The sequence below is a fragment of the Macaca nemestrina genome, chromosome 4 (assembly GCF_043159975.1).
Source record: "Macaca nemestrina isolate mMacNem1 chromosome 4, mMacNem.hap1, whole genome shotgun sequence".
Classification (NCBI taxonomy): Eukaryota; Metazoa; Chordata; class Mammalia; order Primates; family Cercopithecidae; genus Macaca; species Macaca nemestrina.
The window spans coordinates 126,362,230-126,433,938 of NC_092128.1; the positions used below are offsets into that span (position 1 = coordinate 126,362,230).

A 71,709-nucleotide genomic window follows, 5' to 3' on the forward strand; every position below is an offset into this window, starting at 1 on the left:
AAGCCCCAGCTTCATGTTCATTTCTTCTTGCTGCTACAACAAACTACCCTATATTTAGTGGCTTGAAACACCACAAATCTACCACCTTACAGTTCTGGGGTCCAGAAGCCCAACTAGGTCTATTAAGGCTCAAGTCAGGTGTCAGAAGGGCTGCATTCCTTCTGAAGGCTCTAGAGAGAATGTGCTCCCTTGCCTTTTCCAGCTTCTAGAAGCCACCCCCATTCCTTGACTCATCTTGAAGATGGCCCCTGACTCCATATTCAAGGCCAGAAGTGCAGCATCTTCAAATCTCCCTCTCTGACCTCTTCTTCCATCACCACATCTCCTTCTCTAATTCTGACTCTCCTACCTCCTCCTTTCTCTTATAAAGATCCTTGATTGGTGGGCATGGGGGCTCCCAACTGTAATCCCAACACTTTGGGAGGCCAAAGAGAAAGGAACGCTTGAGGCCAAGAGTTCGAGACCAGCCTGGGGAACATAGGAAGACCCCCGCCTTTATAAAATTCAAATTAAAATCAGCTGGACATGGTGATGCACGCCTGTAGTTCCAGCTACTGGAGAGGCTAAGGTGGAGGATCGCTTTAGCCTAGGAGGTCAAAGCTGCAGTGAGCTATGATCACATCACTACACTCCAGCCTCAGTGGCAGAGCGAGACTCTGTCTCAAATGTAAGAAAAGAAATATACATTTGGTCTCTGCCCCTGGTTCCTGGCATAGAACTTCTAAAGCTCTTATAAAGTCCTTAGTGACGGAGGTAATAGGAGCATTTTCTGTTTTAATATTCAGTCTTAGTCCCAGTTTCCTGACACAAGGGCCTCTGAGGTCTTTCAGATCTGCAGCATGGTAAGAATGCATGTGGGCTGCTGTTGAGCTGACAGAGTGGCTGCAAGCTCCCAGACTGCTTCAGGAGGAGGGCTGGCTGCCAGAGGAACCAACCACATTTTTTTTTTTTTAAACGGAGTTTGGCTCTTGTAGTCCAGGCTGGAGTGCAATGGCACAATCTCAGCTCACTGCAACCTCCGCCTCCCAGGTTCAAGCAATTCTCCTACCTCGGCCTCCTGAGTAGCTGGAATTATAGGGATGTGACACAACGCCCAGCTAATTTTTGTATTTTTAGTAGAGATGGGGTTTCACCATGTTGGTCAGGCTGGTTTCAAAATCCTGACCTCAAGTGATCTGCACGCCTCGGCCTCCCAAAGTGCTAGGATTACAGGCATGAGCCACTGCGCCCAGCCCCAACCACATTTCTTGAGGCTTGGAACTTTCAGCCTCACCTGCCGAACTCCAGGAGGCAAAAGGGACTGGAGATTGACTTAGCTACCAATGTCAATCAATCATGCCTCCATAAAAACCCAAACAACAGGGTTTGGAGAACTTCTGTGTCGCTGAACACAAGGAGGTGCTGGGAGGGTAGTGTGCTCAACAGAGGGCATGGAAGCTCTGTGCCTCTCCCCACTTACCTTGCCCTGTGCACCTCTTTCACTGGCTGTTCCTGAGATGGAGCCTTTACATTGAGCCAGTAACAGAAAATAAGCTGGCCAGATGAGGTGGCTCATGCCTGTAATCCTAGCACTTTGGGAGGCAGAGGTGGGGGGAAATCACTTGAGTCTAGGAATTTGAGACCAGCTTGGGCAACATAACAAGACCCCATCTATACAAAAAATAAAAGAAATTAGCCAGATGTGGTGGTGGGAACCCTGTAATTCCAGCTACTTGAGAGGCTGAGACAGGAGAATCACTTGAGCCCTGGAGGTTGAGGCTTCAATGAGCTATGATTGCACCACTGCACGCCAGCCTGGACAACAGAGCAAGGCCCTGTCTTTTAAAAAAAAAAGAAAGAAAGAAAAGGAAAAACCTGTTTTTCTAAGTTCTGTGAGTTGTTCTAGCAAATAACTAAACTGAAAAAGAGAGTCATGGGAAACCCTGATTTCTAACTGGTTGGTCGAAATACAGGTGACAACCTAGGACTTGCAATTGGCATCTGAAGTAAGGGTGGTCTTGTGGGACTGAGCCCCTAACCTGTGAGGTCTGCACTAACCCCAGGTAGTGTTGGAATGGAATTGTGGAATACGCAGTTGGTATCCAGAGAGTTGGAGAACCGGTGTAGAAACTCCACACATACATTTGGTTAGAAGTGTGTGAGTAGAGAAAAACATGAGTTCTTCTCTCACCTGTCTACCTGCTTAACTGCATAGGAGAGACAATGCATGGTGCTCATGAACAAGGCAAGCATTAAAGTCAGACCAGACCTAACATTTGACTCAGTCTTAATATCCATGTGAGCTTGGGCAAATCGCTCATTAACCCCAAGTCTTCATCATTTCATGCATAAAATGGGGATAACTGTGGCACCTACCTATTTTTGTGAGAATTAATGAAATACTATGCTTGATGTTATTGTGATCATCACACTCTTTGACAAGGACAGTGATGCATGATAACACAAAAACTTAGAAACTGTAATGAGGTCTCGGGCAAAATTCCATACAAGCAAATTACTGTCTCTACAAAGCATTCCTGCCACACTTAATTCACCATTCCCTGAACAAAATGTGCCATCTTCATTGTCCAGGTCTGTACAGTGCTGGTTTCCCTGCCTGGGCTGCTCACTCCATCCCATCCCAGCCCATTCCTCATCCCTCCACGTCCCTCTTCCCTCCCCACTCTCATACAACTCTTCCTCATCTTTCAGGACCTGGCTTCAATGTCACCTTAACTGGAAGCTTCTCTCACCCTCCAGAAGAGCTTCCCATTGCACTTGATGCATGCACTATTACTTGATCATTTCTGAGTTATAGTCCAAGTCTTTTCGTACCTGGATAACATGTTGCCCAGTCAGTGTCTCTTCCTGGATTCAGAAGTCTTTCATGGTAGATCCAGCTGGAGTGACAAAAACACATTCTTTAAAAAAAAAAAAAAAAAAAGAAAAGAAACAAGAGGGATGACACAGACAGACATCAGTACTTAAAAGTTTTAAATGGTATGTGAAAAACAAACAAAATACAAGGGCTTCCAGCAGAAACATAGGAGGGAAAGTGTTACTGGGAAATATAACAGAAGGTTACTTTTTATTTTATTTTTAGAAAAAGGGTCTTGCTCTATCGCCTAGGCTGGACTGCAGTGGTGCAATCACAGTTAGCTGAAGCCTCAACCTCCAGGGCTCGAGCAATATTCCCATCTAATTTTTATTTTATTTAAGAAACAGTCTTGCTCTTACCAAAGCTAAAGTGCAGTGGTGTGATCATAGCTTACTGCAGCCTCACCCTTCTAGGCTCAAGTGATCCTCCAGTCTTAGCCTCCCCAGTAGCTGGGACTATAGGTGTACAGTGCAATGTGTAGCTCAATATTTTTTTTAATTTTTAGTAGAGACAAAGTGTCGCTATGTTGACCAGGCTGGTGGTGATCTCCCACACTCAGGCAGTTCTCCCACCTCAACCTTCCAAAGTGCTGAGATTACAGGTGTGACCTGCCTGTAACACCACAGAGGTGTGACCTCACACCTGGCTGAGGGGGTTAATTTTTAATTATATAAAGAACTCAAAGCAAATATTAGAAGGAGCCTAAGTGCCTACAGCAGCTGATGAGTAAACTGTGATACATCTATATAACAAAATATTATGCAACCATGAAAAGGATTAAGATAGATCAATAGGTATTGGCACAAATGTCCACGAAATATGAAAATGTGAAGTGATGTTCAATCACCATGTATGTGTCTTGAAGGATATGGCCCATTTTCTCAATAGCAATTATTTCCTGAGATAAGACTATGGGTCTAAAGACTGAAGGAAATTTTTCACTTATTTATTTAAAAGTATTTACTGTTTTTATAATTTAATAAAAGATTAAACAGATCATCGCATTAGTAAAAGACAAATTAATTCCATAAATAAATGGAAAAGACATGGACAGCCCAGGCATGGTGGCTCACACTTATAATACTAGTATTTTGGGAGGGGGTGGTGGGGGGATCGCTTGAGGCCAGGAGTCCCAGACCAGCCTAAGAAACAAAGCAAGACCTCGTCTCTACTAAAAATTAACAAAAAATTGGCCAGGCATAGTGGCATGTGCCCATAAACCCAAGTACTGAGGTGGAAGGATCACCTGAGACCAGGAGGTCAAGACTACAGTGAGTTGAGACTGTGCCACTACACTCAAGCCTGGGAGACAGAGCGAGACTTCATCTCAAAAAAAGAAAAAAAAAAAAAAAGGGACAATAAAGAAAGAAAGCTAAGAAGCTAACACAAGGAAAGATAAAACGTGTGACAAATAGGCTGGGTACGTGGCTCACGCCTGTAATCCAGCACTTTGGGAGGCCGAGGCGGGTAGATCACGAGGTCAGGAGTTTGCGACCAGCCTGATCAATACGGTGAAACCCCATCTCTACTAAAAATACAAAAATTAGCCAGGCGTGGTGGTGTGTGCCTGCAATCTCAGCTACTCAGGAGGCTGAGGCAGAATTGCTTGAAACTGGGAGGCAGAGGTTGCAGTGAACCAAGATCATACCACTGCACTAGAGCCTGGGCGACAGAGCGAGACTATGTCTCAAAAAAAAAAAAAAAAACAAGGTGACAAAGTAATATGAAGTCTTTTATTTATCACACAGAAAGTAACTTGTTAAATTATAATACCTGTGCCAGTGAAAGTGCAGTGAAATGGCCATTTTCTTGTACTATCACTGGTGTTTAAATTGTATATAAACCTTCCAGGATAAAGCTTGGACATTTTTTTAAAATAATACAGACAGTTACTCATTATACTGCCTCCTCCAACTCCTGGCCTCAAGCAATCCTCCCACCTCAGCCTCCCAAAGTGCTGGAATTATAGGCTGACAGCCACCATGCCTGAAAGCTTGGCGATTTACATCAAGGGTAATAAGAATGCTCATACCCTGTCACTCACAGTAATCTCACTTCCGGAAATATCATCTTTGGATACAATTCAACCTAAACAAAAGGTGATATGCACAAACACAGTGAAAATCTGGGAGTAATTTTTTTCTCATTTTTTAAAAAATATGGAATGCTTCACAAATTTGCATGTCATTCGTTCACAGAGGCCTATTGTTCCAACTTAAGTACATGTGCCACTGAAGCAAGCATGAGTAATTTAAGATAGAGTGGTTAAGTGAAATAAGGAAGAGATATGGGGAATTTAAAAAATCTGTGGTACTTATAGGCACCTAGTAACAGCTCAGCAAATTATTATTTTTATGGTAATTTCACTCAATTAAAAATTGTCATTAAAAATTACCATTGTCATGGAACATAATGTATCCTACAGTATAATTGTAAAAACAGATACAATTTGTCCCTTGGCATATGGGGGGATTAGTTCCAGCTACCCCATTTCTGTGTATACCAAAATCCATGCCTACTCAAGTTTTCAAAGTCAGTCCTGTGGAATCCAAATATTTAAAAAATGGGAAAATTAGTGAGGTGCGGTGACAAGCACCTGTAGTCCCAGCTACCTGTGAGGTTGAGGCAGGAGGACTGCTTGAACCCAGGAGGTTGAGGCTGCAGTGAGCCATAATTGCACTACTGCAGTCCAGTCAGGGCAACAGAGTGAGACAGAAGGTTCACTTTTTAATAGAATTTTTCTGTTCACTTGAAGATATGGTCAGGACTGTGGCATAGGAAAATTTTTCATAAAATAACTATCTAATCCAATTAATGCTGGAGTTGGGGACAGAAAACGTTTTGGTGACTATTTATTCCTTCACTTGCTGTTATATAAACTATTGCCAGTAGGCACTTACTAACCAGAAGTGTCATCTCAGAGCTACTCACAATGAAAGGTGACGTCTGGGGCTCAGGTGTGTTGAGGTCCCCATGCCTGGGCTATGGGTGCTGAGTGGGACTTACTTGTCCATCCATTTTCTCTATTCCAGCACTGGGAAACTTGGGTTTATCCATCTTGATAAGATGTCATTGAAATTCCACTTGGCAAGAACCACGAATGGAAGAAAGGCCATGAAACCACAGGACAGTACTTGTTCTCAAGGGACTCTTTAGCTTAAGTGGCTCTGTAAAAGAGAAAGTATATTGTTGAAAAATCATTGCAGGTCAGGTGAGGTGGCTCATACCTATAATGCCAGCCACTGGGAGACAAAGGCAGGAGGATCCCATGAGGCCAGGAGTTCAAGACCAGCCTGGGCAACACAGTGAAACCTCATCTCTACAAAAAATTAGGAAATGAGCTGGGTGTGGTAACACATTCCTATACTCCACGCTACTCTGGAGGCTGAAATAGGAGGATCGCTTGAGCCCAGGAAGTAGAAGCTGCAGTGAGCTCTGATCTCACCACAGAACTCCAGCCTGGGTGACAGAGTGAGACCCTGTCTCAACACACACACACACACACACACACACAGACACAGACACACACACACACACACAAACACACACACCCTCATCTCAGTCTGCCCAGCCTTGACTAATCAAAAGGGTCTTCTGGTTACAGAAGAAGTATGCTCTTTTATAGGACAGGGAGAGACCAGCAAGCTTGTTCACAGCCTTTTCCTCATCCTCTGCTTAGTTTCCAAGAACCCTCACAGTGAAAACAGAGTCCCTGGGAAAACAACCTAAATCTTCAGGTTACCAGGGGAGAAATATGCCTCCTTTGTCAATTAATAAATGGAACACCTGCCTTAAAATCCAGGGAGTTCTGCTAGAATGAATCACTCCCTAAGACCTTGACCTATGCAGGGAACACGAAAAACTGGAGTTTAACCAGGCGCGGTGGCTCACGCCTGTAATCTCAGCACTTTGGGAGGCCGAGGCGGATGGATCATCTGAGGTCAAACCTGGCCAACATGGTGAAACCCCGCCTCTACTAAAACTACAAAAATTAGCTGGGCGTGGTGGTAGACGCCTGTAATCCCAGCTACTCCGGAGGCTGAGGCAGGAAAATCACTTGAACCCAGAAAAGGCAGAGGTTGCAATTACTTCTAGAAGAATTTCCATTAGCCCTTTGAAATCCTTCAACATTCATTAAGGTCAAAGAGTTGTCACCTAATTTAATCTGATGGGCATGTGACCAGAGTCTTTCTAGGGAATAGAGACTCCCAAACTGTTCAGCTGGGAAGTGAGGAGATAATTTATTACTCAAAATCAAAGGGAAACGAAAAGAGGCCAACCTAGAGCATCATTATTCTTTCTTGGCAGGGAATGGATTCCAGAGTCATTCTGTGACCTTTACGTTCTGTGACCTCCTTATTAGCATCTAAAAGCTTCCAGTGTAGGATGCAGCCAGCTAGGTTCTCTTCTAATGTAATAAAATCTGCTTCAGCAAAGCTTATGCAGAGCCATCTCCAGACTCCAGAAATAATAGGCTATAAATTACAGGATCTCCCATTTGATATAATGAAGTATAAGCACGCTCCTGAATGACTCCTCTACATACTACTCTGAGTGACTTGAAGTGAATTTGATACAAGTACTGGAGCGAGCGCAAAGCAGAGCTACATCTAGGATTAATGTGCTTGGGCCCAGCTCCTCACTACTCACCTATGAGTACAGTTCCAGAACCTAAGTAGAGGGTGGGGGAACAAGGCTCCTGGCTTTTTTCCCTAATGCCTGCCATCTCTTTCAGATTTCTTATTTCTTTGCAAAGAAACTAAACAGGCTCGACTAAAAAAACTAAACGATTAAACCCTACACAGAGAATCTCCAAAAATTCACAAAATATCATTCAAGACTGTTAGAAAGACAGCCTTGAGGATAACTTGATGTACCAGTGATCTACAATATTTGGGATCATTCCAAATTCCCGTCAAGGATCTGCCTATATCAACACAGGGACAAAGGACCAACCATTCAAATAGGCCCTGCTGCCAAAATGCCATCTCTTCATATTGTTCCATTTAACAAAACTGCAGCCTGTCATCTATCCTTAAGTCCCTTGGCCAATGGTACAGAGCCAGAGTATGCTACTCCCTAGCAGGAAATCAACAGGATGACCTACTAAACACCATTCAGAAGATGCTAAGGCCCATGAATTGCAACAGGAAAGAAAAGACACATAATTAGTCAGACAGCTACATGCTGGGCCAAAAATGCACTACAACCCCCACCCAATTCTGCCTAATCCTAGCTGGGCTGACACCAACCTGATGAGACAGGCCTGTAAGATCTCAAACTAAAACAGAAACTCCTGAACTGGGTTCTTGAGAACCCAGGAAGCAGCAGTAAACCATTAAAGAACAATTAAGGTCTGGAGGTGAGGGGGGAGTTTCAGATAAATGAAATGCTGGTAGAACACAGGGCCCAAAGGAGCAAAAGTTAACCTAAGCCCAGGTAGAACCTTGTTTACCAGAGTACTAGGCACGGGGTGTGGCAACTATTCTAACCAAAGAGGCTCCACTGGGGTTGGGTTAGCAATCCAAGGTATGGTATGCATAGGGCTGGTGGAATTCAGGGGGACTGAAACAAAAGCTTCAGAACCAGAAAGACTATATCTGGGGACAGAGCACAAAACTCTCAAGAGACGAATCTTTGTAAGAGTGAGGCAGAACTATATAGCAGTTTCAGGAGATCTGCTGGTGCCCAGCAAGAGCTCCAAATGGGCTATATGCAGGGATGCAGGCTGTAGTCTCAGAAGAGGAGGTTCACAAAAGTCATTCAGTCCAAGACCCCAAACTGTGTTCTCTACTAACAGGAATTAAGGCCCCCTAGAGAAATGGCTGACTCCATGGATGGTACAGTATATTGATCCTGGAACATCTTTTTTGACAGAAAGCAAGGAAGTCATCAAAGTCCAACAGGATCACATCAAAAAGACAGGAGCGTCAACTTGAAGAGATAATTATTAACCTCGATGAGACAATGTAAGCATCCAAAACAATAAAGACAACAATGGCCTGAAATACATCAAATGCAAACCATAATCTATGAGTTCATGATGATATTCAGAAAAAAAATCTATTGGTCACTAGAGGGAAGGTTACTAGGTCACTAACTTACTACTCTGAAAAGTGACTTAAAATGAGAGGTAGCGTGGAGCTATTTATTCAGTTTTTCCCTTACAAACATAAATTTTTAGGGAGATGAAAGTAGATGAAACAAATCTGGAAAAATGGAGGTAACTGCTTAATCGGAGGGTTGGGTACGTGGAGGTTCATCCTATTTCTTTTGTGTATGTTTGAACCCCCTACAAAAAAAGCACAAGACAGAATGTGAGCCAAGCAGCTTAGGGTTTAGGCAAGGCTTCTGCCTACAAGAGACACTAGGATATGAGGGGTAGTTTTAGCCCTGATGGGCTGAGCCAACTGGAGGTACATAGGGTGGTGCTAAATTGCAGAGGTATCATGTTGCCCAGCACTTGATCGAATCCTAGATGCTAGGACTGCTTGGTAGCATGCTTCCTAGGTGGTGGATCTGAGGCTACCTACAGAACTTCCTTTGTAGTCATAATTGGCTCAGAAACTACAAAAGGGCTTGCTCTTGAAAATGGAGTCGGTCTTTGTCCATTTCATGCTGCTATAAAAGAATGCCACAGACTGCATAATTTATGAGAAGGAAAAAAGGAAGGAAGGAAGGGAGGGAGGGAGGGAGGGAGGGAAGGGAAGGGAAGGGAAGGGAAGGAAGGGAGGGAAGGAGGGAAAAAGGGAAGGCGGGAAGGAGGAAGGGGAGGAAGGTTAGGAAGGGAAGGGAAGGAAGAGAAGGAAGGGAAAGAGGGAAGGAGGAAGGGAAGGAAGGTGGGAGGGGGAGAGAGAGGAAGGGAGGGGAAGGGAAGAGAACGGAAGAACAGGGAAGGGAAGGGAAGGGAAGGGAAGCGACGGGAATGGAAAGGAATGGAATGGAACGGAACACAACAGAACAGAAAGGAAAGGAAAGGAAAAGGGGAAAGGAAGAAACTTTATTTCTTGTAGTTCTGGATGCTATGAAATCCAAGGTTGAGGGGCCTGCATCTAGTAGGGATCTTCTTGCTGCATCATCCCACGACAGAAGGCAGAAGGACAACAGAGTGCAAGACAGCAAGAGGGCAAAAGGGGCTGAACTCTCTTTTATAATAAGACCACTCTGTGATTACTTATCTATTACCATAATAACAACATTAACTCATTCATGAGGGCTCTCTTATTAGGCCCCACATCCCAACTGTTGCATTGAGGATTGAGTTTCCAGCACATAAACTTTGGGGGACACACTTAAACCACAGCAGAGCACTTATGTAAATTCAACCAAGAGGTGCTGGGAAAATCAAAGGCATGAGAAAGAGAGCAAAGGCTAGCAGAGAAATACGCGCAGGTTAAGGAAAAAAGTCACAATGAATCCTGTAGTGCAGGCTACTTTATCAAAAGCACCTAAAAAAAAAAGATCTCATTAACTGCCCCAACTCACCTGCACCCACATCTAAAGGGCCACACACAGCACCACCAAAGGCAGCACAATGAGAACAGCATTCTCCTCAACAGACGAGCTGTGAGTATCCATACACCTAACTCAATAGCTCCAGAACAGCCCTAAAACAGCTCCTCCCCAACCACCACTCAAGTCACCAGCTGGGAAAGTATTCAGAAAACCCAAATCCTGACACACCACTACCAAACAACTTAAACGGCAAAGAACAACCCATTTAAACAGCAATGCCAGTTGCCGGGAAAAAAAAGGAACAATGAGTAGAGGAAAAGCAGACCTCTTGGGGTCCACCAAGACCCAGTCTCTCAGCTTCAGCACTTTCAAATGCAGAATCCTCTGGGGCCTGTGGAGCTCCACGAGGCATGTTGTCCTCAAAGATAAATAAGCAGGCAAGCCGGCTAGAAAATTGCTAAGGGTATTATTCTTCAAAGAATCTTTATAGGGTCAAAGAGGAATGCGTCTTACGGACTATGTGTATTCCCCACAGATTCTGAGGATGATGTCAGTATCCCTTTCCAGATGTGTTGAACAATTTGTGGTCACTTGTATTCCTGCCACTGAGTACCAGTGCTTTGCTAATTTGAACTGATTCCAGCTCACACTGACCCCGGCTCCCTGGATCTGGTTACCATTAGCCAAGACTGTCATCCATATTGTACCCTTTCAAAGAGTCCTAAAAACAGCTCTTCGCCTACTCTTCCAAGACAAATAAAAATGTCTGCCAAAGAAATGGGGAAGCCGGGCGCGGTGGCTCAAGCCTGTAATCCCAGCACTTTGGGAGGCCGAGACGGGCGGATCACGAGGTCAGGAGATCGAGACCATCCTGGCTAACACAGTGAAACCCCATCTCTACTAAAAATACAAAAACTTAGCCGGGCGAGGTGGCAGGCACCTGTAGTCCCAGCTACTCGGGAGGCTGAGGCAGGAGAATGGCGTAAATCCGGGAGGTGGAGCTTGCAGTGAGCTGAGATCCGGCCACTGCACTCCAGCCTGGGTGACAGAGCGAGACTCCGTCTCAAAAAAAAAAAAAAAAAAAAAAGAAATGGGGAAAAAAGATTGAAAGAGAGAAAACAATTAACATTCTAACAAGAGAGCAAAAAGCGAAGGGGGAGGAGAAACTAGGAAAATCATACATGGGCTCACACCTATTTCCAAAGCTAAGCTAATATTCTTTTGCTTGTGTCTGAATAAGTCACCAATTTTAAACTGCTAATGAAAAAAAAAAGAAAAAGAGAATGAAAGAAGCAGGCCCAGGCTGGGCACGGTGCTAGGATTAAAGTGCCGTAATCCTAGCACTTTGGGAGGACGAGGCGGGTGGATCACCCAAGGTCAGGAGTTCGAGACCAGCCTGGTCAACCTGGTGAAACACCATCTCTACTAAAAATACAAACAATTAGCTGGGCATGGTGGCGCATGCCTGTAAACCCAGCTACTCAGGAGGCCGAGCAGGAGAACAGCTTGAACCCAGAAGGCAGAGAATGTGATGACCTGAGACCACACCATTGCCCTCAAGCCAGGGCAATGAGAGCAAAACTCGGTCTCAAAAGAAAAAAAAAAAGCCATAAAATAACTCAGATTTCATTAAATACAACCCTAGTGGTAAATGACTATTGGTCAACAATAAAAAAGATGGATTACTCAGAACAGAGATTAAGAGTCCAGTAAGAATCCAGGAATCTTACCCTTAAATAATGAAAGAAATCCTTTCCTTGGAAAGTAATATCCTCTCAGGCCAGGAACTCCACTAGTAGACAGCCTTCTTAAAAAAAACATTTCTGGCCGGGCATGGGTTCATGCCTCTAATCCCAGCACTTTGGGAGGCTGAGGCAGGAAGATCACCTGAGGTCAGGAGTTCGAGACCGGCCTGGCCAACATGGCGAAACCCCATCTCCACTAAAAATACAAAAATTAGCCTGGCATGGTGCTGGGCACCTGTAATCCCAGCAACTCGGGAGGCTAAGGCAGAAGAGTCACTTGAACCCAGGAGGCAGAGGTTGCAGTGAGCCAAGGTCACGCCATTGCACTCCAGCCTGGGCGACAAGAGTGAAAACTCTGTCTCAAAAAAAAAAAAAAACATTCCTTTGGGAAGAACTTCTACATAAAAATCTTCAACATGAGACTGGAAAAAACAGTATGGGATCATCCCCGGACCGTTGGCTTTTACAGTTGGAGCTGTAAGAACAAAAAGAAAAAAGGATGTCATTTAAACACAATATGTAGAAAAGAATAATTATTAAATCTGTATTGGTCTTTAACTTTTATACTTTGATCTTTAATTCTGTTATTGTAATTGAGTCCAAAGAAAAATAGTATGAGTAAAATAAAAAGAACACCATAAATGCTAATATTCTGTTTATCAAAGTCTGCAGTGAAATATCCCATTAAATCCAAGTGCAGTGACTTACACCCATAATCCCAGCACTTTGGGAGGCTGAGGCCGGTGAATCTCCTGAGGTCAGGAGTTCGAGGCCAGCCTGGTCAACATGGTGAAACCCCAACGCTACTACAAATACAAAAATTAGGCAGGCGTGGTGGCAGGGGCCTGTAATCCCAGCTACTCAGGAGGCTAAGGCAGGGAGAATTGCTTGGACCCAGGAGGTGAGCTTGCCATGAGCTGAGATCACACCACTGCACTCCAGCATGGGTGACAGAACAAAACTCCATCTTAAAAAAAAAAAACACACACACACACACACACACACAAAACAGCTAGCACATGACATTTGCTATGGGGAGACTAGGGATATGATCTTGCTGCAATCCTTCTTCCATTTTAGTAATTGCAAACAGTGTGATTCCATTCTGTTTCGTCCCCACTCCACTCCAGAGCCAAAACAAGAAAATCAATTATATTTCTATTTCTTTAAAAACATATCTAACTAAATCATCTAATTAAAAGATAATATGCACGGCTCCATACTAGTAAAAAAAACTTCTTATGTCCTGAGTATCATGGACATTCGATGAATGCTTGTTCAGCTGACTGGTGTAGACTTCAATAATAACCTGTTCGATGCATTACGCCACATTAATCTTACATCTCAAAAATAGGACAAATACTGTTCTTTCAGTTTTGTCTACCCAAAATGTAGTATTTACACATATTTAAAAATGGGTTAATAAAAAGAAAATGAGTTTGTTCTAGAGAGTATGAGAATTTTGAAAACATGAATTCTCCTGTCCTGGCACATAATTAATACTTAGAGGCATATTATTTCATGTGAAAGCTACCATTAAAAGAAATTAATGTTAAACGTTACTTCACATAATCTTCTAACCTGACTAAAGACTGAAGACCTACCTCACAAAGCTGATTTGTCAAGTTGTAAATCTTCACCTGTTGAATTCATAAGTTCATCTCTGAAAGGTAAGAATAAATACTTAATATTCACTAGGCAATATTCAGCAAAGTAATATCCACTAGCACATATTTAACATTTCATCACCAAGGGTGGGTGTGAAAAGAAAAGACAGACTGGGCACCGTGGCTCACACCTGTAATCCCAGCACTTTGGGAGGCCGAGGTAGGCAGATCTTGAGGTCAGGAGTTCGAGACTAGCCTGACCAACATGGTGAAACCCCCGTCTCTACTAAAAATACAAAAATTAGCCAAGTGCGATGGCAGATGCCTGTAATCCTAGATACTCAGGAGGCTGAGGCAGGAGAATTGCCTGAACCCAGGAGGCAGAGATTGCAGGGAGCCAACATCATGCCACTGTACTCTAAGCCTAAGTGAAAGACCAAGTCTCCATCTCAGGAGGGAAAAAAATAATTAATTAATTAATTAATTAAGAAAAGACAAGACAATCGGGATGCTTGAGCACAGCTAAATCTTCTTTTGAGGTTTCTATACATTAACCAAACAAAATAATAATTGCAAATGGTCTCATCAGGTACTTCGTGGAGGATGTGTCCTCACAAATAAACTGGTAACTTTGCAACCCACAGGTCTTTGAAACATATTACAATAATCTTAAATGGGATCCTTTAATATCACATTGCATTCAAGACTATCTTTCTCTACACATCTATAAAAATCATTTATTCCCACATAGGCTTTAAAATCTCAGGCTTAAAAACAAGACATGGATACTATTTTCTTTAGCAAAAGTAGCAGAAAACTGTGAAAGAAAATGTCAATTGCGTGCCAGTCAGGTGAGGGCAGTCTTCACGTTTTAAAAGCTAACACTGGCATGACTTACTCAATGTTGGACCCAGATAAATTAAAAAGTGGAAGATAAAAATACCTAAAATAGGCCCGGTGCAGTGGCTCACGCCTGTAATCCCAGCACTTTGGGAGGCTGAGGCAGGCAGATCACCCGAGGTCGGGAGTTCAAGACCAGTCTGACAAACATAGACAAACCCCAACTCTACTAAAAATACAAAATTAGACAGGCATAGTGGCACATGCCTGTAATGCCAGCTCCTCGGGAGGCTGAGGCAGGAGAATCGCTTGAACCCAGGAGGCAGACATTGCATGGAATCGAGATCGCACCATTGCATTTCAGCCTGGGCAAGGACAGCAAAACTCCATCTCAAAAAAAAAAAAAACAAAACCATAAAATAACTCAGACTTAATTAAATATAACCCTGGTGGTGAATAAATATTTGTCAACAATAAAAAAAAATTTATTACTCAGAACAGAGAGGAGAGTCCAATAAGAATCCAAGAGTCTTAACTTTTAATAAAAAAATGAATCCATTCCTTTGACAGCAATATCCTCTCCAGGCCAGGAATTCCATTAGTAGACAGTCTTCTTACAAAAAATTCCTGGCAGGGCATAGTGGTTCACATCTGTAATCCCAGCACTTTGGGAGGCTGAGGCAGGAGGATCATCTGAGGTCAGGAGTTCAAGACCAGCTTGGCCAACATGCTGAAACCCCGCCTCTACTAAAAATACAAAAATCAGGCTGGCATGATGTTGGGCGCCTGTAATCCCACCTACTCGGGAGGCTGAGGTAGGAGAATCACACGAACCCAAGAGGCAGAGGTTGCAGTGAGCCAGGATCACGCCATTGCACTCCCGCCTCAGCAAGAAGAATGAAAACCCCATCCCCCACCACAAAAAAAAAGTTCCTTTGGAACGGCCTTCTACATAAAGATCTTCAACATGACACTGGAAAAAAGGGTATGGGATCATCACTGGACCTTTGGCTTTTACAGCTTGAGTTATAAGGACAAAAAGAAAAAGGGATATCATTTAAACACAATATGTAGAATAGAATAACTATTAAATCTGTATTGGTCTTTAACTTTTATACTTTTATCTTTACTTCTGTTAATATAATTGAGTCTAAAGAAAAATAGCAATAAAATAAAAATATTATTGTTCAAAACATTGAACAATTATACTCTGTTCAATGCATTATGCCAGATAAATCTTGCATCTCAAAAGTAGGACAAATACTGTTCTTCCAGTTCTGTCTACCCGTAAATGCAATATTTACATGTATTCGTAATGGGTTAATAAAAAGAAAATGAGTTCATTGTTCTAGAGAGTATGATAATTTTGACAACATGAATTCTCTTGTCCTGGCACATAATTAATATTTAGAGGCATATTATTTCATGTGGAGGGTACCATTAAAAGAATTCAATGTTAAACCTTAAATAATGACTGAAATAAAAACAACAGCAAAAATGCTAATATTCTGTTTATCAAAGTCTGTAGCGAAATATCCCATTAAAGCCGGTTGTCGTGACTCACACCCGTAATCCCAGCAGTTTGAGAGGCCAAGGCGGGTGAATCACCTGAGGTCAGGAGTTCGAGACCAGCCTGGCCAACAGTGAAACCCCATCTCTAGTAAAAATACAAAAAGTAGCCAGACATTGGGGAGGGCGCCTGTAATCCCAGCTACTCAGGAGGCTGAAGAAGGAGAATCGCTTAAACCCGGGAGGCGGAGGCTGCAGTGAGCCAAGATCACGGAATTGCACTCCAGCCCAGGCAACAAGAGCTAAACTCTATCTCAAAACAAAACAAAACAGACAAACAAAAAACAGTAAGAGAAAACTGGAGCTAAGTCCTACTCATTGTATTTACTTTCCTAAAATAAAACAACATTATTAAAAAAATTATGGCCAAGCCCAGTGGCTCATGCCTGTAATCCCAGCGCTTTGTGAGGCCAATGTGGATAAATCACATGAGGTCAGGAGTTCAAGACCAGCCTGGCCAACATGGTGAAACCTCAACTCTACTATGATTACAAAAATTAGGAAGGCATGGTGGCAGGTGCCTGTAATCCCAGCTACTTGGGAGGCTGAGGCAGGTAGAATTGCTTAAACCCAGAAGGTAAAGCTTGCCATGAGCTGAGAACACACTACTGCACTGCAAGGGCAACAAAACAAAACTCCATCTTAAAAAAAAAAAAAAAAAAAGAACCGCTAGCAGGTGCAATTATTCACAATATGTAGAAATTATTCTTTTCTACATACTGTGTTTAAATGATATCCATTTTTCTAATTCTTCTTATAGCTCAACCTGTAAAAGCCAAAGGTCCAGGGAGATGGGATATGATCTCACTGGCTATCCTTCCATTTTAGCAAATCTAAACAGTGTCATTCCATTCTGTATCGTCCCCACTCCAGAGCCAAAACAAGAAAATCAATTATACTTCTATTTCTTTAAAAACCTATCTAACTAAATCTAATTAAAAGATAATATGCATGGCTCTACACTCTAAAAGAAAACCTTCTGTCCTACGTATCATGGACATATGACAAATGCTTGTTCAGTTGACCGGTGTAGACTTCAATAATAATCTGTTCAATGCATTACGCCAGATAAATCTTGCATCTCAAAAGTAGGACAAATACTGTTCTTCCAGTTCTGTCTACCCGTAAATGCAATATTTACATGTATTTGTAATGGGTTAATAAAAAGAAAATGAGTTCACTGTCCTAGAGAGTATGAGAATTTTGACAACACGAATTCTCTTGTCCTGGCACATAATTAATACTTAGAGGCATATTATTTCATGTGGAGGGTACCATTAAAAGAATTCAATGTTAAACCTTAAATAATTATTTCACATAATCTTCTAATCTGACTTAAGATTGAAGACCTACCTCCTGAAGCTGTTTAATCAAACTGTAAATCTTCACCTGTTGAATTCGTAAGTTCATTTCTGAAAGGTAAGAATACTTAATATTCACTAGGCAACATTAAGCAAAATAATATCCACTAGTACTTATTTAACATTTCATCACCAAGGGTGGTTGTGATAAGAAAAGACAGGCTGGACACGGCGGCTGATGCCTTTAATCCCAGCACTTTGGAAGGCTGAGGCAGGCAGATCACGAGGTCAGGAGTTCGAGGCCAGCCTGCCCAACATGGCGAAATCCTGTCTCTACTAAAAATACAAACATTAACCAGGCATGGTGGCAGGCACCTGTAAGCCCAGCTACTCAGGAGGCTGAGACAAGAGAATTGCCTGAACCCAGGAGGCAGATGTTGCAGAAACCACGATCACACCACTGCATTCCAGCCTGGGTGAAACAGCAAGATTCTGTCTCAATCAATCAATCAATAAAAATGTAAGGAGGAAGCATTTACTGTGCATGTATATGCCTGGTATTATATGAAGCACTTTAGTGTCTTATCAAATCTTCAGGATAGATCTTCAGTTCTCATGACCACAAAAGAGGACACTAAAGCTCAGACAGGAGAAGAGACATGGCCAGCCTGTGTCCCCAGAGCCTACGGTCTTACCACCAGGTGAGACCGTTACACTGGTTCCAGATATCACATGTTGTGAGATTTTTACTTTAAAATGAACCAAAAAAAAACAAACGCAAAAAAGGCACAAGCTATTAAAAAGTGGGAGAAACACTAAGAGAACCTTAAGCACATAACTAAAAATATTACGGAAATGTTACTGAATTCACTAGCAAATTTAATTCTAGATTTTCATTGAGGAGTACGTTATATTATTCATGATGAAGAAAAAGTGTTCACTTAAGTATATTAACATAAATACCATCAATATGATTTATCATGATTAAACGTTCACTTAAGGCAATTCAGTCAAAATTCTGCATCTCATACAATTTTATAGTTTGCTAGTAGGTTACAAGTAGTCATCCAAATAAAAACAGTAAAACACATGATGTTTTCCACTGGTTATTGCTCTTTTTAGGTAAGCACTTTGGTTATTGCTCTTTTTAGGTAAGCACTTGATATATACCAACAGACAGAGGATAATAACAAATTGCTAATTTCTTTCATCATTATATAAAGGTGGCTTCAGGATAGAATAGTATAAGTGCAATGACGAATTTGAAATCTAATGTCAACTCAGTGATGCATCAAGATAAAAGTAGAGACAATAGGGGCACCTTGGTGAGTACTGAATTTTTATTTATTTATTTATTTATTTTGAGATGGAGTTTTGCTCCTTTTGCCCAAGCTAGAGTGCAATGGTGCAATCTCGGCTCACCACAACCTCTGCCTCACGGGTTCAAGCGATCCTCCTGCCTCAGCCTCCCGAGTAGCTGGGATTACAGACATGTGCCACCACGCCCATATAATTTTGTATTTTTAGTAGAGACGGGGTTTCTCCATGTTGGTCAGGCTGGTCTTGAACTCCCGACCTCAAGTATCTGCCTGTCTCGACCTCCCAAAGTGCTGGGATTACAGGCGTGAGCCACCACACCTGGATGAATACCAAATTTAATGAAGCAGACTAAGAGAAACAATTCATTTTAAAAAATAACATTTGGCCAGGCATGGTGGCTCACACCTGTAATCCCAGCACTTTGGGAGGCTGAGGCAGGTGGATCAGTAGGTCAGGAGTTCAAGACCAGCCTGGCCAAGATCATGATACCATCTCTATTAAAAATACAAAAATCAGCCAGGCGTGGTGGCTGGCGCCTGTAATCCCAGCTGCTCAGGAGGCTGAGGCAGAGAACTGCTTGAACCCGGGAGGCAGAGGTTGCAGTGAGCAGAGATCACACCACTGTACTCCAGCCTGGGCGACACAGTGAGGCTCTGTCTCAAAAAATAATAATAATAATAATTCAATGAAATCCCTAAGATGAAGGGCTTTGCAATACATATGTAAATAAATTCCCAATCTCCATGCTGAAAGTTTAAAAAAATTCTAATAATTAAAGAAACACAACTTTTCCTTAGCTTTGTAGCAATTTAGAAACAGAGAATGTTTCCAATATTTAGACACTACAAAGCACCTGACAAGGAGAAACGTGTAAGGAGGCATGACTCACCGGCAGCCCTGGGCCTGTCCACGGTACCCCCATGATGAAGAGTAACTCCACTGTGTAAATGCTCATGAACACAGGATTACAGGACTTTTCCAGTTTAGACATACCATATTTTCTTTCAGACAATTCTTCAACTTGCTTATGTAGATCAGCAATACGATTATTCCATTTCTCTGAAAACTGAGCAAAAGCTGATTCTCAATAATATGTCCCTATGTCAGAGCAGCACTAACATGTAAGAACTTATTTCATATATTTTACATTCTAACAGTCCACATCATTTTACTGCTTTGAAAAAAATTTTTCCCTTTTCTGGTGGTTCTTAATTAGTTTAATGAGAGACTATTAGAGAAGTTGAAAAGCAAGAGGGCAGAAAAGTTCAATCAAATTAAACACGGTAACAGGGAGGCCACAAAGAGGAGGTCTCCAGGGGTCTTTTAGCAAACTTCCTAAAACTTGTCTCAGCTGTGTGGAAATAAGTCTTTACAGCAGCCGGGTGTGGTGGTGCAGGCCTGTAATCCTAGCACTTCAGCAGCAGAGGCAGGCGGATCTCTTTGAGCTCAGGGTAACATAGCCAAAACCCCCCTCCCCACCCCCACCTATCTCTACCAAAAATACAAAACAGCCAGGCATGGTGGTGGGTGCCTATAGTCCCATCTACTCAGGAGGCTGAGGCAGGAGAATCACTTGAACCCAGGAAGCAGACGTTGCAGTGAGCCAAGACCATGCCACTGCCAGCCTGGACGACAGAGCAACACTCCACCTCAAAAAAGAAAAAACAAAAACAAAAACAAGGTTAAAAGGGACCCCAGACCTTAAAGGTACAAGTTTAAGAGGGACCCCTAAGCAAAAAATGCCAACCCTTTTTCTCTCAATCTTTGCAACACCAGGAGGGTGTAACAGTTTTGCAGCCTAGCTGTAGCAGGCTGATGCCCCCAAGATGCCCATATCCTAACCCCGGAAACTGGTGAACATGACCTTGTATGGCAAAAGGGGCTTTGCAGATATAATGAAGTTAAGGGTCTTTGGCTGGCTTGTACTGGCGGGGTTAATGTACTCACCCGGATCCTTATAAGAGCAGAGAAGGTGATGGAGAGGGTGGGAGGTGTAGTGACGGAAGCAGGAAACTCCAGTCATTCAGGACATGCAGCACAAGCTGAGAAGTGCAGGCCGCCTCCAGGGCCAGGAGACAGATTCTCCTGCAGAGCCTCGGAAGGCAACAACCCTGCTCCCACCTTGCTTCAGTGGGACTTACTTTAGAATTCTGGTCTTCAGAACTGTAAGGGAATACATTCGTGTTGTTTTAAGTCACTGTGTGGTAATTTGTTGCAGCAGCCACGGGAAACTAGTATTGTAGTGAAGCCTTAAAACCCATCTGAAGGGGCTGGGCTCAGTGGCTCATGTCTGTAATCCCAACACTTTGGGAGGCTGAGGAGGGCAGATCACTTGAGGTCAGGAGTTCGAGACCAGCCTGGCCAACGTGGTGAAATGCCGTCTCTACAAAAAATACAAAAATTAGCCGGGCACAGTGGCACATACCTGTAATCTCAGCTACTCAGAAGGCTGAGACAAGAGAATTGTTTGCACCCTGATGGGGGCGTGGAGGCTGCAATGAACTGAGATTGCACCACTGCACTCCCGCCTGGGTGACAGACCAAGGCTCCATCTTGAAAACAAAAACAAAACAAACCAAAAAACCCACCTGAAGAAGGTTTCCAGTTCTGCCAGCAGTCCCCCACCCAACCCTCGGAAGCAGACATTCCATTGCTGTGGGCCATGGACAGGCAAAAGGAAGCACCTCCTCGTGGCAGAGGACTACCCAGGAGAAACCCAAGGGAAGGCACTGCCGGGCCAGGCTCTCTGCCAAAGCCATATTATGGTGTTTTTTGTTTTTGTTTTTGTTTTTGTTTGAGACACAGTTTCACTCTGTCTCCCAGACTGGAGTGCAGTGGCACAATCTCAGCTCACTTCGACCTCTGCCTCCCCAGTTTAAGCAATTCTCCTGCCTCAGCCTCTTGAGTAGCTGGGATTACAGGAACATAGTATGCCTTGCTAATTTTTATATTTTTAGTAGAGATGGGGTTTTGCCATGTTGCCCAGGCTAGACTTGAACGCCTTACCTCAAGTGATCCACCTGTCTCAGCCTCCCAAACTGCTGGGATTACAGGAGTGAGCCACCGCACCCAGCACTCGCCAAGGCAGGCTTTTTCCAGGGGATCAGTCCTGGTCTGGTCTGGCTCTGCCCACTCTCCCTCTCACCTAGCTGGAATCCCTAGCTCCTTCTTAGTAGAGGAGTGTGGACCCCAACCCCAGCTTGGTATGGTTCAGATCTGCGTTTCACTCATGGAACCTGGCTGCTCCCCAGGCCCTGGAGAAAAACAGGATCTCTCTGCAGGTATGATACAGGATGGGCCTGTCCCCAGGACTCTGTGAGAGGGAAGCCCAATGTCCCACCAGATTGGCAGAGCTGGGAAAGAGAAAGTTTTATGATAGCCCTAAGGAAAAAAAGAGGCAGCAGAGGAAGCAGGACAGCACTCACATGGAACCCATGTGGCTGCCTCAGTGAGGTGAGGGAGGAGTGCACCCCAGTGACATGAGAGGGAAGAGAGGCGCGGTTCCAGGGCAGCTTTCCCCCTCATTTCCTGCCATGTTACTCTGATCCCCTCCAGGTGAGCCTGCCCACTTTGTGCCCAGGAGCCTGTAGAAAAACACAGCTCCAAATGGTTATGGCCCCAGGAGTGGGGCACAGCAGGGAGGAGACCTGGACAGAGGACAGGCAGGGGAGGAGGGAGTGGGCCTCAAACTCCTGGAGGGGGCCCTTCTCATGGGTCCTCCTTTTTGGCTTCTCCTTCTTTACCCTGGGCTGATCACCCAGGGAAGAACTGAAGCAAGGTTTCTCACCCTCAGGTCCAAGGGGTTCAACTACCGGGCCCTTAGGGAAGTGTGAGCCCCCTGAAAGGATGCAAGGGTTTTTTTTTTTGGAGATGGAGTTTCGCTCTTGTCACCAAGGCTGGAGTGCAGTGGTGCAATCTCACCTCACTGCAACCTCTGCCTCCCGGGTTCAAGTGAATCTCCTGCCTTAGCCTCCAGAGTAGGCTGTAAGGTGTAAGGCCACCAGTAAGGTGGCTGCCACCACGCCTAATTTTTTGCATTTTTAGTAGAGATGGGGTTTCACCATGTTGGGCACGCTGGTCTCGAACTCCTGACCTCAGGTGATCCGACCGGCTCGGCCTCCCAAAGTTCTGGGATTACAGGCGTGAGCCACTGCGCTTGGCCGCAATGCAAGGTTTTGCATGGAGAGCATGTACATGCTTTTCTGGAAAACAGTCCACAGCTTATTCTCAGCAGGTTCCACAGTCAAAAAAGGTTAGAACTCTTGCTACAGAGCTGTGGGAGCACCTAGGTGAGGGGCCTGCCAAGGGCATTCTGGGGACTACCTGGGCACCCCTGAGCCCACTGTCCCCTAGGCAGGCTGCACTGCTTGGTATTCGCAGAGCTGAGGGGGTGGGGCACGTGGGGACTGTGAAATTGCCCTGAGATGACCCACAGTCCTCAGCTGGGAAGTGAGGGGTGCATCTCCTGCAGCATCCTCCATCCCTAGACCATGGGGCCAGGAGAACTGATCCTTTCAGCAAGTCAAAAGCCTATTACTGACTTCTTCCCTGGCCATGTAGACAGTGAACCAGGGTAGTCATATCAAGTAAATGCCTTGGTCCTGTCACCGAGGTGACCAGTAGGCATTCCCAGGTGCAGTGAAGGTCCTGACACCAAGATATGCACCTGGCCACCTGAGGAAAGAGAAAGGACTATCCAAGGGGATGGGGCTGAGCTGGGTGTGGAGTGGTCCTTGTGAGTCTTGGTGAATGGGAGGGGGAGCAGCATGATCCAGACCTTGAGGCAGAAGGACAACCAGGAGACAGCCTGGAAAATGTGCTGGACCCACAAGGGCTCAAGGCTGGCCAGAGAGGGAGGTGGGATAGGCTGGAAAGTCCTGAGGTCTGAAGATTGGCCCTGGCAGAAAGAAGCCAGGTAAGGTGGGGTGTTACCTGCACCCTGGGGACCAACTGCAGGCCAGATCAGGCCAACTACCGGGCCCTTAGGGAGATGTGAGCCCCTTGAAACGGTGGAAGGTTTTTTGTTGTTTTTTTTTTTTGAGACGGAGTTTCGCTCTTGTCGCACAGGCTGCCACCTTTGCCCAGAGCAGGCACCAATATTTCTGGCTCTGGGTGTGACCTCAGAATGGGGAAAAGCCCCAACCCCCACCAGGACCACCTGCCGCCTAGACTACTTCAGATGCTGAACCCAAGCCAGGGGCAGGAAGCTAGAATGACACCTAGGTTAATCCCGATAAAGTCCCTGGCTCCCCCCAGCTATGGGGCTGAAGGGGAATTACAGCCCAAACCCCAGATGCTGACTCTCCAACACTGAGCCCTCAGTGCCCACAGGGAGATAGAATCAGCACACTATCCAGATGGGGAAATGGGCTCAGAGAAGTGCAAGAGCCTTGCCCAATGCCCAATGCCCCAGACCAGGGCTCCAGACCCACAGGGTTCTTTTGTCACTGTGTCCAGAGGGCAGCAGCTGCTCTGAGGTACCCACCTGAGCCTGGCAGCTTTCTCCAACTTCGGAAGCCCAGGAGCATGGCCCATGTCCACAGATGCACCGGCATGAGGTGCGCCCAGACGGACAGAGGCAGATGGGTTTCGTCTCCTCCACTGGATTGTGAGGGCCTAGAAGGAGACAAGGGTCTGCTTGAGAAGGCACTGAATAGTGAGCAACTTGGGGCGGTTTCCCTCTGGATGGATCTGCAGTGCCTGGATGGAACCTGGCTCAGACAGAGCTCAGTTCTGCAGGTCCCTGAGGCATGGAGAGTTCATAGCTACCAAGTGTACGAGTCTGGATTCAAAGCCAACAAACAGCATGACTTGAAAGTCCCTGCCCTACCTGGACCACTCACCTCTTGGGATTCACCCTTGCAGGCTCATCAGATGCCCAGGCCAGCAGCACAGCCGGCCAGGACCAAGGAAACCTGGGGAGCCTCAGAGTACCCCCAGGTATTCCAACCTAAACCTGGCACCCCTGCCTCTCACCACCCTTCTTCTTGCTTTAACCTCACCCCCTACACAGAGCCTGGGCCACCTAATGTGGCATCAAACAGATGCCTCAATAAATCAGAGTCTAATTTTCGTGGAGGAAAAAAAAAAAAACTTAACAGATATACATACAGATTCAAAATATATCCTAAAGTACATATAAATTCAATATATATCCAATCATTGTGACTATGACAGTAGAATATTAAAATACTATTTTCAAAATGTATACAAGCTTAATGTTCTATTTATTCAAACTATTCAAAATACAAATCATCAACATAATTTGCCACTAACATCTCATTCAGTCCCTTCACAGGACACATGATTCACTGGGAGTTAATAAATTAGCAGCTGGCAGGCAGTGACACATAGCAAAAATGAAAACCAAGAGGTGAAATAGTTCTGAAATAAAAAGGGTTTTAAAGCTAAGAGAAATCATTGAATTACTAAGTCATTAGCACTAATTTTGAGCCAACTAACTAATTAATACGAGATGACACAGTGTCCTATGTTTTGGCAAATACAAACTATGTTTAAACAATGTCTGTAATGTGACTTTCAAAATGCTCGTGGCTTTACAAAGATGTGATTAAAATGTAGTAATACATGCTAAAACATTTCCCCCTGCAGAGAATGTTGTAACTTTCATCAGTCACACTGAGAGTCCAGAAGATGAAGGAAAAGGTAGTGGATTTCACTGAGAACTTACCAGAGTTGAACTCCCTCACTTTCTGTTGCCCAGCATTGGCAGGTTACGGGACTGGTGGCTGTGGTGTCTCAATGGTCTTTGGTCTCTTAGAAGGTGGAGAATCATCATCATCTTGAAAAAGAACATATGCTCATTACTGAAGGAACCATCTTAGGTTACAGCCACCTCCGGGTCAATTCCCAACATTCAAAATCTGAGCAGGGCTTTAAAGCTATTTTGAGTATTAATAATTATTTCTGTATTGCGAACTTCAGCATACTTTTTTCTAGTTATATCTGAAATGTTATTCTTTTGGGATGTGCGCAAGTGAATACTGCTTTTTCTTCTGTCTTGCTTCATTACTTTTTAGTTTGCTTCATTTGAATCATCATAAGTCTCCCCTTCTCCTCAAATAGCTTTCAACTTGCTGCCAAGAACAATAATCTATTTTAAGGCTTTTGAGAAAAAACTTTCAATGAGAGAGCCACCTAAAGTTATACAAATATAGAAGAAACGGGGTAAAATAAAGCTTAGATTGGAAAAAAATATTTAAGATTGTACAAAATTCAAGCACACATAAACAAGGGAAGCTGGGTAATTGTATGTTCAAATACTTTTAACAAGTGCAAAATGTGGAGGCTTAAAGAAATAGGGCTGGCCAGGCATGGTGGTTCACGCCTATAATTCCAACACTTTGGGAGGCCGAGGCAGGCTGATTACTTGAGGTCAGGAATTCGAGACCAGCCTTGCCAACATGGTGAAACCCCATCTCTACCAAAAATACAAAAATTAGGCCAGGAGCGGTGGCTCACACCTGTGATGCCGGCACTTTGAGAGGCCAAGCCGGGTACATCACCTGAGGTCGGGAGTTTGAGACCAGCCTGACCAACACAGAGAAACCTTGTCTCTACTAAAAATACAACATTAGCTGGGCATGGTGATGCATGCCTGTAAACCCAGATACTTGGGAGGCTGAGGCAGGAGAATCACTTGAACCCGAAAGGCAAAGGTTGCGGTGAGCCAAGATCGCACCATTGCACTCCAGCCTGGGCAACAAGGGTGAAACTCCATCTCAAAAAAAAAAAAGAGAACAAAAATTAGCCAAGAGTGGTGGCACATGTAATCCCAGCTACTTGGGAGGCTGAGGCAGGAGAATTGCTTGAACCTGGGAGGCTGAAGTTGCGGTGAGCTGCGATTGCACCACTACACTTCAGCCTGGGTAACAGAGTAAAACCCTGTCTCAAAAAAAAAAAAAAAAAAAAAGAGAAAGAGAGAAAGAAAGCAAGAAAGCAAGCAAGCTACATTATTTATGAAACAGATACTGTTGACTCGGTCACAAGAAAGCCTGTGTATAAATGAGCAGTGAGATATTCAAGCACAGCACACACACTCTACTCAGGACAGCTATCCTGAGTTCCATGCTTACTTCCTTCTGGATACACCAGCAACTCAATCTGCTATGATCCTGCAATACATCTCTTGTTAAAATTAGAGACATCTGGGCCAGGCACAGTGGCTCATGCCTGTAATCCCAACACTTTGGGAGGCCGAGGCAGGTAGATCACCTGAGGTCAGGAGTTTGAGACCAGCCTGGCCAACATGGGGAACTGCTGTCTCTATCAAAAATACAAAAATTAGCCTGGCCTGGTGGCATGTGCCTGTAATCCCAGCTACTCGGGATCCTGAGGGAGAAAAATCGGTTCAACCTGGGAGGTGGAGGTAGCAGTGAGCCAAAATCGTGCCACTGCACTCCAGCCTGGGTGACACAGCAAGACTGTCTCCAAAAAAAAAAAAAAAGAAAGAAAGAAAAACAATAAATTAGACATCTGGATCAAATCAGCTACTTCTATCATCGTCTAGTCCCGCAAAGTGTCAGGTAACGTCCTATTAAGATCGCTGCTCACATATCTATAAAATACTGAAAATATCATTTTAAAAAATTTTTTTTTTTTTATTTTGAGACGGGACTTTTGCTCTTGTTGCCCAGGCTGGAGTGCACTGGTGCGATCTCGGCTCACTGCAACCTCCACTTCCTGGGTTCAAGCAATTCTCCTGTCTCAGCTTCCCAAGTAGCTGGGACAGCAGGCATGCACCACCATGCCCGGCTAATTTTGTAGTTTTAGTAGAGACAGGGTTTCTCCATGTTGGTCAGGGTGGTCTTCAACTCCCGACCTCAGGTGATCCACCCACCTTGGCCTCCCAAAGTGCTGGGATTACAAGCGTGAGCCACCGCACCTGGCCAAGAAACCCTTATTTAAAAACAAGCCAGGTGTGGTGGCTTACACCTATAATCCCAGCACTTTGGGAAGCAGAGGCAGTTGGATCACTTGACATCAGTAGTTTGAGACAAGCCTGGGCAACATGATGTAACCCCCTCTCTACTAAGAATATATAAAAAAAAAAAAAAAAAAAATTAGCTGGGTGTGGTGGTGGGCACCTGTAATCCCAGCTTCTCAGGAGGCTGAGGCAGGAGAATCGCTTGACCCTGGGAGGTGGAGGTTGCAGTGAGCGGAGATCTTGCCACTGCACTCCAGCCTGGGAGACAACAGCAAAACTCCATCTCAAAAAAAAAAACAAAAACAGACCCCATTTCAAAACAAAAAGAAAAGCAAAACAAAACACAAATATGGTATGGAAATAAAAATAATTACCGTGTTAAACACAGCATCGTAGAAAATAAAAGACCACTCAAATACAATAAGCTGTCTTTTTAGACAGGTATAATTGTTATTCTTATTTTACAGCTTAAGAAACAGGCTCAGAGAATGTTATTTGATTGGACCATGTTGCATCTCTGGACAGTGCAGCTGAGATCAGACTTCGTGTGTAACTCCACTAGCCTACCAGGGTGCCTCTCACAAAGGTAAGAAATGTAAATTTGGCCTAATATACGAAGTTGCCACGGCAGCACTGGGTCAGTTCTACATACACTACTTCTATGTTCATCAAGGGAAACCTTACAGGAAAGTGAAAATGTTTCTAGAAGGTGATTGGACACCAGCACATTTGCTTGTTGCCTTTGGGCTCTTCTTCTCAGGCCAACAGTAACCTGAAATTATTGACTGCCTATTCCAGTCAACTGGAGAAAATGGTACCAAGGTCGCCAACATCAGACAAATTCACTTGAGGACCTATCTATGTACTTTGAAAGACAAAACTGCTTGTGAAGGACACTGGATTTCAGAAAAACAGAATCATATTAACAACTAATAACACTGTAAAATGCTGATGTGTTGAATGCTACTTTAGAAAAACATGTTCAAATCTAGGGAAAAAAGTCGAAAACTACATATCTAGCTAGCTAGTTAACTATCTAGAGACATGCTTTCATTCCTGGCCTCAAGTAGTCCTCCTACCTCAGCCTCCTAAGTAGCCTGGGCCACAGGTGGACACAGTTACACCTGGGTTTTTTGTTTTGTAGAGACAGGGTTTCACTACATTGCCCAGGCTGGTGTCATACTTTGGAGTCTCGCTGTGTTGCCTAGGCTGGGGTGCAGTGGTGCAATCTCGGCTCACTGTAACCTCAGCCTTTTGGGTTCAAGGAGTAGCTGGGACGACAGGCATGTGCCACCACACCCGGCTAATTTTTGTACTTTTTGTAGAGACTGAGATTCACCATGGCCAGGTTGGTCTCAAACTCTTGACCTCAGGTGATCCACCCACCTCGGCCTCCCAAAGTGCTGGGATTACAGGCTTGAGGCACCAAGCCTGGTGGAGCACTTTCTTGTTATTAAACAGCCTAACCCAGGCGGGGCACAGTCCCTCACGCCTGTAATCCTGACGACTCTGATGGCCAAGGTGAGAAGACCGCTTGAACCCAGGAGCTCGAAACTGGCCTGGGCAACACAGCGAGACCCCCATCGCTACAAAAATTACAAAAATTAGGCCACGTGAGCACCGCCCCCGGCCAATTTTTGTATCTTTTGTAGAGACGGGGTTTCTTCATGTTGCCCAGGCTGGTCTAGAACTCCTGAGCCCAAGCCAGTCATCCTCCCGCCTCGGCCTCCCAAAGTACTGGGATCGCAGTTTTATTTGGCACTCCCTCCCTGTTGCACACTTAGGTTTTTTTTTTACTTTTTTACACAGGGTTTACCTCAGTCTCGCAGGCTGGAATGCTGTGGTGGGACCATAGCTCATTGGAGCCTTGAACCTTGGGGTTCAAGTAGCTGGGGGGCTGAGGTAGGACTACTGAGACAGGGTCGCACCATGTTGCTAGACTGATCGTGGCCTGAAGGGATCCTCCCGCCTTGGTCGCGCCTGGACATATTTTTGTATTTTTGACCGACATAAACACTGCCCTGGGTCTGAGTTTGTCAACTACCCTTCTCCAGCCAGCAACACACAGGACCTGGAGGGGAGGTCGCGGTTACCAGGCTCCACTCTCAGGAGAAAACTGCTCAGCTACTGACACTCCCACCTCCGTGACGCCGCCGAACGCCCCCGCCTGTGACATCGCTCCAAGGCCCATCCTTGTGACGTCACCGAAGGCGCGCGCTTGTGACGTCGCAGAAGCCCGCTCCTCACGCGGAGCCGATCGGAACTCGCGGCGGGGCTGCAGGTCTTCCAGGAGCGCTCGTGCGCGGACGCCTGGCCACAGGCCGCCGGGGGGATATAACCGGCAGCTGAGCTGGCCTTTTTGTGTCCGCAAGCTTCGGCCCGGCTGCCGCCGCCCATAAGCTACCGGGAGGAGCTTTACGACTTCCCCGCCTGCAGGGCCGGGCGTAGCAAGGGCCAGACGCGTCACGAGCAGGCGCTGCGCCCCAACCGGCCCGCTCCTGGCGGGCCCGTTGCGGAGAAGCTCCTCAATGGCCAGCGGCAGCTGCAGCCTCGGCCGTGCACTCGCCTCACCTGATCCCGGGTAAGTGCATCCCACAACACCTCCCCCAGCCAGGGCCCGAGGACCCCCGGGAGCGTCCCCCGCCACCTGGCGCAGCTCATCCTGGGCAGGGTAGGCCCCCTCTGAGGTTGCCCCGCAGTAGGGAGCTGCACCGCGGAGCTCGACCTCTCAGGGGCCGTTGTAATCGCATTAAGCCTTTGAAACTTTGTAGCGGTGTAAAAGGGGCTAGAAAACGAAGAAAACATCTTTTTAAAAATATAAGCGATCGGTCGGGCGCGGTGGCCCACGCCTGTAATCCCAGCACTTTGGGAGGTCGAGGCGGGTGGATCACGAGGTCAGGAGTTCAAGACCAGCTTGGCCAGCATGCTGAAACCCCGTCTCTACTAAAAGTACAAAAATTAGCCGGGCGTGGTGGCGGGCGCCTGTAATCGCAGTTACTCCGGAGGCTGAGGCAGAGAATTGTTTGAACCGGGGAGGCGGAGGTTGAAGTGTGCCGAGATCGCACCACTGCACTCCAGCCTGGGCGACAGACCGAGACTTTGTCTAAACGTGTGTGTGTGTGTGTCTGTGTGTGTGTGATCGAGCCCGGCAGGTTGAGATTACACTGAGCCGAGATTATATAAAAGATCAAGCACGGGAGGTTGAGGTTACACTCAGATGAGATTGCCCCGTTGCACTCCAGCCTGTGTGACAGAGGGATACTCTGTCTCTAAAACCTTACATGCAAGTGAGAGCTTTTCTTCCAGCGCTCATGCTCAGACTGAAGAAAGTAATTGGGCCGGGCCCAGTGGCTCACGCCCGTAATCCCATACTTAGGGAGGCCGTGGCGGTGGATCGCTTGAGCTCAGGGGTTCCAGACTAGCTTGGGCAACATGGTGAAACCCTGTCCCTACAAAAATACAAAAAATTAGCTGGGCATGGTGGCACGCGCTTGTAGTCCATGCTGCTTGTAGGGCTGAGGTGGGAGGATCGCTTGAGTCCAGGAGGTCGAGGCTGCACCTCCTGGGCTCAGGCAATCCTTTTCAGACTCCCAAAGTGCGGGGATTACACTGTATTTTAATGCTTTTTTTGAAAATGGAAACTTTTACAGGCAATTCACTTCCTTCAAGCTAATGATAAGGAAATGATGCTATTCTGTTTTGTTTTCTGTTTGTGTGTGTGTATGTGTGTGTTTTCTTTTTTGAGACAGGGTCTTGCTCTGTTGCACAGGCCAGGTGCAGTGGCTCATGCATGCTTCTAATCCCAGCTACACAGAAGGCTGAGGCAGGAGAATCGCTTGAACCCAGGAGGCAGAGGTTGTAGTGAGCCGAGATCGCACCACAACACTAATGCCAACATGCCCAGCTAACTTTAGCATTTTTTAGTAGAGACTGTGTTTCACCATGTTGGCAAGGCTGGTCTTGGACTCCTGACCTCAGGTTATCCACCTGCCTTGGCCTCCCAAAGTGCTAGGATTACAGGCATGAGGCACTGTGCCTGGCTAATTTTTGTATTTTTAGTAGAGGCGGGGTTTCACCATGTTAGCCAGACTGGCGTTGAACTCCTGGCCTTAAGTGATCCACCTGCCTCAGCCTCCCAAAGTGCTGGGACTACAGGTGTGTGCCATCGTGCCCGGGCCCCCTTTATTCCTTACAATCATGCAGTTCTAACTCAGCATTCAGAGGTAGATTTTTCACTTGCAGCAGAGGCAGTAGAGGTTTTGGAAATGCTCCTTGAGGCAGACACTACACCCCGATTTCATGGAGTGCTTTGGGCTGAGCCAAGTCTGCAGTAGGCAGAAGGCTCTGAGAAGTCGTCCCAGCCTGGACAAAGAACAGTTCAGAGCTCTGGGGCACAGGGGTGTGCTCAGCAGGACTGGGTGGACAGGACCTTTGTTGCGAAGGTGAAGAGCACAGGCTTCCAGGAGCAGGTGCCTGACAGACAGGCTTCTTCGGAAGGTAGCCAGAGGAGATGTCTGTTTGCTGGGGCAGGAATTGGAGGGAGCCGCCCAGCCTGGAGAGGTTCAGCCAGGCTGTCACAAGGCTTTGAAACTTCCCATCTGAGAGTCTGCACTCCCTGTTTGCTTGATGCATTAATAAATATCCCACCCAAATCTGCACCCATCCACTCCTGTGTTCAAGAGCTGTTTCAGGGAGTCAACCTCATTTTTGGCAGTGTCCAGCCCACTGACCTCAGCTCTGTGTGCCTGGAAGGGTGGCTCTCCTCTGGGGGGATAGGATTCGGAGGCGGGGGGAGAAAGAGTGGTGTTAGAGAGCTCGGTCTAGGACTAGAGGATCATGTGCCCTTATGTAAAATACATCTCAAGTTAGGGAAGAAAGCAGTGGCTTTATGCTTTGTGTGTGTGTGTGTGTGTGTGTGTGTGTGTGTGTGTGTGTGTGTGTTTTCTTTTGTTTGTTTTGAGACAGGGCTCTATGGACCAGGCTCTATGGATCAGGCTGGACTGCAGTGTGATCCTGGCTCACGGCAACCTTCACCTCCTGGGTTCAAGCAATTCTTGTGCCTCAGCCTCCCAAGTAGCTGGTGTTAAACAGATATGTGCCACCATGCCTGGCTAATTTTTGTATTTGTAGTAGAGACAGGGTTTTGCCATGTTGGCCAGGCTGATCTTGAACTCCCAACCTCAAGTGATCTACCTGCCTTGGCCTCCCGAACTGCTGAGATTAAAGGTGTGAGCCATCGTGCCTGGCCCCGTGTTGTGTTCTGATGGGGGAGGATGGGAGGGTGTTCGAGCCCTTCCTGGACTGACGGAACCTGTGTCTTCTGCCTTCTGTGGACAGGATGGTGATTGCTCATGCCAAAGCCTTGGACCCCTCCCGGCCTGTGACCTTTGTGACCAACTCCAACTATGCAGCGGACAAGGGGGTGAGCCTGGGGGTCCCCACCCCATTTTTCCCCACCTTTGCCTGGGTTTGTCCTGAAGTCTGCTCATGGGAATAGCTGGAAAGGACCATGAGGTGCCAGCCAGGGATTTTTTATTTTGTTTTTTTACTTGAAAAGATAGAGACAGGATCTTGCCATGTTGCCCAGACTGGTCTCGAACTCCTGGGCTCAAGCGATCCTCCTGCCTCAACCTCCCAAAGGGCTGGGGTTACAGGTATGGGCCACCGCACCCAGCTGCAGCCAGTCTGTTTTCAAAGATGGTCTTTGGGTTAATGAGAATTCTCTCCCTGCTTACTCGCCAGGCAGTGTGGCTTTCTGAATCCAGGGAGGCTGGGCATAGGGAGATGGGATTTGTTTGCTCAGTTTGGACTCAGCGTTTTTTGCACTTTGATTTAATAGACTCATAGAATGTCAAAGGTTTAAGGGGGCTTAGAGTTCATCTGGCCCACGCCTGGATGTTCAGAATCTCTAGGGGAATTTTTTTTGAAATGGCAAATCTCTGCATTCTGAGATTCAGTAACTCCAAAGTTGGAACCTGCATTTTCCTTTTTCTTCTGTAGAGGCAAGGTCTTACTCTGTTGCCCTGGCTGGAGTACAGTGGTGCAATCACAGCTCACTGTAGCCTTGAATTCCTGGGCCCAAGAGATCCTCCTGCCTCATCTTTCCCGAGTAACTGGGACTTCAGGTGTGCTGGGCTAATTTTAAATCTTTTTGCAGAGATGGGATTGCACTATATTGCCCAGGCTGGTCTCAAACTCTTGAGCTCAAGTGATCCTCCAGCCTTGGCCTCCCAAAGTGGTGGGATTACAGACACAAGCTGCCATGCCTGGCTGACATTAGCATTTTTTTTTTTTTTTTTTTTTTTTTGAGATGGAGTCTTGCTCTGTTGCCCAGGCTGTAGTGCAATGGTGCAATCTTGGCTTACTGCAACTTCCTCTGCCCGAGTTCAAGCAATTCTCCTGCCTCGGCCTCCAGTGTAGCTGGGATTACAGGCCCACGATACCACGCCTGGCTAATTTTTATATTTTTTAGTAGAGACAGGATTTTGCCATGTTGGCCAGGCTTGTCTCGAACTCCTGACCTCAGGTGATCCACCCACCTTGGCCTCCTAAAGTGCTGGGATTACAGGCATGAGCCACTGCACCCAGCGAGCATTCTTACTAGAAAGTAGTGTGTTCAGGACGCATTAGAAACTAGCCAGTTGGACACAGAAGCATCTGCTGCTCAGCCCTGAGCACCAGTTTGCTGAAGCTGATGGTGGTCCTACTCGGTCATCTCTGCCCTGCTCCTAGGTGGGACTCTTTCAGGCCCTCTGCAGCCCACAGTGCTGCCTCATGAAAGCTGCCTCAAGATTCTCTGTGATGGGCCGGGCTCAGTGGCTCAAGCCTGTAATCCCAGCACTTTGGGAGGCCGAGATGGGCGGATCACGAAGTCAGGAGATCGAGACCATCCTGGATAACACGATGAAACCCCATCTCTACTAAAAAATACAAAAAACTAACCGGGCAAGGCAGCGGGCGCCTGTAGTCCCAGCTACTCAGGAGGCTGAGGCAGGAGAATGGCGTAAACCCAGGAGGCGGAGCTTGCAGTGAGCTGAGATCCGGCCACTGCACTCCAGCCTGGGCGACAGAGCAAGAGTCCGTCTCAAAAAAAAAAAAAAAAAAAAAATTCTCTGTGATGGCCGGGCATAGTGGCTTACACCTGCAATCCCAACATTTTGGGAGGCCAAGGCGGGTGGATCACTTGAGGTCAGGAGTTAGAGAGCAGACCAGCCAACTGGTGAAACCTTGTTTCTACCAAAAATACAAAAAATTAGCTGGATGTGGTGGCACGCACCTGTAATCCCAGCTACCTGGGAGGCTGAGGCATGAGCAGCACTTGATCGTGGGAGGCAGAGGTTGCAGTGAGCCGAGATGATGACACTACATTCTAGCCTGGGCAACAGAGTGAGACTCTGTATCCAAAACAAAACAGAAAAAGATTTTCTGTGAGAATGACTGCATCGGCCCCTCAGGTGGGAGCGCTTCTGCAGGGCAAGGTAAGTCCAGGGCAAGTCCCAGTGATGGGACTGCTGCCTGGAGAGGAGTCAGCTCCAGTGGCGGGGGCCCTCGGCTTTGGCTGAGGACTGCGCGTTGGCAGCTGCTCTGCCTCTCACAGTCCTTTTCAGCTGCGCACGTCAGTGCAGAGTCACAGGCCTGCCTCCTTTGGGCTACTTTGTGACCATGTTTCCTGCCTGTGGGGCAGGGTAATTTCAGGATCTAAATTGGCGAACTTGGATGTTCTCAGTCCCGAGAGGCAGCTCTTCCTCTTCTAGTTTTTTTGTTTGTTTGTTTTGTAGAAATGGGGTCATGCGATGTTGCCCAGGCTGGTCTCAAACTTCCGTGCTGAAGCGATCCTCCCACCTTGGCCTCCCAGTGTGCTGGGATTACAGGCATGAGCTACTGTGCCCTGTTAATTGTCTTACTACTATACTTTTAGAGCTGAGGTCTTGGTGTGTTGCTCAGGCTGGTCTCGAACTCCTGGCCTCAAGCCATCCTCCTGCCTCAGCCTCCCTGAGTGCCTCGATTACATCCTCTTCTTACCTTCCTGCCAGAAGAGCCCCCAAAGCATGTGAGTTCTGAATCATGCAGTCTTCTGGGTGCTGAACGGGCTCTCCTGCTCTGGTCCTAGGCTCCGTATGTGGATGTGATCTGTGTGAACAGCTGCTACTCTTGATATCATGACTGCAGGCACCTGGAATTGATTCAGCTGCAGCTGGCCACCCAGTTTGAGAAGTGGTGTAAGATGTTTCAGAAACCCATTATTCAGAGCAAGTACAGAGCGGAAATGATTGCAGGGTTTCATTAGGTAAGTGCTATTGAACTTTCTGCTTATGTGTTATCTCGGGACAGAGATGTCACTCGCCTCCCCCGGCCTGCCCTGCGCCCACTGCACTGTTCCCCTCACTTCAGCTTTGGGCTCACCTCCCTCTGTCCCGTCCATATTCCCTTCCTGCCAGCAGCCAGGCCTCTGCCCCACTCGCTTGGTCCTCAGAGGTGGCCTCCTTACCAGCCTTGTTTCCAGACAGCCTCCTATCACCCATGCCCAAGTGGTCTCTCTAAAAAATCCAAATTTGTATTTGTTTGCTTTTGAGACCGGGACTCTCTCTGTCACCCAGGCTGGAGTGTGGTGGTGTGATCACTGCTACTGCAACCTAAACTTCCTGGGCCCAAGCGATGCTGCCACCTCAGCCTCCTGAGTAGCGGGGATCATAGGCACATGCCAACATGCCTGGCTAATTTTTTTACTTTCATAGAGATGGGGTCTTGCTGTGTTGCCCAGGCTGATCTTGATTCCTGGGCTCAAGTGTTCCTCCTGTCTCACCCTCACAGAGCACTGGGATTACAGGTGTGAGCCACTGTGCCCGACCACAGATTAAAATTTGGGAGTCCTGTGATTGGCTCCCCCAGGCCCACAGGACAAAGCCGTAATCCCTGGTCAGGACACTCAGTGTCCTCTGCTCTCTCCTGGATTTTCATCCTCTTCTCTCCTCACTCCCAGCCACTCATCTGTTTCCACTGCCCTCGTTGCTCTCCTGCTCTTGCTTGAGCTGTTTCTTCTGTCTGGAATGCCCATGTTGGCACCATAATTGAAGGGGTGGCCTGCCCCTCCACACCTGTGGGCGTTTCTCATTAGGTGGAATGAGAGACTTGAGAAAAGAAATGAGACACAGAGACAAAGTATAGAGAAAGAAAAAGTGGGCCCAGGGGACTGGCGCTCAGCATACAGAGGACCCACGCTGGCACCGGTCTCTGAGTTCCCTTAGTATTTATTGATAATTATCTTTACCATCTTAGAAAAAGGGAAGTGGCAGGATAATAGGATCATCGTAGGGAGAAAGTCAACAGTAAGACATATGAATAAAGATCTCTGTGACATAAGTTTAAGGAAAAGTGCTGTGCCTTGATACGCATATGCAAACATCTCCATAAACCTTTTTAGTGGATGAAGAGCAGCATTGGCTAGCAAGTCCCACCTTTCGCCCTAAGGCGGTTTTCTCCTTTCTCAGTAAACAGAACATACAATTGGGTTTTACACCAAGATGTTCCATTGCCCAGGGTCGGGCAGGAGACAGATGCTTTTCTCTATCTCAACTGCCAAGAGGCCTTCTTTCCTCTTATACTAATCCTCCTCAGCACAGACCCTTCACGGGTGTCAGGCTGGGGGACGATTAGGTCTTTCCCTTCCCATGAGGCCATATTTCAGACTATCACATGGGGAGAAACCTTGGACAATACCTAGCTTTCCTAGGCAGAGGTCCCTGCGAACTTTGGCAGTGTACGCGTCCCTGGGTACTTGAGATTAAGAGAATGGTGATGACTTTTAACCAGCAAGCTGCCTTCAGGCACTTGTTTAACAAAGCACACCCTGCACAGCCCAAAATCCTTTAAACCTTGAGTCACCACAGCACGTGTCTCTTGCAAGGACAAGGTTGGCGGTAGGCTCACAGATTAACAGCATCTCAAATGCAGAACAAAATGGAGTCTCTTATGTCTACTTCTTTCTACATAGACACGGTAACAGTCTGATCTCTCTTTTCCCCACAATAATCACCAACTAAAATATCCTTTTCTTTTTCTTTATGTTTTTGGAGATAGGTTCTTGCTATGTTGCCCAGGCTGGTCTCGAATTCCTGGACTCAATTGATCTTCCTGCCTTGGCCTCCCAAAGGGCTGAGGTTAGAGGTGGGATCCACTGTGCTAGCCTTTTTTGTTTTTGTTTTTCACAGGATCTTACTCTGTTGTCCAGGCTGGAGTGCAGTGGTGTCATCATAGCTCACTGCGGCCTTAAATCCCTGGGCTGAAGTGATTCCCCCACCTCAGCCTCCTGAGTAGCTGGGACAACAGACATGAACCACCATGGGCAGCCTATTTGTAAAATTTTGGGGGCCAGGCGCCATGACTCACACCTGTAGTCCTAGCACTTTGGGAGGCTGAGGTGGGCAGATCACGATGTCAGGAGTTCGAAACTGGCCTGGCTAACATGGTGAAAGCCCGTCTCTACTAAAGATACAAACAATTAGCCGGACAGAGGTTGCAGTTAGCCGAAATTGCGCGATTGCACTCCAGCCTGGGTGACAGGGCGAGACTCCGTATCAAAAAAAATTTTTTTTTTTTTTTTTGTAGAGATGGAGTCTCACTCTCAAGCTGATCTTGAGCTCCTGGCCTTAGTGATTCTCACCTTGGACTCTCAAAGTACTGGGAATACGAGCGTGAGTCACACGATGCATGACTGAAAAGATTTCTGTTCACTGGCCGAGTCTCCTCACAGCTGTCCCGCCGTGGGGAGGTTTACCCCACCTGCTCCAGGCTGAGGGAGGCTTCCCCGTGCTCTGCCCCTGTTGCAGCCCGAACCTGGCTCTCCCAGCGTTCTCGCCAGGCACTGTCATTATTTCTTTGCCTCTCTTTGACTGGACTGGGGCTCAGGAGAGAGAAAGAGTTCTTTTTATTGTTGCTTCCCAGGTACTCTGCGATGTCTGACACAGCACGTGCTAAATAATAGTAGCTGGGAGTGCACCACTACACCTGGCTAATTTTTGTATTTTTAGTAGAGATGGGGTTTCACCATGTTGGCCAGGCTGATCTCAAACTCCTGACCTTGTGATCCGCCCACCTCAGCCTCCCAAAGTGCTGGGATTACAGGTGTGAGCCACTGTTCCAAGCGTGTTTTCCAAATTTCTGAGCAATCTAGGCACACACAATTTGGAATGAAAGGCAGATAGCCTGTGTGCCTGCCTGGCTAGATCGTAAACTGCAGCCCTCAGACTGCAGAAGAAGAAACTTGTAGATTTTCTGGGTCATTCTCCACCATTTAACACAAAAAGAGATGCAGGCCAGTCATGGTGACTTATGCCTGCAACACTAGCACTTTGGGAGGCTGAGGTGAGAGGACTGCTGTTGACCAAGAGTTCGAGACCAACCTGGCCAACACAATGAGACTGCATATCTTAAAAAAAAAAAAAAAAAAAAAAGAGAGAGAGAGAGAGAGAGATGCAGCAAAGGGTGCCCTTTTCTACATAGGGGCCTCTGTTGCCCAGGCTGGAGTGTACTGGCATGATAGTGATCACAGTTCACTGCAGCCTCAAACTGCTGGGCTCAGGTCATCCTCCTTCCTTGGCCTCCTGAGTAGCTGAGACTACAGGTGCACACCACCACCTAGCTAATTTTTTTTTTTTCTTTTTACAAGACAGGGTCTCAGTATATTTCCCAAGCTGGTGTTAAACTCCTGGCCTCAAGCAATCCTCCTATCTCAGCCTCCCAAAGTGCTGGAATTACAGGCATGAGCCACTGTGGTATAGTTATCTTTTTTTTTTTTTGAGATGGAGTTTCTCTTGTCTCCAGGGCTGGAGTGCAATGACCCAGTCTCAGCTCACTGCAACCTCCGCCCACCAGGTTCAAGTGATTCTCCTGCCTCAGCCTCCTGAGTAGCTGGGATTACAGGCACCTGCCACCAAGCCTGGCTAATTTTTTGTCTTTACAGAGACGGGTTTCACCATGTTGGCCAGACTGGTCTTGAACTCCCGACCTCAGGTGATTCAACTGCCTAAGCCTCCCAAAGTGCTGGGATTCCAGGCGTGAGCCACTGTGCCTGGCCCCTGGTACATTTTTCGGCAACACTTTTCTGCCTTTGAAAGGGGCTGAATGCACACCTTCTCGCTGAAAAGCCAAGATGTAAAGGCAGTATGACAAGTGGAAATCCAATCTCCACAACTCACTGGGTAATCAGAGATAAGTTCTGGGTCTTGCTGAGTTGTTTCTCTGCCCCTAAATTGGGGTCCAGGAGAACTCCCTTGCTCAAGGCCCTACTTTGGGCTGCTGTGAGAATCCCATGTGGCCACGCAGGTGAAGGGCCATCAATGTGGCCTCTGGTTTTCCTCAGGAATTCTCCTCGTGGCAGATTCCACAGCTTCCTCGGCCACGTGTGGTGGCTTATGCCTATAATCCCAGCACTTCTGGAGGCCAAGGCAGGTGGGTCACCTGAGGTGAGCAGTATGAGACCAGCCTGGCCAACATGGCGAAATCTCATCTCTACTAAAAATGCAAAAAATTAGCTGGGCATGGTGGCAGATGCCTGTAATCCCAGCTACTCAGGAGGCTGAGGTAGGAGAATCACTTGAATCCGAGAGGTAGAGTTTGCAGTGAGCCAAGATCATGCCACTGCACTCCAGCCTGGGCAATAAGAGTCTCCAAAAAAATAAATAAAAATTTAAAAAAACACACAAAAATTAGCCAGGCGTGGTCACACGCCTGTAGTGTCAGCTACTCGGAAGTCTGAGGCAGGAGAATCGCCTAAACCTCGGAGGTGGAGGTTGCAGTGAGCTGAGATCGTACCACTGCCCTCCAGCCTGTGCGACCGAGAGACGCTCCGTCTGATTGTTTAAAAAAAAAAAAAAAAAGATGCCGCAGCCTCTAGATGTCAATTTCCTGTGCTCCTGACAGCCCTGGAAGCCCTCCTAGGTGCGTTTAGGGCCTACCCCCCACCCCTCAACTGAGCCAGCACCCACAGGCCAAGGGACCAGCTGCCATTGCTCCTACCGGCAGCTCAGGCCAAAGCCAGCAGAGACAAGCTCTTTACAACCCTCACTCCCTCCTCTGTGGGGACAGACAGGGCCTGTGAAAGACTCCAATCACTCCAGCTTCCAGTGATCCTACAGCCTTTCTGCTATACCCAATCTCTAAAGGAGAGCTGAAAAATAACAACATATGCATTCTCTCATCCCCAGTGCCCCTACCCTGGGATGGGGTGCTAAGGGGCAGCCAGGCCCCTCAGATGTCCAGCTGGGATCAAACTGGCAGAGCCCATCAACAGATGAGTGGATAAACAAAAATGTGGTGTGTATATATTATGGAATACTACTCAGCCTAAAAAAAAAAAAAAAAAAAAAAATGAGGCCGGGTGTGGTGGCTCACACCTGTAATCCCAGCACTTTGGGAGGCTAAGGCAGGTGGATCACTTGAGGCCAGGAGTTTGAGACCAGCCTGACAAACATGGTGAAATCCCATCTCTACTAAAATTACAAAAATGAGCCAGGCGTGGTGGCACATGCCTGTAGTCCCAGCAACTAGGGAGGCTGAGGTAGGAGGATCACTTGAACCCAGGAGACAGAGGTTGTAGTGAGCCAAGATCATGCCACTGCATTCTAGCCTGGGTGACAGAACAAGATTTCATCTATGAATGAATGCATGAATGAATGAATGAAATAGAGGCTGGGTGAGGTGGTTCATGTCTGAAGTCCCAGCACTTTGGGAGGCCAAGACAGGAGGATTGCTTGAGGCCAGGAATTCGACACCAGCCTGGGCAACATAATGAGACCCCCATCTCTACGAAAAATTTAAAAATTAGCCGGGTGTGGTGGTGCACACCTGTAGTCTTGGGACTACTTGGGAGGCTGAGGTGGGAGGATTGCTTGAAACTGGGAGGCCAAGGCTGCAGTGAATCATGTACTGCTGCACTCCAGCCTGGGTGACAGAGAAAGATCCTGTCTCCAAAACAGAAAGAATGATGTCTTTTGCAGCAACTTGGATGAAACTGGAGGCCATTGTCCTTAGTGAAGTAACTCAGGAACAGAAAACCAAATGCTGCACATTCTCACCAATAAGTGGGGGTTAAGCTATGGGTACGCAAAGACATACAGAGTGGGGACATTGGAGATTCAGAAGGAGGATGATGTTAGGTGGTGACGGATGAAAAACTACTTATTGGATACAAAGTACACTACTTAGGTGACAGATGCTGTAAAATCCTAGACTTCACCACCATAGAATTCTTCCATGTCTCCAAAAACCACTTGTACCCTTCAAGCTATTGAAATGGAAAAACTTAAAAATAAACTTTTGCGGCTGGGCACGGTATCTCACGCCTGTAATCCCAGCACTTTGGGAGGCCGAGGCGGTCAGATCACGAGGTCAGGAGATCGAGACCATCCTGGCTAACACGGTGAAACACTCTACTAAAAATACAAAAAATTAGCCAGGTTTGGCAGGTGCCTATAGTCCCAGTTACTTGGGAGGCTGAGGCAGGAGAATGGTGTGAACCTGGGAGGCGGAGCTTACAGGGAGCCGAGATAGTGCCACTGCACTCCAGCCTGGGGGACAGAGCGAGACTCCATTTCAAAAAATAAAAATAAATAAGTAAATTTTTGCCAGGGCACAGTGGCTCATGCCTGTAATCCTAACACTTTGGGAGACTGAGGCAGGTGGATCACCTGGGGTCAGGAGTTCGAGATCAGCCTGGCCAACATGGCGAAACCCTGTCTCTACTAAAAACTTAGCTGGGCACGGTGGCATGCGCCTGCCATTTCAGCTACTGTAGGGGCTGAGGCAGGAGAATCGCTGGGAGGTGGAGGTTGCAGTGAGCCAAGATTGTGCTACTGCACTCCAGTCTGGGTGACAGAGCGAGACTCCATCTCAAAAATAAATAAATAAAAATTTTTTTTGAGACAGTCTTGCTCAGTTTCCCAAGTTGAAGGGCAGCGGTGCTGTCAACCTCCTGGGCTCAAGTGATCCTCTCACCTCAGCCTCCTGAATACCTTGGACGACAGGCTCGTGCCATCACACCTGGCTAATTTTTGTAATTTTTGCAGGGATGGGGTCTTACTATGTTGCCTAAGCTGGTCTTGAACTCCAGGCTCAATTGACCCTCCTTCCTTGGCCTCCCAGCTAACTGGGACTACAGGCACGCACCACCATACCTGGCTAATTTTTTATTTGTTGTAGAGGTGGGCTGTCATTATATTGCCCAGGCTGGTCTCAAACTCCTGGCCTCAAGCAGTCCTCCTACCTTGGTCTCCCAAAATGCTGGGATTACAGGTGTGAGCCACCGCATCTGGCCAAAATTTTTTTTAAAAAAGAAAAACTAGTGGCCGGGAATGGTGGCTCACACCTGTAATCCCAGCACTTTGGGAGACCAAGGCAGGTGGATCTCCTGAGGTCAGGAGTTCGAGACCAGCCTGGCCAACATGGTAACCCCCGTCTCTACTAAAAATACAAAACTTAGCCAAGTGTGGTAGCTCTTGCCTGTAATCCCAGCTACTCAGGAGGCTGAGGCAGGAGAATCGCTTGAATTTGGGGGACAGTGGTTTCAGTGAGCCGAGATCGTGCCACTGCTCTTTAGCCTGGGTGTCAGAGTAAGACTCTGTCCCATAAATAAATAGAAAAAATAAATTGGCAGAGCCACACAGAGTGTAAGAAACTAATCAGATCTGTTCAGCTGGAAAAACAGTTTTGCACAACTGTGTCCATTTTCCCCCCATGGAGTTTCACACCTTGATGCAAACGGGGAGATTGTGGGAAAGTGGAATTAATGTTAATTTGCATTTCTGACCTTGGAGGGGTAGGTGAAATGCACCTTCTTTTCTATGGCATAGATAAGACAGTGGCACTCTGAGAGGCTCAAAAGGAAGCTTCCTCCCCCAAAAGCCATCCCCAGCATAACCTGTAAAACAAAAATGGCGCATCTCAGAAGGACCTTGGTGGTGTCGTTGGAAGGTTGATCAACAAGAATGACACCTGCAAGCTGTAATTGCACTTGCATTCCCTGAAATACGGTAGGTGCCCCATAAACATCTGATGGGATGAATTAATAAGCGAATGAGCTCTTTACTCAATGGTCCAACCCCAAACCAGCATCCCTCAACCAGTCCTTCCATAACCATCTAGGTGAGGGGGGGTTGTTAATGGAAAAAGGTAAGAACAAAATTTTCAAACTCCCCTGTTGGCTTCATAATAATTCATGCTCATCTGCATCTAACAAAATATGGAAGCAATTTTACAGGAACATTTTGTGCTTTAGCGATTCATTTAACTCTTTCCTCCAGGGGGCAAGTCGTATATCCTCATCCAGATATGTGGGAAGTTCCGTGAATACATCTGCAAATATCTTATGATGAGATGCTCTTCTCCCCGCCGGGCGCCTGACTGTAGTGAAAGGAAGCTTGAACGTGAACACCAACCGGGCTTACGCTGACCTCCTCTCCTACCCATGGTTTCGTGCCCCTGTGTCTGTCCCACTGCCAAAGTACTGAAATTACTAGAGGAGGTGAGCGCTGAAGTCAATGTCCTCAGAGCCAAGGATATTGTCCTCTAGAGCCAAGTCCACCCCTTTACTTGGCAGGGCCTCCAAGAGATGAGCTGCTGTCCACCCCATCAGCCCTCACCACCAGACCACCAGGAAGGACAGACGCTCAGGTGCCAGAGCTGCTGCCACCGTCCCCCAAGACACCACAAACAGTCCCTTCACTGTTTCCAACTGTGTCCGCCTCTGCGCGCTGCCCCCAAACTCCTTGCAGATTTGAAAACTGAGGAATAAAAATGAGCAACACTTGCCCTGAGCCGCCTATTGCTCCATTCACATCCTGATTTTCTGGGTCACCAATTTTCCAGTTTTTTTTTAAATTAAACTTTTCATTTTCAGATGATTGTAGATTCACATGTGGTTGTAAGAAGTACTACAGAGAGCTCTTGAACTGTCTTCCCTGGTTCCCCTGCAGTGGTAGCATCTTGCAAAACTATAGTACAATATTGGGTTATCTTTTTGTGGTTGTTTTGTTTTGTTTTGCTATGAGATGGAGTCTCGCCCTGTCTGGAGGCTGGGGTGCAGTGGCATGATCTCAGCTCACTGCAACCTCCACCTCCCAGGTTCAAGCAATTCTCCTGCGTCATAATCCCAGGGAGCTGGGATTACAGGTGCCCGCCACCACACCTGGCTAATGTTTTTGTATTTTTAGTAGAGACGGGGTTTCACCATGTTGGCCAGGCAGGTTTCAAACTGCTGACCTCAGGTGATCTGCCCGCTTTGGCCTCCCAAAGTGTTAGGATTACAGGCGTGAATCACTGTGCCTGGCCCAATTTTTTTTTTTTTTTGGTAGAGGGCCTTACTCTGTCACCCAGGCTGGAGTGTAGTGGCACAATCATAGCTCACTGCAACCTCTACCTCCTGGTCTCAAGCAGTCCTCCCCAGTCAGCCTTCCAGGTAGCTGGGACTACAGGTGCGCACCACTATGTTCGGCTACTGTTTAAAAATTTTTTGTAGCGATGGGGTCTTGCTATGTTGCCCAGGCTGGTCTCAAACTCCTAGCCTCAAAGGATCCTCCCACCTTGGTTTCCCAAAGTATTGGGATTACAGGCATGAGCCACCACTCCTGGCTGGTCTGCAATTTTTTTTAAATGTAATATCCTATCTTTATTTTATAATATTTGGTAGGAAGCTTATTTTCACCAAACAGATTCTTGACCCCACCTGCCCACTCTAAAATCTGCTTGACTTGTTTACCCGATATTTCCCATCTGGATAAAGGGCGCTCATTGCGCAAGTCCCAGCCCACATGCAGGAGTGATTCCTCTCTCTTCCCTGCTTTCTCCCACCCAAATCCCAAATATCAGCCAGTCTTACGGATCCTAGCCAAAAAGTCCGGAATTCACCCACTTCTCACATCCTCTTCCACGATGACCCTGACGTTACCCACTGGCCCTGCCCTTCAGCAGAACTCCCTGTGGAACTTCTGGGGCCCAGTGAAAAACCAACACAGGGAGCCCCCTGTACAAAAATTATTAAGAATTTCAAGCCGGGCATGGTGGCCTCGACCCGGGAGTTCAAGACCAGCCTGGGCAACATAGCAAGACCCCCACCTCTAAAAAGAAATTATTTTAATTAACTGGGCATGGTGGCCGCACCTGTAGTCCCAACTACTCAGGAGGCTGAGGCAGGAGGATCGCTTGAGCTCAGGAGCTTGAGTCTGCAGTGAGCTGTGATCACGCCACTGCAGTTTAGCCTGGGGAACAGAGAAAGAGACCTTGTCTCTAAAATATCTAAAAGAATTCAATATGGCAGCAGCCAAGCATTAATCTGGTCAAGGGATTAATGCTTCTAAGCCCAGGACTCTGTGGATTGCACAGGTCCACACACATGAAGCTGGCCCTGCCCCTCCAAGACCACCAGGAACACACTGACAGCTGAACAAAGTGATGCGATGCAAGAAGAGCACACAGATCATGGAAGACCCTAGGGCACCTCAGTAAGGATGTATTTAGGATTCATGCTGGTGTTGTATGCTTTGGAAAATAGCACAAGGAAGCAAGGCTTTGCTCTGGATTGCATGTTATTAAGAACCAGGTCATTCCACAACTGAGCATCTTTTTTTTTCTTTTTTTTTTAATTTAATTTTATTTTACATTCTGGGATACATGTGCAGAACATGCAGGTTAAATATGTGCCATGGTGGTTTGCTGCACCTATGGAACCATAGGTATTAAGCCCCGCATGCATTAGCTGTCTATCTGGTGCTCTCCCTCCCCTGCCCCTCCAACAGGCCCCAGTGTGTGGTTTTCCCCTCCCTGTGTCCGTGTGTTCTCATTGTTCAGCTCCCACATAAAAGTGAGAAATGCGGTGTTTGGTTTTCTGTTCCTTGCTGAGGATAATGGCTTAGCTCCATCCATATCTCTGCAAAGGACATGATCTCATTCCTTTTTATGGCTGTGTAGTATTCCGTGGTGCATATGTACCATATTTTCTTTATCCAGTCTATCATTGATGGGCATTTGGGTTGATTCCATGTCTTTGCTATTGTGAAGAGTGCTGCAATGAACATACGTGTGCATGTATCTTTATAATAGAATGATTTCTGTTTCTTTGGGAATATACCCAGTAATGGGATTGCTGGATCAAATGGTATTTCTGGTTCTAGGTCTTTGAGGAATCGCCACACTATCTTCCACAATGGTTGAACTAATTTACATTCCCATCAATAGTGTAAAAGCATTGCTATTTCTCCACAGCCTCACCAGCATCTGTTGTTTCTTTTTAATAATTCCATCCTGACTGGCCTGAGATGGTATCCACAATTGAGTATCTTGATAATTCTTTTTTTTTTTTTTTTTTTTTTTTTTGTGAGACTGAGTCTTGCTCTGTTGCCCAGGCTGGAGTGCAGTGGCACAACTATAGCTCACTGCAGTCTCAATCTCCTGGACTCAAGTGATCCTCATGCCTCAGCTTCTCTAAACGTGTTTCTCCTCCTCTGTGCCCTGTCCCAAAGAGCCACCCATCATTCTCTACCTAAGTCATTCAAATCCCTGACTCCTCCTTCTCCTTTATCAACCCACTGTCTGTGTCAAAGTCCCGTATATTTTGAGACAACTGTTCCCCACGTTCCATTCCTTTTTTTTTTTTTTTTTTTTTTTTTGAGACAGAGTCTTGCTGTGTCACCATGTGGAGTGCTGTGGCTTAGTCTCGACTCACTGCAACCTTCGACTCTCTGGTTCAAGCAGTTCTCCTGCCTCAGCCTCCCGAGTAGCTGGGATTACAGGCACATGCCACCACGCCCAGTTTTAGTAGAGACAGGGTTTCACCATGTTGGCCAGCATGGTCTCGATCTCCTGACCTCCTGATCCTCCCGCCATGGTCTCCCCAAGTGCTGGGATTACAGGAGTGAGCCACTGTGCCTGGCTTCCATTTTTCACAAATGTTACCTTGCCTCAGGTCAGCCTCACTTCTTGCCTGAATCACTGAAATTGTTTGTCATTTGTTTTCCCTCCTGACAATTTTGCTAGCTAATATACTACTGAGAGATTTCTAAGTATAAGGCCCACTCCATGACTTCAAAAAACTTACCCTTCTCTCTGGTGGGAGGGAAGAACACATGAGCAAATAATTACAATCCTATCCCATGAGAGGCTTGCAATGAGAGAGGGGAGAAGCATAGTTACTATGGGATCATGGAGGAAGACTAGCCAATTCTACCACCAACCCATCCCTCAAAAACTATGCAGGTGAGGCCGGGCATGGTGGTTCATGCCTGTAATCCGAGCACTTTGGGAGGTCAAGGCAGGCAGATCAAGAGGTCAGGAGTTTGAGACCAGCCCGCCTCAGCCTCCCAAAGTGTTGGGGTTACAGGCGTGAGCCACCATGCCCGACCCGTAGTTCATTCTTTAAAATTCTTCTATTTTCCTGTTTTGTAATATATACAACATATTAGTACTTGGGTACATGTAAATAATTTCTAAATAAAAATATACATATATTGAATTGTGTGTGTCTTTTAAAATTTAATTTCCAGTTGATGGCGTGCAACAACAGAAAGCTTCAAAGGCCAATAACCTACCTCCTGTGTCAATCAGTTCTCCAGAGAAAGAGAACTGATAGGATTTATGTATCTTTTCTCTCTCCCCTAGGGATGAGTGTTATGAGAGAGAGAGAAAGAGAGTTGAAGAAATTGGCTTTTATGATTGTAGGGACTGGTAAGTCCAAAATGTATAAGGGCAGGCTGGAAACTGGGGCCGAATTAGTCTGTCACAGTCTTGAGATAGAGTTTGTTCTTCTCCAGAAAACCTCAGAGATGGAGTTTCACTCTTGTTGCCCGAGCTGGAGTACAATGACACGATCTCAGCTTACTGCAACCTCCGCCTCCCTGGTTCAAGTGATTCTTTTGTCTCAGCCTCCTGAGTAGCTGGGATTACAGGTGCCCGCCACCACGCCCAGCTAATTTTTGTATTTTTAGTAGAGATGGTGTTTCGCCATGTTGGCCAGGCTGGTCTTGAACTCCTGACCTCTGGTGATCTGCCTGCTTTGGCCTCCCAAAGTGCTGGGATTATAGGTGTGAGCTACTGCGCCGGCCCTCAGTTTTACTCTTCAGGGCTTCAACTGAAAGAAGAATCCGTGGGTGGGAAGAGGAATCCACCCATTTCACAGACTTGACTTAAGCCCCCTTCACTTAAAGCTACTTTAAAGTCTATGAATTGTTCCGGTGTGGTGGCTCACACCTGTAATCCCAGCACTTTGGGAGACCGAGGCGGGCGGATCACCTGGGGCAGGAGAATCGCTGAACCTGGGAGGCGGAGGTTGCAGTGAGCTGAGATCATGCCACTGCACTCCAGCCTGGGCGACAGAGCAAGACTCCGTCTCAAAAATAAGAAGTAGTCAACGGATTGGAGCTGTTAATCACATGCACAAGACACCTTCACAGAAACACCTAGATTAGTGTTTGATTCCATAAGTGGGTACCACAGCCTAACCAGGTTGACACATAAAACTCACCACCCTACCCTGTTGCCAGGTTCCCTAAATTGGCGTCCCAATTCTAGTCTCCCCTGTTCTGAGCGCCTTCCATGCCACTTCCAGGCTAAGCTTACTAAAGGAAATCTCTGGCCAGGTCTCTGCTTAATTTCCACCACCCCGAGATGTTTAGACTGACATCTGCTGCTCTTTATACACTGTGGTTCAAGCTCCCCCTATCCCTCTCCCCTGGCTTTCTGTCAACATGAACATCTCATTCGTGCTCACTCTTCCTCCCTGCGGCTCTCCACCCTATCACAGCCCCACACCTGGGCTTTTCTGTAACTGTGCCCTGTGTTAGGCCATTCTCGCTTTGCTATAAAGAAATACCTGAGACTGGGTAATTTATAAAGAAGAGCTCCTGGTTCTGCAGGAGGTATAGGAAGCATGGAGGAATCTGCTTTTGGGAAGGTTTGAGGGAGCTTTCAATAATGGTGGGAAGCAAAGGGGGACGCAGGCACTTCACATGGCTGGAGAAGGAGCAAGAGGCGGGGAGGAGGGTGGGGGCGGTGCTACACACTTTTAAACCACCAGATCTCGAAATAACTCATGATCACAAGAACAGCACCAAGTTTAGTGTTAAACCATTCATGAGAAATCCACCCCCAAGACTCAATCACCTCCTACCATGCCCCACATCCAACACGGGGAATTACAATTGAACATGAGATTTGGGTGGGAACACACGTCCAAACCACATTACAGCCCGTAAAAACATGCCATTCCCATCAGTTGGTACATATTTGGCTTTGCCTGTCAAATTCCTACACTCTTCAATCATTTGTCTACTCTCCAACCTTACCTTACTCTGAAATGTGCTTCTTCCACTGTATTTCTGGGGCTCAGTTAATGCATTTCTTCCCCTGGCATAAGCTAGAAACTGCAAATACAAATTAAATAGACCGCAGAATGTGGGAAGATATTCCCAGTGCCTAAAACAGTCAAGGGAATAATTTCTAGAGTATACAAAGAAATCTTCCAATGACAAAAAGGACAGAAAAAAAATAGAAAAATAGGCCAAAGATATTTCAAGGCAATTCGCGGAAGAAGGAGCTCTGGTAGGCAAAAAAGAATATAGATAAATAACGCATTGAGATGCTGTCTTATAATGGCCCAGTTGGCAAAAATTAGATAATACCAAATATTGTACAGCAGGTGACTGACTTCATGTCTTTCTCTGTCTTTATCACTCTATTGATTTTTGGAGTCATCTAATTCCTTAGCTCAACTTTGTTTCTGAACCTTATACATGCAAATCCAACCCATTTTAGACATCTCTGCTTCAAAGATCCATTGGTTTGTTAAATACAACATATCCCAAACTGAACCTATGCTATGCTTCTCTAAATGTGTTTCTCCTCCTCTGTGCCCTGTCCCAAAGAGCCACTCATCATTCTCTACCTAAGTCATTCAAATCCCTGACTCCTCCTCCTTCACCCCCACCATCTGTGACAAAGTCCTGTATATCTTCCAGCTAAAGCGTAGCAGACATCTGATGCCCACATTCCATTCTTTTTTTTTGAGACAGAGTCTTGTTCTGTCACCAGGCTGGAGCGCTGTGGCATGATCTCAGCTCACTGCAACTTTTGACTCCCTGGTTCAAGCAATTCTCCTGCCTCAGCCTCCCGAGTAGCTGGGATTACAGGCACGTGCCACCATGCCCAGCTAATTTTTGTAGTTTTAGTGGAGACAAGGATTCACCATGTTGGCCAGGATGGTCTCGATCTCCTGACCTTGTGAGCCTCCCACCATGGCCTCCCAAAGTGCCGGGATTACAGGCGTGAGCCACTGTGCCTGCCCTCCATGTTTTACAAGTGTTACCTTAGTTCAGGCTAGCTTCATTTATTGCCAGAATTACTGAAATTGTTTGTCATTTGTTTTCCCTCCTGACAATTTGCTAGCTAATACAATACTGAGAGATTGCTAAGAATAAGGCCCCACTCCATGACCTCAAAAACTTGCCCTTCTCTCTGGTGGGAGGAAGGACACATGAGCCAATAATTACAATCCTATTCCATAAGAGGCTTGCAATGAGAGAGGGGAGAAGTGTAGTTACTATTGGAGCAGGGAGGAAGACTAGCCATTCCTACCACCAACCCATCCCTCAAAAACCTTGCAGGTGAGGCTGGGCATGGTGGCTCATGCTTGTGATCCCAGCACTTTGGGAGGCTGAGGCGGGTGGATCACGAGGTCACGTGTTTAGGACCAGCCCGGCCAATATGGTGAAACACTGTGTCTACTAAAAATACAAAAAATTAGCCAGGCATGTTGGCGCACACCTATAATCCCAGCTACTCAGGAGGCTGAGGCAGAAGACACGCTTGAACTTGGGAGGTGGAGGTTGCAGTGAGCCAAGATTGTGCCACTGTACTCCAGTCTGGGTGACAGAGTGAGACTCCATCTCAAAAACAAAACAAAGAAAACCATACAGGTGATCTTCCTAAAACGCAGGTTCTGACCAAATGCCCCAGTTTTAAAACTGTCCAAAGGCTGCTTTTAGGATGAAGCCCTTGACACAATGTGAGCCATACATGGGCCGTGTTTGCCTACTTGCATAACTCTTACAAATTCTCAGGCAATGATAAACGACTCAATACTCCACACACACACAAATCATCCTTTCTATTCCCCTTTGATGGATGAACCTTTAGGACCTGTTTTAAATTGAATGTTAATTTGGTTGGTGAAAAAAAACAAGTTCCAGTTTGGATAAAGTTGCATTTAAAATATTCGCAGTTGCCTTCTGTCATGTCCTTGATCAAGGAAGTAAGTAATAATGCAACAGACATTACTGTCATTAAATGCCAGCAGTGTGCAATGCAGTATGCTAAACATTGTGGGGGAGGCAAAGAGGATGTAGCCAAACTCAACCACCTGCTCTCTCCCGGTCTCTCTCCCGGTCTCCAGAGCTCCACATCAACAAGCTGTCTCTAGACAGACTTGAAGCTCTCTGTCCTTCCATCTCTCCACACTGAACTCCTACCTCTCCCATGCAGCAGGCATCCTTCCTGTTCTGTGTTATTGCTGCTCATGTACACAGCCAATCCCTGCCCACATTCAGAGTCTGGTCTCCTTTAATGGAGGGGTGCTCTCTGATTAAACTTTGTATGGTGTCTGGCACAGTCTACTACTGAATAAATTCACTGAATTAATGATTATTGGGAAATCTTGGTTTGTTTGTTTGTTTGTTTGAGACATTGTCTTACTCTGTTGCCCAGGCTAGAGTGCAGTGGCACAACCCCAGCTCACTGCAACCTCTCCCTCCTGGGTTCAAGCGATTCTGCTGCCTCAGCCTACCGAATAGCTGGGATTCCAGGCGCCCACCACCATTCCTGGCTAATTTTTGTATTTTTCAGTAGAGACAAGGTTTCACCCTGTTGGACAGGCTGGTCTTGAACTCCTGACCTCAAGTGATCCACCTGCCTCAGCCTCCCAAAGTGCTGGGATTATAGGCATGAGCCACTATGCCCGGCCAATAATTTTTGTTTTCCAGGAGCTCACAATTGTCTACTGACTATGATATTAAGAGCAGATTTTCCAGCAAAGATGTCAGAGCCTTCTGGAACTAGGCACTGCCTTACCTGGTCAGCTGGCCTGACTCATTCATTCATTTAAACAGTGTTCATTGAGATGAACATTAAAAACATATATTGAGAACCTACCCCATACTAGATCCAGTTCTAAGATGCTCAGGATAAAATAATTAAAAAAAAAAAAAAAGGTTGGATGTGGCCCTTGCCCAACTAGCATGTATAGGAGAAGGATGAAACCAACCCTAAATAAATGAACAGTAATTACAAATTGTGAAAAGTGCTATGAGATAAACAAATGGTGTTTTATGAGAGCACTTAGTGGGGGGTGCTCAGCTATTCCCTTGGCTGAAATATTCATTGAACGCTGTCTGCCAATCTGAACCCCAGATCTCTTTAAACCCATGGCTCACTTCTGGGAAGCCTTCCCTGATGACTGCAAGCCCTGCCTGACTCCTAAAACATTTAGTATGTGTTCACCAAATCTGTAGAACTCTTCCAGCCAGGAAAGCTGCATGGAGCCTGTGACACATTTTTATCTGGTACGTGAGCCACATAGGTGACGTCACTGTGGCCACCACGCCTCCTTCAGTTATCCATCATGCAGGCCCTTCCATGTGTATAGAACCAGGCTCATGGGCAAAATGGTGCAATTTCTGGGATCTTTATGCATACTCATTTTGCAACGGAGAGATAACTCACATACAACGCAGCCACCCCAAGGGCACGATCACAGTAAGTTGATTGCAAAGTTCTATGTCCATCCCTCTAACTTATCCTTTCTTGACCCTGGCTTGATTCATCCTCTCTAGGAGCTAGCCATAAATCTTTCTTCCCTTTCCTGCCATCTCTACCTCATGCTGAAGAGTTTACTCATGGTTCACTCATTTGTAATAGTTCAGTCATTTTTGTTGATGTTTGCGATAGATCGCTCAGTTCCCAAAGCCTAGCAGACTCTCCACCTGGAATTATACCTCTTGGGTGGGTCTCTTTGGCAAAGCAATGGGCAGTTTTATATGCAGACCATTACACTAGGCAATCATGAATAAACAGTTGAGAGGTGAGGGTGGAGGGATCTGGAGGACACTAGTGTTTGAGATATTATAGATCACAGTTTATATTTATTAATGCTAATTTGAAGCATTCTTGTAAGGTAAAATGATCATTCCTACTTTTAAAAGATGAGGAAAATTAGGACACAAGAAGGTAAAAGAAGTTGGCTAAAAGCTAACTCTTGTAGGACAGAGTCATATGTTTAAGCACGTGATTTTGAAAGTGCAGGAGGTATGGTAAAGTGGAAGTTTGCATCGAGCTATGGTTCTCTAATGTGAGTGTGCATCAGAATCATGGGAAAGACTCCTTAAAGCGCAGGTTGCTGAGTCCCAGCCGCAGTTTCTGATTCAGTGGGTCCACGATGGAGCCAAGTAATTTGCATTTCTAACACATGTTAAGGTACAAAAAGCTCACTATAATAATAACAACAACAAGTGGTATTTCTCCAGCCTCTATTACAGTGATACTGGCCTAATATGTGCCCAGATGATGCTGCTGCTTCTGGTCCAGGGACCACAATTTGAGAAGCACTGGCATCAAATATGGTGTGAACCCAGAGGAGGGCGCCAAGGGATGGCTTCACAGGGAAAGGGGCATCTGGGTTGGGCATTGAAGGTCACATAGGAATTCTCCGACCCACTCCCATCTGCCATTTGTTGGTCATAGAGGAAATGACTGAGCACATGCTATGTTCGGACCCACAGGCACAAGTCAAGTTCAAATGCGGTGAATGTTCAGTGAGTGTGTGTAATTTCAGGTGGCTCAGCAGAGCTTGTACTGACAGGGAAGAGGCCAGTGGGTGAGCGTGGCGCCAGATGGAAAGCCATGCGACAGAGTTCAAATTTCATCCTTTGGGTATCAGGCTTTTAATCAGAAAAGTAATGCAATTCTCTTTGCTTAATTGGGTTCTAATTGTTCATTCATTAAAAATAAGATGATATTAATCACTCACTACACCAAGGAATGCTAAGGTATAAAAAGCTCACTATACAAATAATAACAACAAGAAGTGGTATTTCTCCAGCTCTTACCACAGTGATACTAGCCTTGCGTGTATGATATGATTTGCTCCCTACAGCAATCCTTTGCAGCTGATGTTACTGTTATCCCATTTTAGAGATGAGGAAACCGAGGTTTAAGGAGGCAAGGGCACAGTGCTTGAAAGTAGCTGAATAGCAGTCGGGCACGGTGGCTCACGCCTGTAATCCCAGCACTTCAAGAGGCCGAGAAGAGAGGATCACTTGAGGCCAGGAGTTCCAGACCAGCCTGGGAAACATCTCTACAAAAAATAAATATTTACAAAATTAGCTGGGCCTGGTGGCACACGCCTACGTACCAGCTGCTCAGAGGCTGAGGCAGGAGGATCACTTGAGCCCAGGAGTTTGAGGCTTCAGTGAGCTATGATCATGCCATTGCACACACTTCAGCCTGGGCAACACAGGGAGACCCTGTCTCCAAAAATAAAGAAAGTAGCTTATAGCAATTTGGGGTTAAGTGTAAAGGGTTATTTTTGCATCGTAAACTTTGCTTTCCATTATGACATCCTTGAGTTCAAGGACTGTATCTCTACCTTCCCTCTCACCCAAATGTTGCCTTTAACATGAAGCTTCCCCTACTGTGTTTCGTAAAAGTAGCCCAGGCTCTCCCAGCAATGCCCTTTCCCTTGCAGGTATTGTGACCTCTACACAAAGACATGAGGCAACCAGGAGCTACTGTTTGTTACTGGAGGATCTGTGGTCTTCAAAGTGGGAATGTCATCCCGAGGGGAAAGGAGGATCTATTGCTGTCATACCTGAGGCCCTATTTTTTTTTTTTAATTCTTGCAAACTCAGGACTTTTCAGATATTTAGGGCTGATTAGAGATAGAGCACTACAATAGACAGCTTAAATTGCAGCAAGTGGGGAGAAGAGACAAAGAGAGGTACCACGCATAAAATAAAGTACATTGTCTCTTTTTGGGAAGAAAACACATACTTCTTGGTAAGTACAGCACAATAAAAGTTCTTGGACAACAGAGAGGATCTTTGTCGGAAATTGTGTCTCATTTAGCAACATTGTTTCACTGTGTTCCTTTCAGAATGAAATTGATTCATGTTGCTTTTGTTTCAGGTTGCTTTTATTTTTTCCCTTCCTGGGAAATTTCTCTTCCATTAGGAGGCAAGCACTTTTTCCTTTCACCTGTCATCACAAACCAGGACTTTTCTTCTGCAACGTGTTTATGCTCAGCTCTCACAGTCCAATTTAATGATATATATATATATTCATTTTGCCAAGTAGTGATTCAGTTAACATGGACAATATTGATGTGAAAGGGGTTAAAAATATTTTAATGATTCCCTTCATTGGAAGTGGTGTGTGTCTGTGTGTGCATTGCATTACAAAAAACATAGTCATTTACTCACTCAGGAAGTATTTTTGCATTTTTTTCTAACTTCATTGTGCTGCTGAGGACATGAAGTATTTGCTAGGAGGCAGTCATTGCACTGGGCGTAGCTCTAAAATGAAAAGCAACACAAAAAGTAGTTAATTATGGTGGGAATGTTGAAGAGCAAAACGGTATGATAAGAGATACCCCAAGGGCAACTTTAGAGGCTCTGTTCACTGCACCGGGAGAAAGGAGGAGAGGATTCATGATGAAAATTCATAATTCATTTAGACTTTTATCAGAAAGCTTTTTGACAAAAGAGACTGAAGTAACACGAATATCTTCTCGGACGCACTGTGTCTGCCAGGTAATAACCACTTTATTTCATTGTCTCTGTTCCGCTTCAAGCAGCCTTAGTAGCAAGGTGCAGTGGCTCATACCAGTAGTCCCAGCACTTTGGGAGGCCAAGTTGGGAGGATCACTTGAGGCCAGCAGTTTGAGACCAGCCTGGGCCACATAGCAAAACCCCATCTCTACAAAAGATTTAAAAAAAAAAAATAGCCAGGTGTGGTGGTGCACACCTGTAGCCACAGCTACTCAGGAGGCTAAGGCAGGAGAATCCTTGGAGCCCCGAAGTTTCAGGCTGTGGTAAGCCATGATCGCACCATTATACTTCAGCCTGTGTGACAGAGTAAAACCCTGTCTCAAAAAAAAAAAAAAAAAAAAAAAAAAAAAAAAAAAGACTGATTAAGGGACCTAAGTTTATAGCAATTGAGCACCTAAATTTACAATTGAGCAGCTTTCAGAAAGCTGTATAGCTCAAGGACTGGTACAGTGGCTCAGGCATGTAATCCCACTACTTTAGGAGGCCAAGCCAGGCAGGTCACCTGAGGTCAGGAGCTCAAGACCAGCGGCCAACATTGTGAAACCCCGTCTCTACCAAAAATACAAAAAATAGCCGGGCATTGTGGTGAGCACATGTAACCCTAGCTACTTGGGAGGTGGAGGCAGGAGAAACACTTGAACTCAGGAGGCGGAGGTTGCAGTGAGTCCAGATCGTGCCATTGTACTTCAGCCGAGCTGACAGAGTGAGACTCCATCTCAAAAAAGTAAAAAAAAAAAAAAAAAAAAAAAAAAAAAAAAAAAAAAGAGTCCTTTCAGCACTGAATGCTTTTGGTTCTAAGTCATTTGACTACATATACAAGGGTTTATTTCTGGACTTGATTCTATTCCACTGGTCTGTGTGTCTGTCTTCATGCCCTATCGGTTGATTTACAGCACTAGAAGGTTAGTTCCATGAGGGCTTGCCTGGCTTTCCACAGCCCCACCTCTGGCACAGAGGGGCTCACTGAATTTCCAGTAGCTGACCAGCTGTGACAGTTTCTAGCTTTCCCTTGCACAGCCCAGATGGACTTCCCCGTCTGTCTCCAGCTTGTCCTGTGTTGGGCATACCACCTGCCCTGGGCAGTCTGTCATGCTCTTTTTCCTTAGACTTCAGAGGGGTCCTGCCTTCCCTCCAAACTCATCTCAGTGTCTGCTGGATTATTTGACCTAGCTCCTTCCTCCTTCTGTTCATAAGTGGTGCTTGTGCATCCAGCATTTGCCATTTGCTCACCCTTCTTCCAGGCATCCTCCCTGCACCTATGTTCCTGTCCTCCTCAGACCTGTGTCCACCAGACTCTCATGGACCCCCACCTGCTTTCTGGGATTTTCCTGCTTCACTTGAGTCCTGGCATCTCAGGGGCATGTGGAAAGCTAAGCCTCAGGCTCTGTTCCAGCCTTGTTTAAGTCACATCAAAAGGCGATCCTGTTTTTTTTTTGTTTTTGATTTTGTTTCCATTCTCATAAATAAGGCCTCCGTAATGGCAGGAGGAAATCCAGAGGGCAGGAACACAGCATTACATCATCACATTACCTACAGGGATGCATTCTCAAGGCCAGCAAACTCAATTAGCTTGTTGGTAATAGCGGATCCAGCACCAGGACGCGTACAGCAGAGTTCATCATGTTGAAGGACACAAACGACAGGTGAGAGTGTGGTCCACCATGCAGATCTGCCAGCAAACTAGCCCAGAGAGACAGCTCCAAATGTGATTTCCTTTCAATAATCTTGGGCTGTTATAATCTTGAGAAATTGAATGCTATTTGTTAGCTTCATCTTCGTTATTTGTTTCATCACCCATCCTTGAGCAACTTTTCTTTTCTCCTGCAAATTTCCAGCTATTGCACCGGACCCTTGTTGACTCCAGTAGAGATGGCACCATGTCCCAGAAGCCAAAGAGGAGACCCGGAGCCAGTGAAGGTGACAGGAGGAAGTGGCAGGAGGAAGACAAATTCCTAGGCAGCCAGAGGCAGGTCCCTGGTGAAGTCCGACCTTCAAGCCAAAGACAGCTCAAAGCCTGAAAACCTAGTTATTACAGCCCAGGACTGGAGTGAGAACTTCCTCTATGCCTTTTTAGACAATCAAATGATGCTTTTTCCAGGCCCACCCATGGATCAATCAGCACGCACTCCCCCATTCTGAGCCCATAAAACCCCAGACTCAGCCACACACTGGGACTACCTGCCTTGGGGAAGGGGCTACACTTCGGGTTCCCCCTCATGTTGAGAGCTGTTATGTTGCTCAATAAAACTCTTCTCCACCTTGCTCTCTCCGGTTGTCCACATAACCTTATTCTTGGTCATGGGACAAGAACCCAGAGCTTGCTAAATGGCAGGAGCGAAAAGGGCTGTAACAAGTTCCTGGCTGGCCAGCCAAGAAGTGGGTGGTGACACACTCATTTGCTGGACTACAAGGGAAGAGCGGTAAACCTTCTGGGGTCCCAGGTCTTGGGACTCCCTAATCCACAGCTGTGACACGGTGTAACATGCACTTAGGCCTCTGTGGTTGCTGGTGTCTGAATTTTCAGGAACCATCATGTTCCCCTTATCCAGATGCCAGCACCCAAGGCGGAAGCCACTTGAGGCACATCTGGTCCAGCCACAGCCTTGTACAGAGCTTGTGCCTGTGCTGGTGCCTGGAGCTGCCCACCCCACCTTAGCAGGTGGTGCACTTGGCTGTGCCATGGCTGTGCCCCATGCTTGCTCGCTCACACAGCCCTCGCCACTCTGCACCTGGCTCACTCACAGCGAGTGTGGGATCTGGGCCGGTATTGAGAGCTGAGCACAGCCAGCTCAGCACAGCCTGCTGGGCTGAGTGGGCAGAGCCAACCCAGCGGTCATAAGCAAAGCTCAGACAGAGGTGCTGCCAGCCACAGAGGTTTCCAGCTGGCGAAGTGGCACCCAAAGAGTCCTGTGACAAAAGGGTTTATTGAGGACTTACAAATGGTGCAGTCCAGGAGTGGCAGGCTGGACAAGAGACTCCCTACCTTTTACAAAAATGTATGCAGGTTATAACGTTTTTTCACTTAGCAACCCCCACCTAGCAACCTGTATGTAACCCAAAACAAAGGGCCTCGAGCCCCTGTAGAGCCTGCATTTCAAGGGGATGGGCCAGGGCTTCTGATGTCCTTCACAGATAAGGAGTGAATCTTCAGGTTGGCCACTTCTGGATTCCTTAGCTTGGAACTTTGAACACACATTTCCTTAGACCATAGTGTTATTTTCAGGCTTAAGTTATTGCTATCAAGTATGTCTTCCATACACCAGCATTGAGACCTGGAGAGGTTAGAACACTTACCTACATACATTTAGCAAGTGGCCTTTTCTCAGTCACCGTTTAGTCATTGTTCAGCGTGTCAGATCATCAGCTGCGCTAATGTTTTGGGTAAGTTAGAGCAGGCAGAAAATCTCTGTTGAGAATCAATGGGGAAGAAGGACAGTCAGGGTTACGAAGAAGTCAAAATAACTTACTATTTTAACCACAGTGTCCTGAAAGCAGGGAATGTTTTAGTTCAACAGTTCTTAGTTTTTATTTATTTATCTATTTATTTTTTGAGACAGCGTCTAGCTCTGTCACACAGGCTGGAGGGCAATGGTGCAATCTCGGCTCACTGCGACCTCTGTCTCCCGAGTTCAAGTGATTCTCCTGCCTCAGCCTCCCGAGTAGCTGGGATTGCAGGCACATGCCACCACGCCCGGCTAATTTTTGTATTTTTAATAGACACGGGGTTTCACCATGTTAGTCAGGTTGGTCTCAAACTCCTGACCTCGTGATCTGCAGCCTCCCGAAGTGCTGACATTTCAGGCATGAGCCACCATGCCCGGTCAGTTCAACAGTTCTTAGAATTAAACTTGTCCGACCTTGTAATTTTACAGATGAGAAAACCAAGAATCATAGAAAGTTAAATCATGTCTGCCGGGCGGCCATGGCTCATTAGCACACGTGCAGAGTGACTATAAATAACCCACAGTCCACTTACGGAAAAGCTGGTCTTGCAGAGTCTCTTCAGAGCGTGCTTTATCACCCAGAGATGAGGTGGATTTCAAAGCAGCACACAGTGGGCCTTCAGGTGCTGTCAATCTTGTGTTGATGGGGTATTTGCTTTTGTCTGTAAACTAAACAAGCCCTTCAGAATCTCAGTCAGCTTTCTATTTTCAATAAGGAGTTCCTTGTTCATAGTGCTAAGAGAAGTGTTAGTTATGCTGCTAAACATGAAAACTGTCAAACAGAGGCATTCAAATTATGTGAACCTGAAAATGTGAGACAGGTCTCAGTTAATTGAGAAAGTTGATTTTGCCAGGGTTGAGGGTGCACACCTGTGACCCAGCCTCAGGCGGTCCCGACGACATGTGCCCAAGGTGGTCAGGGTACAGCTTGATTTCACACATTTTAGGGAGACATGAGACATCAATCAATATGTGTAAAATGTACATTAATTCAGTCCAGAAAGGTGGGACGGCTGGAGGCAAAGGCCAGGCGACTCGAAGTGGGGAGAGGCTTTCGGGTCATAGGTAGGTAAGAGACAAGTGGTTGGATCATTCCTGATGAGCCTTTGTTTCAAATGAGGCAATCAGATATGCTTCTATCTCAGTGAGCAGAGGACTGACTTTGGATAGAATGGGAGGCAGGTTTGCCCTAAGCAGTTTCCAGCTTGACTTTTCCCTTTAGCTTAGTGATTTGGGGCCCCCAGATTTATTTTCCTTTCACAGTTACGTCATACTTCTCTCAAAGGAACCTCTGTTTTCCAGGCCTCTTTAGCCGTAGATGCATTTTTCATCTCCCCCCTTTTCTGGAACAAGAAGAGGAATCCTGTGTACAGAGGCCCTTATATCTTGGATACCAACAATCCCTGCTTCTATGCAGAACGCACTTAGAAAGCATGTGGATTCTGGCATGTGTTCTACATGGCTCATTAATCATGCATTTTCTTTTTTTTTTTTGTCAAAATTCATCTTTATTAATAGAAAATAAACACTTATTCCAGTTTCAAAGTTGTTATACTTGAAGTCGCTAATTTTAAAAAATGAATTTTAAATAATCACTTAATCCTGCTTTGACTAAGACAATGAAATATGGCTTAAAAAAAATGTGTTCACCACCATTTGCTCATAGGTCTTTCAGAGTTTGTTCTTAAAGTTTCTGGAACTTTCCTGTCTGTAAAGTATAGGAATTACTGAGCTCCATTGGAAAGCTTCTCTGGGACAGGCAATGGGGGTTAAGCAGTCATCATAAAGGAATCAGTGTACATTCAGCATGGTGACTTGGACTACACAACAATCCCTTCCCCTCTATAGTAGCTCAAGAGAAACATGCTTCTAAGCTCTGAGGTATGAGGAGTCTCAGACTGTTATTTGCTGTTAGAATTGGTCTTCCCAGCTAATAACAGTGAATATCTGGCACAGATGCTATTGGTCCTTAAAGTCCTGTGATTTTAGGAAGTAGTTTGGATTTAGTTCAATTTATTCAGAAATCAAACATGTTTAATTAGCTTCACTACTTTGGCAGAGTAAGGATATGCTGGTTTAGTGTCTTTATAAAATATACATAATGTATAGGTAAATCATAGTCTTAAATCAAATACCTAGAATACTATATTATTTAAACCAATATCTATTTTAACAAAATGTTTATAACTAAAAACAGCTGATGAAACTAAATCCAAAGTTATGACAAAGAGGACTCAGCTCTGTGTTGCTTAGAGAACTTTTAAAAGGCATGTGCCCATAAAGTCATTCAAGGAGAGGGAAGGAGGCCCCCTTCGCCTCCTCCTTACTATAGAATTCCTGTTGGGGCTGGGCCAGAAATGAGCACTTCTAAATATTTCAGAGAAATCCAAAGTGTTAAAAAGTATTTTATGCAAAAGAACGTCTTTCTTCATCAGTGAATAGTAATGCTCATCAGAATTTCCTAATAACACAAAAACAAAGCCAAGATACATTTGATCAGATGTCAAAGTAATGGGAGGTGGACTATTATGTCAACCTTAGTCAGAGCTCCTGCTGGCTTCTTCCTATACACTGTTCACCAATTTGAGTAGTGGACTTTGTGAGAGAATAATGTTTGATGGCCAGGACCTCTCTTGGGCATTTCTTCCTAAGTGGAATACACAACAGATAAGGAAGGGAGTAGGGGAGGTAATACAGGGAAGCTACTCTTTCCAGCTCAGAAGGAGTTGATGAAGCCCATATATGCATTCAAGAAGCCCATGGGATCCTCTAGCTGTGGATAGTGGCTAATGAGGTCATTCAGAATCGACACTGTGGACTGCGGCAGCATTTTCCTGTACAGCTCCAAAAACTCTGGATAGGGATTTACAGGATCCAATAGCCCATAGATAAAATGAATGGGGATAGTTACAGAGGCAAGAGCTCCCACCCAGCACCTTCTGAACTTCTTCCGCTGATTGATGTACTGTAAGAGACTGTCAATGACTAAGTTCCCATCATTGTTGCGGATCCCTGCCCACATGTCCCACAGCTCACTCTCAGAGGGCCGAGTATAGGGCCCAAAGACTGGGGTGAGACCTCGAGAGAACACGAAGTTCATCAGTCGTGTGAGGATGGGTGACAGCACACCTCCGTCTTTGAGTAGCTTTTGGAGAAGGAGTGGACGGTGAGTCTCAGGAAAGATACCTCCATTTGACAGACAGAGACTCTTTATGGTAAGCCCACCAGATCGATTCTGCTTGTACCTGTAGAGAAGCTCCTGAGCAACCGTATGTCCATAGTCATGAGAAAGAAGGTTGATCCTGCGGTTCTGGAGCCCCAGATGCCGCAAAAGTGCTTCCATGATGCTGGCCTGCTCAAACATGGAATAGTGATGTGGTCTCAGTTTGTCACTGAAGCCAAAGCCTAAGAAATCAAGGGCAATCACCTGATGAAACCTCAAGGTCAGACCTTCCCAAATCTTGTACCAATCGTAGCTGGATATTGGAAAACCGTGTAAAAGCACAACTATCTCTGGACTTCCAACCACACCCACAGAGTCTTGGTAGAAGATACACAGTCCCTTGTAAGTGAAAAACTTGCCTGAAGGCTTCCATGAGTGAAGGGCAGGGGAAAGCTGAGGGGGTGGGATGTGCAGGTACACAGCAAGCAGGGGCACGGCCAACAGCCCCACCTGGACCCACCACTCCCTCATCCTGCCCCCCAGGACTGCTGTGGCCCACGCACACGAGCCACACCCACCAAGGAGCGCTAGTTCCAGTCCTGAAGCGGGCTGCGAGGGTGCACGGGGAGATCACTCCTTCCTCCCCGCCTCTTACCTGATTCAGGTAAGACCTGGGCTACAGGACTCCATGTTTGGGAGAACTAGTTGCCTGCATTTTCTCAAGAAGGATTCTAAAGAGCTTCAATTTGCTGGGAAGCTTTCTCCTCAGGTGGACTAGTAAGGGCAGAGTCTTGCAGTTCTTTCATCTATTTATAGCTCAGAGAAGCCACCCGGGTGCGGATGTGTGATTCCAAAGCAGAAATCACTCAAATTCATGAAGATTCTCCCTCTGCCCTTATAATGGAGGCACATCGTTAAAAGCACTTTGTTGAAGCTATGCTAAAGTGTTGGACATTTCAGTGGATAAACAAAACAATATAAACAGTCAAGATGGTTTTCTAGTTACGGGACTCGGAATACTCTACTTGAATTTAGCAGGGTTTAGGTATATGTGGATGTTGTGACTTCCTTCCTCCTCCCTCACTTCCTTCCTCATTTTCTCTGTCTGTATCTCTGTAATGAGGCCATGCATGTTACTGGGAAATATAGTAGATTTGGAGACAGGTGTGGGTTCCCATCCAAGGTCCAACACTCAGAATTGAGTGATCCCATACACATTATGTGAGTGTTCTAGCTCTTAGTAATTGAAGGATAACAACAAAGTAGAGAAAAATTGTATAAGATTATATATAAATGGATTAAATTTTATACAAATTGTGTAAGATTATATATAAATGGATAGATGGATGGCTAGATCGATGGATAAATGGATGGATAAATGGAGGGATGGATAAATGGAGGGATGGATGGATGGATATATGGATGAATGAATAGATGGATGAATGAATAGGTAGCTAGATGGATAGTTGGATGGATTAATGGATAAATGGATGGATGAATGGATAGATGATATACAGATATGTAGATGGATAAATGGATGGATGGATAAATGGATAAATGGATGGATGGATAGATGGATGAATGAATAAATGGATGAATGAATAGGTACCTAGATGGATAGTTGGAAGGATGAATGGATAAATGGATGGATGAATGGATAGATAATATACAGATATATAAATGGATAAATGGATGGATGGATGGATGGATGGATGGATGGATAGATAGATGATACATAGATGGATAGAGTCTGCAAGACAATGCATAATAGGTCAAAGACTTTTTTCATTCTTTTTTTGTTTTTTCTTTTTTAGTGATGAAGTCTCACTCTGTCACCCAAGCTGGAGTGCACTGGTGTGATCATAGCTCATTGCAGCCTGGAACTCTTGGGCTCAAGCAGGTATTTGTCATCATGCTTAGATTTTTTTTAAAAAAATTTTTGTAGAGATAGGGTCTTGCCGTGCTGCCCAGGCTGGTCTCAAACTTCTGGCCTCCAGTGATCCTCATGCTTTGGTCTCTCAAAGTGCTAGGATTACAGACATGAGCCACTATTCTTTATTCAGTAAAAGTCTGTTTCACTGAGCACATTCTTTGGCCATCCCACTTGTAAATGCTAAGGATATAACACTGAATAAAACCGACAAACCCCTGCAGTTGTAGAACTGATATTCTAGTGAAGGAGCCAAACATGAATCATAGTATATAGAAGGCAACACCCACCACAGAAGGAAGTAAGGCAGGGAAGTAGGGCAAGAAATGTGACTGGGGTAGAGGTGTTTCAGATTTTAAATGGGTCATCAGGGAAGAACCTATGCAGAGGATGGCATTTGAATAGAGACCTTGAGTGGTGCTGGAGGCTGCAGCAGAGGTCCAGGGAAGAAGTATCACTATTGAAGTAGGCCCTGCCAGAGACCTACTGCAATACACTGCAATAATTTCCATGTAAAGAGAAGCTGTTCTGCCTTCTTGTGAATGGGATGAAGTTACAAAGCAGTTGCAGTTCTTTATACCAATCTTTTTCCCACTTATCTTCCTCAGATGTTGGAGCACAGGGGGATGAGTTGACCAGTTACCCAGCTGCTGTGCTCAGAAATCTACCAATCACCATGTTTCCATGGAGGCCAAGCTTTCCCGACTGCTCCCAGGCAGTGATTGAGCATGGCAGGATTCTCAGGCAAGCCCACTCCTGGGAAATGCACCACTCCTATCATGGGCTCCCCATTAGCTTTGCCGAAACTTCTGCAGAACCTCGTGTGAAGTCTTGCCCTGCACTGTGTTCCCATCTTTCCCTTCTCCACTGGTGCTAGACTTGCACTGAGGTCTGATGACTCTCCTGGACTTTGCTGGCTCCCTTCCCATTTTCTCTTGCAGAATTTTCCCTAATAAATTACTTACACTCTATTATTAGAGTTTTCTCAAATAAATCCAGACTTAGCATCTGCTTAGAATACCAGGACTGACACAGGCACCACTGAGGAACTGTAGGTGCCCAGCTAATGGCCAGCACTAACTGTTGGACCTTTAAGTAAGGCCAGCTTGGACCTTCTTGTGCAATTGATATGCCCATAAATTACAGTCATGTGAGTTATTGAAGCTCTTGTGAACTATTGGTAGGAATGTAACACGGTACGGCCATTGTGGAAAACAGTGTGGTGGTTCCTCGAAACATTAGAAGTACAATTGGCCAGGCATGGTGGCTCATGCCTGTAATCCCAGCATTTTGAGAGGCTGAGGCGGGCAGATCACCTGAGGTCAGGAGTTCAAGACCAGCCTGGCCAACATGGTGAAACCCTGTCTCTACTAAAAAATACAAAAATTAGCTGGGCGTAGTGGCGGGTGCCTGTGATCCCAGCTACTCGGGAGGCTGAGGCAGGAGAATCGCTTGAACCTGGGAGACGGAGGTTGCAGTGAGCCAAGATCACACCACTGCACTCCAACCTGGGCCACAGAGAGAGACTCCATCAAAAAAAAAAAAAAGAAAAAAAATTACCATATGATGCAGCAATTCTACTTCTGGTTATATACTCAAAAGAATTGAAAGCAGGGACTCAGAGATCCTTGTGCAGCCACATTCAGAGTGGAATTATTTACAATGGCTAATACATGGAAACAACCCAAGTGTCCATTGCACATGAATGAATAAACACAATGTTCATTTAACACAATGAAATACCATTCGGCTTTAAAAATAAGGAAAATTCTGACACATGCTATACAACCTGGATGAAACTTAAGGACATCATGCTAAGTGAAATAAGCCAGCCCCTAAAAGGCAAATACTGTATAATTCCATTTATATGAGGTACTTAGAGTAGTCGCAATCATATAGACAGAGAGTTGATTGGCAATTTCCAGGGACAGGGGAGACAGGAAAATGGGGACTTCTTGTTTAATGTATATAAAATTTAAGTTTCTAAAGATGAAAAGAATTATGGAAGTGGGCGGTAATAAAGGTTGTACATTATAAGTGTATTTAATGCTACCAAAATGTACACTTAAGAACAGGTGAGTTAGTCTGTTTTGCCATGCTGTAAAGGAATACCTGAGGCTGGTAACTTACAAAGAAAAGAGGCTCACACCTGTAATCCCAGTGCTTTGGGAGACTGGGGCTGGAGGATTGCTTGAGCTCATGAGTTTGAGACCAGCCTGGCAACATGGTGAGACCCTGTCTCTTCAAAAAAGACAAATATTAGCCAGGTGTGGTGGTACATGTCTGTAGTCCCAGCTACCTGGGAGGCTGAGGTGGGAGAATGGCTTGAACCTGGGAGTTTGAGGCTGCAGTGAGCTATAATCACACCACTGCAGCACTCTATTGTGGGTGATAGAGCCAGGCCTTGTCTTCAAAAAAAAAAAGAGGTTTATTTGGCTCAAGGTTCTACAGGTTGTACATGCAGATTTTACATGCATGACACTAGCATCTGCTAGGCTTCTGGTGAGGCCTCAGGAAACTTACTCATGGTAGAAGGTGAAAAGAGAACAGGCAGGCACATACATGGAGAAAGAGGGAGAGAGAGGGAGGAAGAGAGAGAGAAAGAGAGAGAGAGAAGGAGGTGCCAGCTCCTTGAAACACCCAGCTCTTTTTTTTTTTTTTTTTTTTTTTTTTTTGAGACGGAGTCTCGCTCTGTCGCCCAGGCTGGAGTGCAGTGGCCAGATCTCAGCTCACTGCAAGCTCCGCCTCCCGGGTTCCCGCCATTCTCCTGCCTCAGCCTCCCGAGTAGCTGGGACCACAGGCGCCGCCACCTCGCCCGGCTAATTTTTTGTGTTTTTAGTAGAGACGGGGTTTCGCCGTGTTAGCCAGGATGGTCTCGATCTCCTGACCTTGTGATCCGCCCATCTCGGCCTCCCAAAGTGCTGGGATTACAGGCTTGAGCCACCGCGCCCGGCCAAAACACCCAGCTCTTGTGTAAACTAACAGAATGAGAACTCTCTCATCACCATGGGGAGGGCACCAAGCCATTCACAAGGGATCCACCCACATGACCCAAACACCTCCTGCCAGACCTCACTTCCAACAATGGGGATCATATTTCACCATGAAATTGGAGGAGACACACATCCAAATCCTATCAGATGGTAAATTTTATGTCGTAGTTTAGCACAATTTTAAAAAAGAAAAAGCAATTATAGCCAGATGAATGAGCCCAGGAAAAATCAGTAAAGTAAAGTTGCACCCAATGCATAGAAGTGTAATTGTTTTCAAGCACTAATGTTTGGGTGGCTTGTTACATGGCAAAGGCTAGGGACACAACACCACAGGAAGACTTAGAGGATCCAGGAAAAAAGGAATAAACTAGCAGCTGAGGCAGAAGTTGCAGTGAACTGAGAGTGCATTCCAGTCTGAGAGACAGAGGGAGACTCACTACAAAAAAAAAAAAATTAATAATAATAATAATAAACGAACTCATGGTTCTGCAGGCTGGCTCAGGTATAAAGGGAAGATATGACCAACCCAGCACGTGCTGAGGATCGCTGCCTGGGTTCTGAGCTGAGCAAGCATTCCTGGGCCAGACTGTCTTTCCATAACCTACTCCTGTCGACCTGATTGTTTAGTATAGTGTCATCCTATGCCTGCGTTCACACTTTGATTTAGGCCTCAGTATGTCCCACCATTGGATCCTGTTCCTGCCTCTAACTGGGCCATTTAATGTCCACCCATTCCTGCCTTACCAATGTATATTCAGACTTGGGCTTTTTAATTAAATATTCAGCTGGGCACAGTGGCTCACACCTGTAATCCCAACACTTCGGGAGGCCTAGGCAGGAGGATTGCCTGAGGCCAGGAGTTTGAGACCAGCTGGGGCAACATAGTAAGATCCCCAGGTCTACAAAAAATAAAAATACTAACTGGGTGTGGTGGTGCATGCCTGTATTCACAGTTACGTGGGAGGGTGAGGCTGGAGGATGGCTTGAGCCCAGGAATTCCAGGCTGTAGTGAGCCAGCAGTGAGCCATGCAGCCTGGAACTCCTGGGCTCAAACCATCCTCCAGCCTCACTCAGCCTCCCAAGTAGCACTTGTACCACTGTGCACCAGCCTGGGCAACAGAGGAAGGCCCTGTCTCAAAAAATAAAATAAAATAAAATAAAAATATTAAGTGTTCACCCTCCTGCAACATCTTTTGCTGTTCCCTGCTGATCTCCTAAATCTGACCTGGCTCACCACCTCCTCATTCTGGTCCTAGGTTTCACCTTCTTACTCCACCCCTATCAGGTACCCCAGCAAACCTGGCATCAAGAAATTGTCATCACAGCTGAACCTTGGGGCTGGAACCCAGCCTCGGTTCTCTTTCATTGTTTCCTTCTCAACATTGCACTCTATTCTGCCACCTGAAGCCTGTCTTCTCCTTCTCCTTCTTCTTCTTTTTTTTTTTCAGATGAAGTTTTTGCTCTGTTGCCCAGGCTGGAATGCAATGGCATTATCTCAGCTTACTGCAACCTCCCCACCTCCTGGGTTCAAGCAGTTCTCATGCCTCAGCCTCCTAAGTAGCTGGGATTACAGGCATCTGCCAACACGTCCCCCTAATTTTTTTTGTACTTTCAGTAGAGACAAGGTTTCACCATGTTGGCCAGGCTGCGCTCGAACTCTTGACCTCAGGTAATCCACCCACCTCGGCCTCCCACAGTGCTAGGATTATAGACATGAGCCACTTTGCCCGGTCCTGAAGGCTGTCTTCTAAGGCCCTCCTGAATCCCCCACTGTTTGTCCCTGTGTTCTCACAGCTAACCTGCTTTCCAGCACATCAAGATGTCACTTACTGAGAATTTCAGCTTCTGCCAGTCAGTGCCAGGCAGCCTGATGCAGGCACCTCTCTCCGCCTGACCCTACAGAAGGGCAGCACTTCCGACGCCAGTGGCTGCTTCCTCCAAAGGGTTACTCAGGACTTTCCTGGCAAGGGCGGATGATTATGCCTGCCACAAAATTTATTGACTTGCGAATCCTTGATGGAAGGCTTGCACCTGAAACTGTTGTCAAGTAGCAAGAATGCACTTGATTCATGGAGAGAGGCATTTTTTATTTGAGAAAAAAAGTAAATCCCTTTTCTGCACTCCAGTAAATGAAAAAATCCATACTATTAAATAGCACTAAGAAAAACTAGCTCTTAGAGGACTAATGAATACTTTCAAATCATGGTGAAACAAAGGCGTACAGAGGGCAATATCACCAATATAAGATGTTCTTTTTTTTTTTTTTTTTTTTTTTTTTTTTTTTTTTTTTGATGCTCTGTCATTCAGGCTGGAGTGCAGTGGTACGATGATAGCTCACTGCAGCTTCCAACTCCTGAGCTCAAGCATTCCTCCTGTATTAGCCTCCTGAGTAGCTGGGATTACAGGTGCACACCACCACGCTGGGCTATTTTTTGAATTTTTTGTAGCGACGGGATTTTGCCATGTTGGCTAGGCTGGTCTCGAACTCCTGACCTCAAGTGATCTGCCCACCTTGGCCTCCCAAAGTGCTGGGATTACAGGCATGAGCCACCGCGCCTAGCCCATAACACTTTTTGATCCTAAAAATCCTAAAAACACTATAGGCACAAGCCACCATGCTTAGCTAAATTTTTGTTTGTTTGTTTTATAGTAGAGACAGGTTTTCACTCTGTTGGCCAGGCCGGTCTCGAACTTCTGACCTTAAGTGATCTGCCTACCTCGGCCTCCCAAAGTGCTGGGATTACATGCATGAGCCACTGTGCCTGGCCCCTAGAGATTCTAAGTAACGGGAAAGCTATTACTGCTCGCCTTGATGCATATCACTATATCACTTTTTTTTTTTTTTTTTTTTTTTTTTTTTTTTTTTTTGAGGCAGAGCCTCACTCTGTCGCCCAGGCTGGAGTGCAGTGGTGCAATCTTGGCTCACCGCAACCTCCACCTCTTGTGTTCAAACGATTCTCCTGCCTCAGCCTCCTGAGTAGCTGGGATTACAGGCGTGGACAACTATGTCCAGCTAATTTTTGTATTTTTGGTTCGCCATGTTGGCCAGGCTGGTCTCAAACTCTGGACCTCGAGTGATCCGCCTGCCTTGGCCTCTAAAGTGCTGGGATTACAGGCGTGAGCCACTGCACCCGGCCAAACTTGCCTAGTGCTCTTTAAGGAAGGTCTGTTATCTGTCAGAAGTTTTATGCTGTGACTGCTGCTTCAGCAGTGCGGTGGGGGCAGGAGGCATTTGAATTCTCCGTGAGCAGTCACTGACATGGAAATTCATACATCATTGCAGGTGAGCTAGACAACCAACCACACGTGTAATGCAAAATACACACGTTCTACATAGAATGTGCTTTGTAATCCGGATGTTTCAGGGCAGTGTTATAGTCAATTACATTTTCTTTCTTTCTTCTTTCTCTCTTCCCTTCCCTTCCTTTCCCTTCCCTTCCCTTCTCTTCTCTTCCCCCCGTTCCTCCTTCTCCCCTTCCTCTCTTCCCCTCCCATCCCCCCTCCCCCTCCCTCTCCCCTTCTTCTTCTTCCTCTTCCTCCTCTCCTTCCTTCCTTCCTTCCTTCCCCCCTCCCTTCCCCTCTTTCTTTCTCCCTCTGTCTTTCTGGCTCTCTCTCTCTTCCTCTTTCTCTTTTTCTCTTTCTTCCCTTTTTTGCAACAAGGGTCTTACTCTGTCCCTCAGGCA

The 71,709-nt window shown here is 46.1% G+C and overlaps 3 long non-coding RNA genes and 1 pseudogene across 4 annotated transcripts in view; 2 read left to right on the forward strand and 2 right to left on the reverse strand.

Moving 5' to 3' along the window:
- The window catches only part of LOC139362878 (uncharacterized), a 16,672-nt gene extending 7,688 nt beyond the window's left edge, over positions 1 to 8,984 (forward strand). Inside the window, exon 3 of the long non-coding RNA XR_011622394.1 lies at positions 8,735 to 8,984. This is a non-coding gene — a long non-coding RNA (uncharacterized lncRNA). The remainder of the gene's footprint in view (positions 1 to 8,734) is intronic.
- Positions 8,985 to 10,856: 1,872 nt separating this feature from the next.
- On the reverse strand, positions 10,857 to 29,882 carry LOC139362877 (uncharacterized). Its single transcript, XR_011622393.1, has 8 exons — positions 29,458 to 29,882; positions 25,386 to 25,496; positions 24,180 to 24,310; positions 20,642 to 20,857; positions 19,584 to 19,760; positions 17,427 to 17,485; positions 13,662 to 13,720; positions 10,857 to 12,532 (listed from the first exon to the last, which is right to left on the reverse strand). It is a non-coding gene; the product is annotated as an uncharacterized lncRNA (long non-coding RNA).
- Positions 29,883 to 29,948: 66 nt separating this feature from the next.
- LOC139362876 (uncharacterized) lies at positions 29,949 to 44,442 on the forward strand. Of its 2 annotated transcripts, XR_011622392.1 has the most exons (5): positions 30,037 to 30,222; positions 32,607 to 32,867; positions 32,979 to 33,063; positions 35,752 to 35,928; positions 43,937 to 44,442. It is a non-coding gene; the product is annotated as an uncharacterized lncRNA (long non-coding RNA). The 2 variants fall into 2 exon arrangements; XR_011622391.1 differs by lacking the exon at positions 32,607 to 32,867 and having other exon boundaries at positions 29,949 to 30,222.
- Positions 44,443 to 62,370: 17,928 nt separating this feature from the next.
- Positions 62,371 to 63,812, reverse strand: LOC105474410 (mesoderm-specific transcript homolog protein pseudogene; annotated as a pseudogene).
- Positions 63,813 to 71,709: the final 7,897 nt, after the last annotated feature.